The sequence below is a fragment of the Macrotis lagotis genome, chromosome 7 (assembly GCF_037893015.1).
Source record: "Macrotis lagotis isolate mMagLag1 chromosome 7, bilby.v1.9.chrom.fasta, whole genome shotgun sequence".
In the NCBI taxonomy this organism is placed as follows: Eukaryota; Metazoa; Chordata; class Mammalia; order Peramelemorphia; family Peramelidae; genus Macrotis; species Macrotis lagotis.
This window is the reverse complement of record NC_133664.1, coordinates 47,382,555-47,454,643: the sequence shown is the minus strand read 5'-3', so window position 1 is coordinate 47,454,643 and position 72,089 is coordinate 47,382,555. Positions and strand designations below refer to the sequence as shown.

General features: G+C 37.7%; 2 protein-coding genes and 1 pseudogene across 4 annotated transcripts in view; 1 reads left to right on the top strand and 2 right to left on the bottom strand.

The window, feature by feature from the left end:
• The window catches only part of LOC141492487 (sterile alpha motif domain-containing protein 9-like), a 15,706-nt gene extending 2,506 nt beyond the window's left edge, over window positions 1-13,200 (bottom strand). The window contains exons 1-3 of the mRNA XM_074192807.1: window positions 12,927-13,200; window positions 4,391-4,495; window positions 1-3,011 (exon numbers count right to left, since the gene is read on the bottom strand). The exon at window positions 1-3,011 is cut by the window's left edge and continues 2,506 nt beyond it. Coding sequence (XP_074048908.1) covers window positions 1-2,989 — 2,989 coding nt within the window. The 5' untranslated portion in view covers window positions 2,990-3,011; window positions 4,391-4,495; window positions 12,927-13,200. The remainder of the gene's footprint in view (window positions 3,012-4,390; window positions 4,496-12,926) is intronic.
• A 7,736-nt stretch (window positions 13,201-20,936) lies between these two features.
• On the bottom strand, window positions 20,937-47,077 carry SAMD9L (sterile alpha motif domain containing 9 like). 3 transcript variants are annotated; one of them, XM_074192806.1, is made up of 2 exons: window positions 46,981-47,077; window positions 20,937-26,132 (listed from the first exon to the last, which is right to left on the bottom strand). In XM_074192806.1, the coding sequence occupies exon 2, from the start codon at window positions 26,110-26,112 to the stop codon at window positions 21,358-21,360; it is 4,755 nt and encodes a 1,584-aa protein (XP_074048907.1). In that variant the 5' UTR covers window positions 26,113-26,132; window positions 46,981-47,077; the 3' UTR covers window positions 20,937-21,357. The 3 variants fall into 3 exon arrangements, with proteins under 3 accessions (XP_074048907.1, XP_074048905.1, XP_074048906.1); XM_074192804.1 differs by having other exon boundaries at window positions 46,848-47,055; XM_074192805.1 differs by lacking the exon at window positions 46,981-47,077 and adding an exon at window positions 45,961-46,798.
• LOC141494041 (Krueppel-like factor 1) lies at window positions 35,728-59,236 on the top strand (annotated as a pseudogene).
• Window positions 59,237-72,089: the final 12,853 nt, after the last annotated feature.

The window sequence follows — 72,089 nt, the reverse complement described above, 5'->3', positions numbered from 1 at the left end:
CGGGTTGATAAAATACATTTTCATTTAATAGTCTCAGTGCAATATCACTCTTTGCCATTTCAAAGGTGTGTTTCAATTCTTCCAAACAGTGACTGGCAATTAAAGGGTGAATGATTCGGACCCCTTCATCCCTCCGACAATCTACCACTTTGGAACGGATAAGAATTGTAGAGTAGTTCCCCATTTTGTCTTCTAAGCACCTTCTGATCCAAAATTCCCTTTGGTTGGTTAAGCCTAAGAACTTCTCACAATGGACCACAGAGATGTCAGAATCCGAAATGTAAGAATTAAGCAGAGAAAGGAAAGAAATTAATTGTCCTTCTTTGCTGTCAACATTCAATCCTTTTAGGATGTGTTTCACAACATTCTCAATGTACTTCCTATCAAAATTTTCTTTCATGATCATAAAGGAATAAAAGTCTCTACAGTTTTGGTGCTCCTTTTCAATTTCCTTAAATTTGGAATCAAATGCTCTTCGTTCTTTGTCAGAGAGCTTGTTTATCACTGCAACACTATCAGGGTTTTTAGCATCCTTTTCTGGTCTCTGGGATCTCATGCAATTTAAAATCATTACCAAAGGCATCTCCTGTTGAATATAAGCTTCTTCAATGACCGAGCTAATATGATTGCGTAAATCAGACACGGTTTCTTGTTCTTCAAAATCATCTACCAGCAGGAGTACAGGTAAGTAGTCTTGTTGGTCCTCCCAGCAATAAGTGAGTAAAGTCTTCACCTGTATTCCAATATCTTCAAAGTCAGTTGTTCTACTTTTCAGCACAGCACATCGGAATTTATTCTTCAGTTCCCAGAGAACGTGCATTGCTAATGTGGTTCCTCCACAACCTGGATGATGATACAGATTGATTACTTCTACGCAGGTTTCCCTTGGGGATTTTGCTAAAGATTGTATCATCTCTTTAAGTCTGTCATAACTATCCCTCTTGATAAAAGGTGAAGAATAGTTTTCAGAGGAAAAATAGAAGTTCCACCATGAAACTTTTCCACCTAGATAAAAATGTTCCTCTTGGGATTTCTGGAATTCAATGAATTTGGTTTCATTTTTCTCTATGTCTGTACCTTTGCATTCGTTTTCACAGAGGATTTCCAGTGCTGTCATAGAGTCTTCATCTTTCTTCTGAAGAATAATAGAAGAGCCATTTGATGGCAAAAATCTAGAAGGAGATTCAGTCTGGGGTTTTAGTGTAAGAATTGTACCATTTAATTGTTCAAGACTTAAAGTGGTGATGCATCTGTTTGTGAGATCGGTGGTTGTGAATCTGCCTTGCAAAAGATCTTTCCATTGCAAACCTATTTGTGGAGTGACTGAGATAGACAGTATGTCATCCATTCCTCCTAATTCTAGGTAGAAAGTAGAAAATGTATCAATAAGAGGATCATTCGGATCCTCTACTGGAGATAGCAATAGAAACACTACTAAAAACTTTTCAGGTTGCATTATGTCTTCACATGTAAGAAATTTAATTAATTCCCGGACTTTAATAGCTCTCTTTTTAAACCAAGAATGAAATTCTAAAGGTTGATAATCTTCTTTGTTAATGTCTGCCCTGCCATTGCAGAAGATCCAGCTGGGTTTCCTAAAAAGATTCAGATTTTCAATTTTTTCCCTAATTGAGACTGTAGGGTCTTGGTATTGGTTTGGAAAGTGAAGATTAGCTGCTCGGGTCTTCCGGTAAGCTTTAGCAACCCCATTGGTCACAGATTCAGGATCAAACTCTAACACAGCAAACCATGGAATTTCCTTTAGGAAGTCCAAGTGCTCAATTTGATTTGGATGGCCCTTATTTACCACCAGAATGTACCAATTATAGTAAGAATTATCTAAGTCTTGGTCTCCTGTGAGAAGATGAATCAGCTTTCTTCCCTCACCTTCTGTTTTTGGTTCTTTTGATTGATTGTCTTCTGCTGTTTTTCTGGACTCATCCCGTTGCTCTAAACCTTTTAAAAATTCTTTAAAATGCCCTTCTTTTTGCTTTGGATTAGCATAGATGTCTTTAGAACTAGTGGCATCCCTCACAAACAGAGATAATTCAGTATTTTTCTCCCATCTGTTCTCTTTATAAGTTTGCATCTTAATTTCGAAATATTTTTTTTCACAAATAGAGTGTTTTGGAATGATATCTACTTCAATGACGAATCTGTCAGATATGACATTGTTCTTCAATAAGACTTCCACAAACCTTGGTGGTCTAATGCAATCCTTTGCTTCCCTAATGCCTTCCTTACCAAAATAGTCCTCCATCTTCTTGTAGAAGTGGTCAACAAATTTACTTTTATTTTCCCCAGTGCACTTCACCCCAACAATTTCTCCATGGGGCTTGTCTTTTACACCAAAATGAATAGTGCCATTGGTACGGGAATTCATACAGGCTGAAGCAAATCGAAAGATTTCATTGCTGAATTTCATTTTGATATCTTCCTCAGTTGCTGCCTCAGTATTAGTCAGTGCTTTGTATTCATGGACTGGATCGATGAGATTGAATAAACCTGTTTCGGGTTGGATAAGAATATAATGCTCTCTGTAACGGAAGCTTTTATGGAAGCTGTCAAAAGGATATGGTGAACATGATTGCCCTATATATGGCAGGTCATCCTTTGATTCCTCAAGTTGGTTTTTAGTTTCGTTAGCAGACTTGGCCTCTGATGACTCACAGACTTTAAGTTTACTGCTGGTATCTGTCTTTGAGTCTGTTTGATTCTTTTTGCCTTTTCTTTCTCCCACTGTCTGCTTAGAATGATCAGAATTCAATTCCTTAAACATATTTATTATTTGTAGGGCAGGTCCATGTTTTATGCCCATGTCAACAAGATCCTGTTTAATGCTGCGTTTTAAACTCATTCCATTTACCTCTTCATTTTTCAAGATCTCGCCATATTTTGAGTTCAGTTTAAGTTTTCCTGTTACCCACTGAAAAACATCTTCAACTGTCCAGACATCTGTATCTTCAGGCAGATTCAGTTGTTCAGCCATCTTGAGATGTGGAATTTTATTTCTTTGAAGGAAAAAATGAGGTGTTTTGTAATTAAATTTTAAAAGAAAAACCCTGCTCTTTTCAACTGTATTGCAAAATACATTACTTTCTTCCACCCCTGCCTCCCATCATTACTTCATTATTTGAAGGTCTTTATTTTTATACTTTTGAATATTTGCAAATATTTAAAAATAGAATGGAATTTTAGATTTTTAGATATTAAACCTTATTCTAATAATCAGAACTTTGAATACAAAAGAATTCTAGAACTATAGCACAGGTAATTTAAAAATTAAATATAATGATAAAATGAATTTTTAAAAAAAAGATCACTCTGTATAGGAATGGATGGGCTAATAAGCTCAATTAAAATCTTGCCCAAATCCTTGAAACTTTTTCTAATGAAAAGGTCAGCTGAGAGCAGATATCATGGTACATTGAGCTGAATAAAACTCTTAATGGAACTTTGTTCTTTATTCTTCCCAGCTTTACTCTTTAACAAGGGCCTTCACCTTTTATTGGCCCTTAAATCTTTTGGCAAGCTAGTGAAGTCTATAAGTCCCTTCTCAGAATAATGTTTTTAGTGTGTGAAATATAATTCATAGGACTGTAAAGAAAACCAGTTATACTTAAAGACAATTATCAAATTATATGTATATTTGTAAGTCTTAGGAAGCCATCTGAGACATAAAGAGTCAAGGATATGTGGTGAGACTGTGACAGGTGAGGCAGAGCTGAGTCTCATCTCTGATTACAAGAGTTGGGTGCATATAACTGGCACATTGGTGTATGTCCTTACCCCTTCTCAATCAGAGGTGAGACTCAGTTCTGTCCCTGAGGAGGTTAAACAAATTGCCCAGATCTCATAACTAGAAAATATCAGAGATCAATTTTGAACCAAAGTCTTCCTGACTTCAAGCTGAGCACTCTATTGACTATGCCAAGCTACTTCCATTTTTAAAAATAATTTTAGATAAATTGTTGACTACCCACTGTGTCTAAAATATTCTAAAATGTGCTTTAGGGAGATATTCCCCAAATTAGTGTGTGTGTGTGTGTATAATATCTATATTTATATAGATATTATATATATATATATATATAAATAATCTGATACTGATACTATTAAGGAATTTACATGGTTTTAAGGGGAGGGAGAGAGAGATAGAGACAGAGAGAGACAGAGACAGAGACAGAGAGACAGAAACAGATACAAGAGACAGAGGGAGAGAGACAGAAAGAAAAAAAATAGAGACAGAGAGTTAGAAACAAAAAGACAGAGATGCACACACAGAATCTCTAAATGAGTTCACAAACTACTAATATCAAGTGGTATGGCTTTGTGCTTCATTCATCTATGTGTACATATTTTATATACTGTCATCAGTATTTCTACTTACCCTATAGGCTGCTTCACAATTATAAAGCTTGCTAGCAGTCAGCATCCAGTGATAATATCCTCAAAGCAGCCCAAGATAATGATTAGTAGTCAGTGGCAGATGATCCTACCAGGATTTTGTTCAAAATTGCAAAATAAGACATAATTAATTTTAGGTGCTCTCTCAACTCTCTGTACCTTTCCAACTCTTCCATTTTCCCCCTTTCCCTCCCATTCCTCCCTATGCATAATGCCTTGGGTTAACCCCTCCCAGATCCAAGCTCCCTAGCTGCATCACTCTATCTAGGTCTGTCTTCCTCCAAAAGATTCTATAGCCCTAAACAGCCTTCCCCCCTGACCTTTTCCAATAAAACTCCTATTCTCATATATTTTCACTAGCTTGTTCCCCTTTGCATGCACTCTTGTCCTCCTTTCCCTCTATCTCTTTAACAGGCTTTCTCTTTTTTTTTTTCTTTTTTCTTTTCTTTTTCTTTTTGGCAAGGCAATGGGGTTAAGTGGCTTGCCCAAGGTCACAGCTAGGTAATTATTAAGTATCTGAGGTCTGATTTGAACTCAGGTCCTCCTGACTCCAGGATTGGCGCTCTATTCACTGCATCACCTAGCTACCCTCTCAACAGTCTTTCCCAAAAGATCTTTCCTAATTTCCCCACTTGTTAGTGTTTCTCCAAAATTGCTTTGAATTTATTTTCTACACAATATATATTTGCTTCTCTGGGAACATTTTGTATTTTTTCCCACTAGAATGTAAATTCCTATAGGATAAGGATTATCTTGTCTACATGCCAATGCTTAACATGGTGTCTGGCACACTAGAAACACTTGATAAATGATGGTTTATGAGTGGAGGCAAAATTTAGGGAGAGACATTAACAAAGAGCCTAACCCCCTTGAGACGTAGAAGAGGGTCTTCAAGACTTTGTGTAGCAAGATTGTGCAGCCAGTCTTGGAGTTTAAGCTAATCTGAGTGATTCTCCAAAGCTGGATATGCAGTCTTCATTGAGAATATGAGCAGCTAGGTGGTGCAATGGTAAGAGAATCAGGCCTGAACTCAGAAAGCCTCATCTTTGTGAGCTCAAATCTGACCTCAGGCACTAGCTGTGGGATGCTGGGCAAATCATTTAACCCCATTTTCTTCCATTTCTTCATCTGTGGAATGAACTGGAGAAAGAAAATGCAAACCATTCTAATATCTTACCAAGAAAACCCCAATGAAGGTCACTAAGAATCAGACATGACTTTAAGCACTAAATGACAACAACAAATTGAGTATGTAATTGTTTATATTTGTGGAAAATCAAAAGGAAGGGCTCAGCAGAAAATTAGAAGCAAAGATTTGGCAAGGACTGGAGATGGTTGGAGATCTGGAAATTATTTATGGGAAAAATCATATAAGTCATGGAAAGAAATGAGATACCCCTAGAATGCAAAAGGAAATCCAAAGAACTTCCCAGACCTTGGGGTTAATTAATACAGTTCCAGGTCATAAACTTCAGAGTAATTTTACATTCATTCATTCATTCATTGCTCTAGATTATTGCCCTGGTATTTCACCATGGCATGAAAATGAGCCTAGGGTCTTGCAGACTGTCAGAACAGAATAGAAAGTTTAGCAAGCCCAACTAAACTGGAAAGATGCTACTTCCTGTCCTGATAATGAATGAATTGTGTGTGAAAATGACAAAATTAGAGACTTAGAATTAGAGAAATCTTGCTCATTTTGGGGGGGGGGGGGGAGTGAGAGGAGGGTAGCCGGACCTCTTGTGAACCTGCAGTTTTCCTAATTCTGTGAAACCACATGGGGTACATGTATTCACCTGTATTCTGTCATCTGTGAAGTCATCAGTGTAGCATGATAGAGGAAGTGTGGTAAGGGGAGTGTATGCACTATTGAGCTATGGAACTTCACTGTCACTCCAACATACTCTAGACTGATCTGAAGAACAAGAGTTGTACTCACTCTTACTATCAAAACATGGATTTAGTTGATGTATTCCTGATGTCATTTTTTCATTCATTTAGATTTCTTCTTTTATTAGATTGGTTTTAAGTCTTTACATCAAAAAGTTAAGGATTTGTGATTTTGTGAGTCTGAGAATTCCCTTCACCCACATGGGCTGCAATTCATCTCTGAGACTGCAGAGAAGGTACCTTTGTCTTAAAGAGTTGAGATCCTTGGCTCATCGTCACAAAGCTAGTAAAAAGAGAGGTGGGATTTGAGCCTGGGTTGGGGGTGAGGGATCCTATGAGGCTAGGAGGCAGAGTGGATAGAGGACTGGCCCCAGAAACAGGAAGACCTGAATTCAAACCCAGCCTCAGACACATACTAATTGTATAACCTTGGGCAAATCACCATACCTCCATCAGCCTCCATTTCCTCAACTGTAAAATGGAGAGATGATGATGATAATAATAGCTACTTTCCAGAGTTTGTGGTGAGGACCAAATGAGATAATATTTGTAAAGTACTCAGCAAGGTTCTTGGCACATAGAAGGTGTTCTAGAGGGGGCGGAGCCAAGATGGTGACAAGAAAGGATCAAGTCTTAGGCGCTCTCTGATAAAACTTCTAAACTAAGGACTCTAACTAAACTTTCGAGAGACAGAACCCACAGAAGGACCCAGTGAGGCAGTTCTCCTACTCAAGGTAACCTGGAAAAGAGCAGAAAGGCTCTGTTCCCCAGCATCAGAGGGGTGGCCCACCAGAGGGGTGGCCCGCCAGAGCCAAAGAACTTCAGCCTCCGGAGGCAGCCCCAGGGCGCTGGGGGTCTCAGCTGACAGCAGCAGGGGAGTCTCCTGAGCTACACCCCAGGGAGCACCGGGCACAAAGTGGGGGAACTGCGGGGCACCTCTGCCAGGGCAAGCACGGGGAGTCCAGCCCTCAGGGCACACAGAGAGCAGCTTGGCCAGCACAGCCAAATTCCAGGAACAGAAGCAGGTGGAGCCAGTAAGCAGGAGCCCCCAGGGCATGAGCCCATTGAGCTGAGGGAGGGGAGTGAAGAGAGAGAGACTGCAGAGCTCTGTCCTCTGCCCCTGGAACAGATCACTGGGGCTCTGACCACATTCAGATCCTGCTCACAGTCTAGGCCCCCCCATAGAACAACAGGGCCCCCTCCACCTCAGCCCCATGGCAGAGGGAGGCGCATATGGTCATTCACAGAAAAGGAGGGAGGACAGAGCCGCACACACTGAGATCCTTGTGGTAGTGTCCCAAAAGCTCAGGAAGCACCCCAAAACCAGGCCCAGGCTGGGAAAATGAGCAAGCAGAGAAATAAGAAGAACACCATTGAGAAATATTTTGCAAATGAACCCAAGAAGGATCAAAATACTCAGTCTGAAGATGAGGAAGCACAGGCTCCTGCATCTAAAGACTCCAAGAAAAACAGAAATTGGGCTCAGGCTATGACAGAGCTCAAAAAAAGACTTTGAAAATCAAATGAGGGAGTTGGAAGAAAAACTGGGAAAAGAAATGAGAGAGATGCAGGAAAAACATGAAAATGAAGTCAGCAGCTTAGTCAAGGAAATCCAAAAAAATGCTGAAGAAAATAGCATGCTTAAAAACCAGCTTAGGTCAAATGGATAAAAACAGTTCAAAAAGTTATTGAGGAGAAGAATGCTTTAAAAAGCAAAATTGGCCAGATGGAAAAGGAGATAAGAAAACTCTCTGAGGAGAACAAATCCTTCAGACAAAGAATAGAATTCAGGGAGATTGATGAATTTACCAGAAATCAGGAATCAATACTTCAAAACCAAAAAAATGAAAATTTAGAAGAAAATGTGAAATATCTCATTGAAAAAACAACTGATATGGAAAACAGACTTAGGAAAGATAACTTAAAAATTATTGGAATACCTGAAAGTCATGATCAGGAAAAGAGCCTTGACATCATTTTCAAAGAATTACTACAGGAAAATTGCCCTGATATTCTAGAAGCAGAGGGCAAAATAGAAGTGGAGAGAATCTACCGATCCCCCCGAGAAAGAGATCCCAAAAAACCAACCCCTAGAAATATTATAGCCAAGTTCCAGAACTCCCAAGTCAAAGGGAAAATATTAGAAGCAGCCAGAAGGACAGTTCAAATATTGTGGAGCTGCAGTCAGGATCACACAGGACTTAGCAGCAACTACACTGGAAGCTCGTAGGGCTTGGAATATAACATACTGGAAGGCAAAAGAGCTTAGAATGCAGCCAAGAATCAACTACCCAGCAAGGCTGAATGTCCTCTTCCAGGGAAAAAGATGGACTTTGAATGAACCAGGGGAATTTCAAATGTTCCTTTTGAAATGGCCAGGGCTGAAGAGAAGGTTTGATCTTCAGATACAGGACTCAGGCGAAGCATAGAGATTGGAGGAGAAGGGGAAAATATGAGGGACTTAATGAGGATGAACTGCATGTATTCCTGCATAGAAAAATGACACTGATAATACTCATATGAACCTTCTCAGTTAATAGAACAGGTAGAGGGAGCTTTTATAGTTGAAGCACAGGGAGAAAGCTGAATTTGAAGATAAAATATGGTGTAAAAATAGAGTCAATAGAAAAAAAAAGGGAAAGTAATGGGAGAAAGAAAAAGGAGAGGAGGAATAGGCCAAGATATTTCATATAATAAGATTTTTCTTTATCACAATGAGCTATTGCAATGATATGGAAGGGGGGAGGCAAGGGGGGATGAGGGAACTTTTGCTCTCATCAGAGTTGGCTAGGAGAGGAAACAGCAAATATACTCAATGGGGTATAGACATCTGGAGTAAGAAGGAGAGGGGGAGCAGGAGGAAGGGGGGGGGGGATGTGAATAAAGGAGGAGAGGATGGACCATGGGGGGAGAGTGGTCAGATATAACACATTTTCTTTTTTTACTTCTTGCAAGGGGCTGGGATTGGAAGGCCTGTCCAGGACCATAGGGCCAGGTGGATGCTAGGCCTAAGGGGTGGGGGTTGGGTGGGGCCTCAGGGCCTCTTGGCCCCAGGACCAGGGATCTGTCTGCTGCACCACTCAGCGACCCTACAGCAGAGTCAGAGTGAAAGGAGAGAGAAAATATAGTACATGGGAGTGGAGAAGTATGAAAGAAGGGAGTTGCGATCAGCAAAGGCAACGTTGGAAAAATATGGAAGTAATTTTTGCGATGGACTTACTATAAAGAATGTGATCCACCCATGACAGAGTTGTTGGTGTTGGAACAAAGACTGAAGCACATTTTTTATTGTTATTATTTGGGGGAGGGTGCAGGGCAAATGGGGCTGGGTGGCCTGCCTGGAGACACATAGCAGGGTGATCATTGGTTGTCTGAGGCCGGATTTGGACCCAGGTGCTCCTGGCTCAAGGGTCAATGCTCTGTCTGCCACCCAGCCACCCCTACTATTATTACTATTTTATTTTGGGTCCTTTTTTTCCTTCTTTTTGGTTTTTGCAGGGCAGTGGGGATTGGGTGGCTTGCGTGTCACACAGCTGGGTGATTGTTGGGTCTACGGGGCTGGATGTGGGCTCAGGCGCTCGTGACTCCAGGGCTGGTGCTTCGTCCATTGTGCCACCTGGCCATACCTACAATTATTACTATTATTTTTTTAATTTTAATTTTTTTCTCTCTCCCCTTTACTTTATCACTCAAGCAAGTCTATATTTATGGGGGGAGGGGGTATTTCATTTACTCTTAAACAAGAATATTTTATTAATGTAAAAAAAATTCATACAAAATGAGAATAAAAAAATAATAATTGGAAAAAATAAAAAGAAGGTGTTCTAAAGTGCTAGTTGTTTTTTAACATAATCATCGTCATCATCATCATCATCATCATCATCATCATCATCATCATTACCATTATTCACCTAATTTCTATCTTATTTATTGGTACAGTAGAGAGAGCATTGGAGTTAGAAAGACCTGAATTAAAATCCAGTCACAGACACTTACTAGCTGTGTGACCTTGGACAAATCACATAACTCTGTGCCTCAGTTTCCCCATCTGTAAAATGGAAATAACAATAGCATTTCTGTCCCCAGATCATTGTGAGGGTCAAATAATAATTACATAGTACTTAGCTGAAGTGAGAGGCAAAAAAAGAATAAGTATTTATATAGGACCTACTGTACAGATACTGTGCTAAGTAATTTTTTAAAAAAACAAATATTTCAATTGAATCCCACAGAAACTCTACCAAGTAGGAGCTATTATTACCCCCATTTTACAGTTGAAGAAACTGAGTTAGACAGAGGCTTAGTGACTTGCCATGGGGCACTTGTTCACAGGACCGTACAGGTAGTATTAGTGGAGTAGAAAAAGACTCTGTTTGTCCCTTTCTCCATTTATCTGACTGCTTTATATTCTATATTGTTGCTAAGTCATTTATTTCAGTCAAGTCTGACTCTTCATGCCCCCAATTTTAGGGGGTTTTCTTGGAAAAGATACTGCTTTGTCATTTCTTCTCTGATTATATTCTACATGATGACCACATTGAAAACAAATATATAACTCAATACACAAAGATGTTTCCAGTGACTGAAAAACAAAAGAACTTCTTTGAACAGAAATCTCTGGTTTTCCCTGCTCCTCAAGGTCCCTGTAGTGGGGCATCAGACAGCAAAAAAGATACTAAAACCTACTGTGGCCCTGAACCCATCAGGTGTCAATTTAATTCCATTTAATAGGCACTTACGAAGCACCTAGTGTATGCCAGTCACTAAATTAGGTGCCAGACAAACACACTAAAAAATCCAGTCCCTGCCCTCTAAAAACCTCTTGTACTCCTGAGGGAGAAACAACATACACGTAGATAAGTAAAGTCAAAGTAAAAATAAAAAGGAAATAATACAATTTGGTGAAGATGGGGCGAGGGATGCCCTGGACAAGTCATTTGACCCTGTTTGCTTCCTTATCTGTAAAATGGAGTGTTATGCAGAAGAAAAAGGAGGGGGAGAGAAGGAGTAGAAGAAAGAAGGGAAAGGAAAATCAGAGAGAGGGGAGAGATGGAGAGATTGAAATAGTGATACAGAGACAGAGAAAGAGAGACTGAGACCATGGGGAGAGAAGGAGGAAAGAGATGGAGAAACAGAGACCAGCAGAAAGGTAGGGAGCCTGAGACTATGGGGAGAAGAGGGGAGAGAAGGAGAGACAGAAACAGATAAGACAGAATAGAAGAGAGTCTGACACTGTGGAAAAGAGGGGAGAGAAGGAGAGACAGAAACAAATAACATAGAGAGGAAGAGAGAAAGCCTGTAGAGGAGATTTTCTCCTAATAATATTAATCAAAAGAAAGAATGGATGCACCCCAATTTTATGGCATCTTCTGTCTCACAAACTTAAAAAAAGCACATCCCCCCCCAAAAAAAATCATTTTGTTCAATTACAGAGACCTCAGGATGCCTGTGGGGGCCTTTTCTTCCAGGCTCTTGAAGAAAAAAAATGGCATGTTCCCTAGTTATTAAAAAAAAATGAATTACTCCCCTGCTTAAACACAATAAAACAGGGGAGAGATGGGGAGATAGAAACAGACAGAGACTGAGACTATGGAGGAGAGAAAGAGGGGGAAGATGGCAAGACAGACCTGAGATGGAGAAAGAGAGGAAAAGGGGCTGGGACAAGGTGGGGGGGTAGAAAAAGACACACAACCAAGGAGAAGCAAGAGTGACAAGATGGGGAGAGAAGAAATAACGGCAACGTTTTAGACGGACTAACTAGCTGTATTTTTACAATCAGACAAAAACGGAAGAACATTCCAACAGGGGGTGGCCCTGAATTCTGTACAAATCTGAGAAACGAAAGTCAGACAAGTCTGCAAAAACCCAGGAAGCGGTCATCCCTTAAGACCTGCTTCTCTATTATAAGGCCCAATTTTCCATTGGAGAGCAATAAAAATAAATAAAAAAACCTGACCAAGACTAGGATCAATATGAAAATGAATTTCCACAGCTGGCCATGGGCCCCTGGTCTGGGCACCGGAGAGCCTGTTTTTCAGTCATGTCTACCTCTGAAGGCCGGCCCTCCCTCGGGCAGAGCAGCTTTAAAGTGGTCTTTCCTAGTGTGCTTAGGTTTCATCTTCTGGAAGATTCCTTCCCTCCTCAACCCCCGATCCTGCTGGAGTTCTGCCCCGCTCCCCGCCCAAGGCTGCTCCAGCCCCTGGTCCTGGTCCTGCCCGGCCCCGGCGCTCTCCGGTGCCCGTCGGAAGACTCCTTCCCTCCGCCCACGGTAGCCCACTGCCCCAGCTCCCCGGGGTGGGGTGAGGGTGGAGGGGGGCGCTGCCCTCGGCCTGGCGGGGAGAAAGGCGAGAGCCCCATTCCCGAAGCCCGCACCCCGACTTCCATCTCCGGAGGAATGAGGGCTCTGGAGATGGTCCTCCCGGGCTGATGCCCGAGAAGGGTGGAGATCAGCTGATAGAGGAACCCAGCCCTCCTCTCCATTAAAAGTAGGAGAAGCCAAAGATCCAGGCTCACAAAATGAGCCGGGGACCGGTGGATGTTGCAGAAAGATACAAAAGTAGAAATTTGCATTTCCGAAAAACTCAATAAGACTTTCTCCCAATCACAATGAAAAGAAAGAATGCACTTACCCCAATTTTCTGGCACCTTCTGACTCAAAAATTAAAAAACCAAACAAACCACAAAAAACCAAAACCAAAAAAAACCCCATTTTTGTTCAATTGCAGAGACCTCAGAATGCCTGTGGGGGCTTTTCTTCCAGGCTCTTGAAGGCGATGGCATATTTTCTAATTATTAAAAATAAAATTAACTGCCCCCTGCTTAAACACAGTAAAAGACGGACTGGACAAGGGCTAACTATATCTTCAAAAGAATGGAACACTTCCTGGTTTTTTGCAGAAATGTTTCAGTTTCGTTTCTTCAACAGCAAAGGAACAGAACTTAAGTCCACCCCTTTTTGGAATGTTCTTGTATTCTTGTCTGTTTGTAGAGATACAGCTAGTTACCCAGTCTAAAAGGTTGCCTTTATTTCTCCTCTCCCTCTCGTCATTTTTCCCCCCTCTCTCCTTGTCTTGTCTTTTTCTCTCCACTTTGTCACAGTCTCTTTCTCTCCATCTCTCTGTTTCTGTCTCTCCATCTCTCTCCATCCCTCTCTTCTTTTCCCTTTTCCTTCTTTTGTTCCCTCTCTTTCTCCCTTCTTCACTCTTCCCTTCCTATTTCTCCCTTTCCTTTCCCTTTCCTCTTCCTTCTCCCTCTCTTGTCATTCTTTTTTCTCCTTCCTTTTGCCTATCTTTCTCTCTCCCCTTTGTGTCAGTCTCTCTCCTCCTCCTCCTCCTCCTCCTTCTCTCTGTTTCTCTATCTCTCCCCTTCTTCCCCCTTTTCCTCCTCTCTTCTACTCTCTCCTCACTTCAACCCTCCCTTCTTATTTTCCCCCGTCTCTTCCCTCTTCCCTTCTTGTCATTCTCTTTTTCTCTCTCTTTATCTGTCTTTCTCTCTCTCCCCTTTGCCTCAGTCTCTCTTCTCTGTTTTTATCTCTGTGTTTCTGTCTCTCCAGCTTTCCTCCTTCTTTCTTTTCCCCTCTCCCTTCACTCCTCTCTCCCTCCTTCTTCCTTCTCTTCCCTTCCTTACTTGACCCAAAGGAATGTAAACTTTGGTCATTGAAACCTCACTAGAAATCTTGTAAGACTTCTAGATTTCTCTTTGGGCCCTGACTGCTCAGAGTGAATGTAAATAGCAGCTACAACCAGACCTGGGCACTGTTTGACTTTAGGACTCCTCAAACCTGTCACTTGTTGAACTTCCTAGAACTTGTATGAATCACAAGACACTTGGTATTTCTTTCTCTTTTTTATTTAATTGATATTTTATTTTTCCAAATATATGTTATAAAAATTTTTCAGCATTCATACATATGCATCTGCATATTTTTAAGTTATAAAATTTCCTTCCATCCTCCTTTATCACGCCCCCCCCTCTTCTCAGGGATGAAGTCGGGTTAATATTGTACATACACATTTCTGTTAAACACGTTTACAGATTTTGAATTAGAATTAAGGGAGAGAAGTACTTAAGAGAATTTTTTTTTAAAAAAAGTTAATGTAGTGTTCATCAGATTCAGAAGGTTTTGTTTTGTTTTGCTTTGTTTTTCTTCCTCTGGATGGGGATAGCATTGTCCGTAGCCAATCTAATAGGGTCATTCTAGCTCTCTGGACTGCCTAGAGGAGCTGCGTCCATCAAGGCTGATCAACTCACAATGTTATTGTTATTGTATATAATGTTCTCTTGGTTCTGCTCCCTTTGTTTAGCAACAGATCCTGTAATTCCTTTTGTGCTTCTCTTGAGTTGGACCATTTATGGTTTCTTATTGAACCATAGTATTCCATAATATTCATATACCATAATTTGTTCAACCATTCCCCAACTCTTTGCCACTACAAAAAAGAACTGCTATGAATATTTTGGAACATGTGGGACTTTTCCCATTTTTTCTGATTTTTTTTTCTGGATACAGGTCTAGAATTGGAATTGTTGTTCTCTGAGCATAGTTCCATATTGCTCTCCAGAATAGTTGGATCAGTTCATAACTCCTTGGTGTTGCTTTCTTCATGAAACAGAGGTCCATGGTAACTCACAAACAGTGTAGAACCCCTTAAGGAAAAATTCATTGAGAACCATAGGTTTTGGCACTCATCACTAGTTCCAGATCCAAAATTAATTACTAGTGTGAGGTACTACTGGAGTTTTGTTTTGGCTGGAAACCTTGAGGCTTTGCCTCTCCCAGATTGATTTTTTTATTTTTTTAAACTATGTAAAAGAAGTCATTCTTTGCCTCATTTCTTAATCATTTAATGGACATATTCTGCATTAAACTGTGATCTGGGGAAGACCCTAGCTTTTAAAGGTCAAGATCCCTCACTGCATCCAGAGTCATCAGCAGTTGAATAGATCCACATCTTGCCACTGGACCTAGATGACTTAGGAGGAGAAAATGATACAGGTGACTTTGCACAACTCAGAGTGTGGTTTCAGAACTCTTCAATTCATTTGCAAGTCATGGCATCACCTCCCTGATGCTATGGTCCTCTTTGAGAAGGAAGGACAAACAGCAACAACAACTTTCTTAGCACAATGTTAAAAGTGAACTCTTTAAAATATTTGTTGACCAACGAAACAAGAAAGGGAAAGACTCACACCTAACTCTTAAATGGGCAGGATCCTGCCTACTGATGAGTTCACTCCCCCCCCCAGCCAGGGATCTCTGGCATCCTGGCATCCTTCATACTCATCACACTACCTGCAGGTTTCCTTCTCCTTCCTCATCATAATCCTCACTACACCTGCTACTTCTCAGGCCTTGTTCCAGCAGCTCCTACTCTCAATCTAGGAATCCCTCCTTTTAGCTACAAACTCTGCCATTGAACCACAGCAATGGCATTGACAATTGTCCAAGAACTACTTGCTAATCTGCTGATGACTCTGCCCAGAGATGTCTCATCTCTGGGCCTCTGGACCTCTAGAAGGAATTCATGGAGCACCAGAAGTCTAGTCCATGGATCCCTACATAAGTAGGCTTATCCTTTGTATCTCTCTTATCTATAATTCTCTCTACCTACCTCTCTGTATAACCAGGTATTTTGAATGACCCCTCCATGCCTTTAACCCCAGGGAGACTCGTTAGACCCAAAAGAATAATTGAATGGATGTGGAGGAGGAAACTAGGACCTTTAGATCTGTGAAAATGCTGGCATAAGTGAGATTCATGTTGCCCAGGCACTGGAATATCAGTCTCTGGAATCAACTGATTCATTTTATATTGGGAATATAAACTTTACTTCATTTAGATCTAAAATAAAGCAAAAAGTTAGAAAAGGCATGAATTTATTTGCTAAGATTTATAGAATCTACAGGTGGTAATCATTATAGGAATGTCTATCCAGACAGAAAAGAGAAGGATGTATTTATACATGTCAGACAAAGATTACAAAACCTTTTGGTGACCAACCAATCAGATTACACATTGGATCACAAAAAATGTCATACAGCATTAGCTTAGAATTGCCAGGTCTGCTTAAAAAAAGAGATCAAAAGGAAGAGGACTAGTTATTTCCTTCCTAATTTAATCTTGTATTTTAAATCTTTTAGTAACAATCAGGAAGGTTCCTGCTTTCTAAAATCTATCTTCTTGTGATGGTCAGGACAACTGACAAATGAAGAAATAACAGGCTTTAACATAGTTAGAGATAATATTTCAGACTTTGAATTCTCAGTTACGGTCTGAGAAAGCAAACTTAGATCAGAAAAAGAAGTTGTAAAACATATTTAGTTTTAATAGGGATTTAGATCTGCTAGGAGGTGTGAAGGGTAAAGTGTGTTTCTGAATGCTAGGCACCTATAGCAGAAGTATAGAACAAGGGAGAAATTCAATCAATTAATCAATATTTATTAACTACCAGAGATACAAAGAGGCCAAAGATAGCTCTTGCCCTCAAGAAGCTTACAATTTGATGTGGGAAGGGAGACAAGTAAAAAGATGCAGACAGGGGCAGCTAGGTGCACAGTGGATAGAGTACTAACCTGGAGTCAGGAGGACCTGAGTTCAAATCTGACCTCAGATACTTTATACTCACACAGCTGTGTGGCCTTGGACAAATAAGTCACTTAATTCCATTGCCTTGACCGAAAGAAAAAAGAGAGATACAGGCAAATTAAACCATAAGAATAAATAAGATTAATAGATGAAAGACAATAGATTTAAGAGGGACTGGGGAAAGCTTCCAGGAAAAGATGAGATCTTGGAGCTTAAAGGAAGCCAGAGTATTGTGCGGTACCATATCATATCTGAATTCAGGGAAATCAAGTGCTGCTGACCAAGACAGAGATATACAATATTCCCCATAGCTATAGGATTGCGCTTTGCCTAGGCCCCCACCATTAGAGAGTTTACAGGAGAACTGACACCTTCTGTTAAAGAAGTATAAGCAGAACAACACTGCCTAGGATCATGGAAGAATCCAAATAGGGAATGATGCTGGAAAGTAACGACCCGGCCACCTTCTGTGAACCCATGATCTCCAGGCTGAGTGAGGAGTGGTGCCACATGAACAATCGCATACTGCATGAAGGAAAATGGGTTCAAGTGCAACCATTATAGTTTCAAAAGGAAAAAAATGTTAAGAAGATTCACTTGAGCAGGTTCTTAACTTGCGGTCTTTGAACTTGATTTTTAAAAATGTATTCTGTTACCTGTTTCTTGATAGTTGATTTCCTTTGAAATCCTGTATATTTTAAACATGGAAAAACAATTCCCCGAGGAGTCCATAGGCTTTATCATACTGCTCAAATGAGCCATGACATATTAAACACCTATGAAACTTTTTGCTAGAGTTGTGATTGCTAGAGGTACTTTCAGGTCATGATGGGAAATGATAGAGGCGGGGAGGAAGTGTATACTCCTAAGGGGAGGGGGTAATGATCTCTGAATCCCACTTGTCGACTTGAAAATAATAAACTGGTTCATTATTTGAGATTTGTGAATCATGTTTATATAAGGGTAGTTACTAAGAATGCCCTGGGTGGTAACAGATGGTTAAATTCCAAGACTCTGGATGGGGACAATGAACCAGAGAAGTGAGAGATCATTCCAAAGTATAACTGATCCCCTTTGACATGTCAGAATCTCTAATAATCAGTCAGTCAATAAATATATATTAAGTGCCTTCTTTGTGGCAGAGATTGTACTAAGTTCTGGAAATACAAATAGAAGTTTGTTTGTTCTTCAAGACAGTCTTTGCCCTCAAGGAGCTTATAGTTTAATGGGAGAAGATAGCACACAAAATAGGGCTAAAAAGTTTGTGTGTAGGTGGTGGTGGTGGGGTAAATGGTACTCAGCTCATAGACATGAAGAATTGCAAAGAAGTCTAAAAATAGTCTATTAATGGCAAATGGGGAGTAAATCTGTTAGTAAGCATTTATTAAGCACCTACTGTGTGTCATACACTTTGCTAGGCTCTGGATATTAATTATTGCATTAAGTTACTTGAACTCTGTGGACCACAATTTCCTTAACAGTGTAATGAAAAGATCAAACTGAGCTTCTAAGTTCCCTTATTTTTTATGAATTCAGTGATCCTATGATACAATTATTGCATTCTTTTAATAAAAGAGACAGCAAAAGCACGATCAGGCTAATTAATTCATGTGAAATTACATAAGAAACTAGTGGCAGTCAGGAAACTAAGAATTGTTGGGTATCTTTCAACTTTTTTGACTCTTCAAAGTATAGAGAGGTACATAACTCTCCAAGGAAATTAAATGTGGCCCTACCAACAAGATTTCAAAGAGTCTTGGAGAAAAAATGTAAATATAGATCATGACAAAGCTTCTATTCTCTGCAATAGCCATCTAGAATCTTAAATATTAGAGTCTTTTGGATGATAGGATCAGATTTAGAGCTGAAAGGAGCCTTAGTTCAACCCTTTTATTTCACAGATAGAGAAAGTGGATCCTGAGAGATTGTGACTTACTTGATGTCACATATATAGTGGATGTTAGATTTAACTCTGGTTCCAATGGCTGGAAGCAATTCATAAAGTCTCATTAATTATAGAGGATTTTTTTTAAAAGGCTGTTAGATACAATTTGAAACCGTTGAATGATTTCCCCAAGTCATAAATAGAAAAAATTATTAATTCAGTTCAAAGCCTTTCCTGATCTCCCAAATGAAAGGGTTCAACCTGTCTTTAACTTACCTTATATTTATCTATTTTCTTTACATATTTTGCATATACTCACATATGGATAAAATATCTCTCCTAATAAAATATAAACTCCTTGAGGTCAGACATTGTCAGTCAATAAACATTTGTTAATCACTGACTAGGTGGGAGGATCTGAGATAAGCTCTCCAGATTTTAAAAAAATAAGAGGTTAAAAATATGGTTCCTGCCTTTAATGAGGTTGCTTTCTTAGTGGATGGGACAAATATACAAATAATGGGGAACATGCAAGATAGATATAATGTGAAAGGGAGGTAATCCTAAAGGCAAAGGATGGAGTGATCATGAAAAAAGGCATTTTGCAGGAGGTGAGATCTGAGCTGAATCCTGAAGGAAGGCCAGAGGCAGAAATGAGGAGAGAGGATATTGTAGACCCTGGAGGACAGTCAAAAGTCAGGGGACTGGAGGTCAGTCAAGTGTTTGTCGAGTCAATCCAGATGAATAAGACCACAAATGGAAATTTCAAGTGCCATCCGTTTTGTGTTTCTTTTTCTTTTTGTCTTTTGCATTATATAACTTGAAATGAATCCCTAAAAAAACAAAACAAAACAAAAAACCAACTAAGAAGGTGGAAGGGTAGGGAAATGAAAACTGTATTTTTTATAATCACCAGAAGATGGTGATAGTTGCTCACTAAAGTACAGTTTTTGGTCTCAAATAAAAAAAATGCTCCCTTTTCTTGCAACTATGATTTGGCAGGGACCTTAAGTTTGAGTGTGTCTATTTTCTATTGGCTTGTAAGGAAAATCACCTTGAAGAAATATATTTTGCTTTCATGTCCCCAATTCCTAATTTTTCCCTGAGGGAGGGGGTGGAATGGAAGGGATTTGCATTCCATTGCTAAATGTCCAAGTAAGCATTTTGAAATTCGTGTGCCTAGGTTTGAATTTGGGAGAACTAGAAATTTCTTGCATCTGGAATGCCCTTCCACTATTGTTTTGGTCTTAGAGTAAGAATCTAAATGATTACTTTAAATATTTTCACTCTTCGGACTGAGGGATCAGTCTTGACCCTACCATCTCTGGATATGTCCTCTTCCCACAAGTTCACTGAGAAGTCCTAGAGTCCAATTTATTTTTAATCTTAGGTTCCTTGACAGTGCTAGCTTTAATTGGAGGGAGGGGATTTATCTCAGTTTGTTCTATTGTAACTCTTTCATCCACCAGTACATACTTGGTATTGTTGTCATTAGGATGTTACTCAGAATTTACAAAGAGAGACTAACCTTCTAAATCTTCCAAACCTTGTGCTTTCATCTCTCTGCAAAGAAGTGACAAACATTTTACCCTGTAACAACCCTGTGAGATAAGTAGGGTAATGATCACCCCCATTTTTAAAAAGTATATTTTCAATTTATGGAAAAAGACAAGAATTTTTTGCTAATAACTCCAAATTTATCATGTAAATATATATGTATATATATATATACATAAACATGAGTGCATTGATATGTAGTATGTGTTCATGTATATGTGCACACATGTATATATATATATGTTAATATATTGTATACATCTATTTATCAGTTCTTTCTCTGAATGCAGATAATGACTTTTTTATATGACCTTTATTTTTGAGTCAAAGGGACTTAGTCAAAGATATTTTTAAAACAATATTGCTGTTGCTGTATACAATGTTCTCCTGGCTCTGTTCACTCTGTTCACTTCATCATTTCATGCAAGTCTTTCCAGGGCTTTCTGAGATCATTAACTTCATTTCTTATAGCACAGTAGTATTCTATCACAATCATATACCACACATAACCATTCCCCAGTGATGGAAATTCCTGCAGTTACCCCCATTTTTATATCTAGGGATCTAAAATACAAACAGGTTCAATGACTTGTCACACATCACCACCCAGTCTAGAATTTGTCAAGTGCTAGAATTTTTTATTATTAATTTCTTGATTTATTTTATAACACTGTGAAGAATTTTTCTAAGGAAATGGAAAAGGTTTTCTTTTAATAAACACCCACATTGGTGGGGGTGGGGAGGAGGTAATGAAATTAAGAGTAACAAAGCTTCCCTTTTCTTTAATGATCCTCCAGATTTTACAAACTGAAGACAAGCAATTCATAAGATCTTAATGGTAGCGGAGGAATAGACTAATTCTTGGACAGTGTCTTGTGTCTTTCTTGGAGTCAAGACAACAGAAGAAGGTAAAATAGAGGGGAAATGAACTTCATAAAATTCTAATTTCAGACTGAAAGCTAATAATATGGGGACAAGAAGCCTAAGAAAATAAAGAAAGAGTTTACTTTCTTAAATGATTTCATATACAATCTCATATGATGTCATATGCAAGTGGGCCTCCAATGGAAAATCCCAGGTAGAAGGATACTTTTTCTATACTTCTGCCACTCCGTAGGCGACCCAAGAAAACAGGCCTCACTGGGATCTTGATTTTTTCTTCTTTTCCATAGTCTACATAGATGAGTTCACCATCAGTCCGGCCACTTAATCGTAGCAAAAGCCTCTTGACCTTTTCTTCCTTCCAAACATCTCCACTCTGCCACAAGGTATTCATATCTGAAACTCTTCCAAAACACTGCTCAATTTTGATTTTGTGAACAAGTCTGTTGAGACCCCTGCCTTTTCCAAGGTAAAAATATGCAATTGGCTGTTTGAAGTGACACATATATCTGTACTGTGACCTGAAGGACTTGTTTAGAGATGAAATGTACTTTTCCATTTGTCTAGAGTCTGAATCAAGCTGTTGGTTTTCTGGCCAGAACAACAGGGAGGCAAGGAAGTAAGGTTCTGAGAATCTGTGATCCAAACCTACTTGCTGCAGGATTTCCTGAAGCTGTTCCTTTAGCTTGGAAAGGGGTTGCATCAGTTTGGAAACTGGTTTTATACAACTGAGAACAATGTTGGCCAGAATGAAATTCTGTTTTTCTCGCAAGTGGATTTTGTTGGTCAACTGTTCGAGAAGAAAGTTATACTGATTTATGATATATTCCATTTTGTTGGCAGCACTTGTTTGATTAAAGAGAAGATATTCTAATAATCCAGAAAATTTGTCTGCTTTTAAAATCTCTAGGCTACTCCTGCAGTTCTCTACTTGAACTGATGAAACAAGTTTTGATTTAGGTTTTTTGTCCTGAGATTGCTGCAGATCTAAGGGACCAAATACTTCTGCATATTTAGTGAAACTCTCCACCACCTTGCTCCTAAGTTTCATCTCTTCCTTTTCTTTAATGCTGTTCTTGTGCTTCAGAAGGACAAAGAAATCATCGAAAAAATCAAATGCTTGTTTCAAATTTAACTGCAAGTTACTCAGGTAAGGAATGAACTCCTTAAGTACTAAGTGATATTCATCATTTGGATCTCCAGGAATATTACCCTTTCCAGATAAAAATTGTACCATGTGCTTGTTGAACACTTTACCTTCTTTGCGAAAGAAAGAAATGAACTGTAGAATCTGGATTGTGTAAAAACATACTTCAATCTCTCCTCGATAGCCTGCGGTATTGTAGGAATCGTACCTCCTCTTTGATCTTTGGTTGTTCACATCCTCTCTGACATTTTCTATCATTTTAGTTTGCTCTTGAGACAATTTGAAGGCTTTGGAGGCTTCTTTAGCAGTTTCTAGGAGACTTCTGAGATCCGGAATAGTGATGATCCTGCTTTTTGCATTTTCTTCCAACCACCATTTTATCTTACTTTTATAGACTTGACCAATTGTATCTGAGATGTAGGAATTGCAGGGTGCAAAGGTTTTTGCTTTCTCTGCCCACTTGAGAGCATTGGAAAAGTTCCTCTCCTTGAGGTAGAAATGTCTTGCTAAGGCTTGACAAATGAATGCATTCTGGGGAAACCGAACTGTTCCTTCCTTCAAGACCATTACAACTTCGCCATTACCTTCTTCCTGTTGTATTGCTTCTATCAACGGGGAAAACAAAGTATCTGTCTCATCCCCATGTTCTCTCCGCTGCCTGGTAAGCAGCAAGGTTTCCACATCTTGGGAGAGTTTATCTCTTCCTATTCCAATATCATAAAATAAACTTTCTTGTAACAGTTTCAGAGTGATCTGACTTCTAGTCAAATTATAAGTGGTGTTCAATTCTACTAGACAGTGATTGGCGATCAGAGGATGGATGATCCTTACTCCTTTGTACTTCCCCTTTTCCTCCACTTCCATTTGAATCAAAATAGTAGAACAGGTTCCCATCTTGTCTTCAAGGCATTCAGTTCCCCAGAAAGCTCTCTTGTTTGCAATTCCCAAGAATTCTTCACACTGGGATACTGAGATTATGGAATTAGTAACAAAAGAGTTCAGTAAAACCAGAAAGGAAAGAAGTTGTCCTTCCTTGCTATGTATTTCGAGCCCTTTCAGGATGTTCCGGACAACATTTTCTATGTATTTTTCATCAAAATTACTTTTCATGATCATGAAAGAATAAAAGTCTTCAAAATTCTTGTGCTGCTTTTCGATTTCTTTCAGTTTGATCTCAAAAGCTCTTTGCTCTTTCTCAGAAAGCTGATGCTTCAGAGCTATGCTGTCTGGATTCAGTGCACTTTTATGAGGATTCTGGGACCTCATACAGTTTAAAATGATCACCAAAGGTTTTTCATATTGAATACCTTTCTCTGCTACAGCTGCAAGAATATAATGCTGTAGCAGAGAGACATTTTCTTGTTCTTCAAAATCATCCACAAGGAGCAGGACAGGTAAATAATCTTGATGACCTTTTGAACCATATGTGATTAAATTAGTCACCTGTTGTCCAATTTCAGAAAATTCAGTCGTTTTATTTTTCAACACAGCACATCTGAATTTTTTCTTTAGTTCCCAGAGAATATGCTTAGCCAATGTGGTCCCCCCACAACCTGGATGGTGATAAAGATTAATGATTTTGACACATATTTGTTTAGAAGAATCTGCCCACTGTAGAATCATCTCTTCAAGTTTTTGATAACTATCCCTTTTGATAAAAGCTAAAGAATAGTTTTCAGAGGAAAAGTAGAAGTTCCACCAGGAAACTTTGCCACCTCGATAAAAATGCTCCTCTTGAGATTTCATGAATTCAAGGAACTTAACTTTATCCTCTTCTAATTCGGTGTTTTTACATTCATTTTCACAGAGGATTTCTAGAGCACTCATGAAATCTTCTTCCCTTTTAAGAAGAAGAACAGTAGATAAACCAGTTGATGGCAAAAATCTTTGTGAAGAACGAATCCTTGATTTTAATTTAAGAATTGTACCATTTATCTTCTCAAGACTTAAGGTGGAAATACATTGTTCTGAGAGCTCATCCATTATGGTCAGTCTGGCTTGTAGAAGACTTTTCCACCGCTGGCATATATTTGAATTGATACAGAGGCACAATATGTTTTTGATTCCCTTCAGGTCTTGGTAGAAAGCACAGAATGTTTCAATGAGGGGATCTCTTGGATCTTCCACTGGAGAGAGTAACAGAAACACCACCAGAAACTTCCCTCTTGGCATTATGTTTTCATGTGTAAGAAATGAAATGAGTTTTCTAACTTCAGAGGCTCTTTCTCGTTGCCATAAATGTGACTCTAAAGGTTTATCTTCCTTACTTTCCAGGTCTGTTCTACCATTACAAAAGATCCAGCTGGGCTGTTGATAAAGATTCAACTTATCGGGATTTTGGATAATTTTATCATCATATTGACATGGAAAATGAAGATTTGCTGCCCTGGTCTCTCGGTAAGACTTCACCAACCCATTGCTCTCAGACTCAGGATCAAACTCTAACACAGCAAACCATTTAATTTCCTTTAGAAAGTCCAGGTTCTTTGTTTGATTTGGATGACACTTATTAGCCACAAGAATATACCATTCATAGTACGAATTATCTAGTAGGTCTCGGTCTCCTGTGAGTAATCTCACCAGCTTTGGCCCTTCATTTTCCTTCCTCTTCTTTTTTGTTCCATATTCTTCTTCTGCAGATTTTCTGGAATTTGCAAGAGTTTCCAAATTAAGTAAAAACATTTTGTAATCTGCATCGCTCTTTTTGACATTAGCAAGGATATCTTTACAGCTGGCTCCCTCCCTCACAAAAAGTGAGTAATCATTACTTTCTTTCCATCCTTTTTCTTTATTGTTTTGCAACTTGATGGAGAAATAAATGTTTTTGCATATGGAATACTGAGGAATGACATCGACTTCAATAACAAATCTATCAGATACAGTATTGTTCTGTAGTAAGACTTCCACGAATCTGGGTTCCCTAATACATTTACGTGCTTTATTGACTTGATTATCATCAAAATATTTTTTGATCATCAGATTGAAATGGTCAATAAAAGTATCTTTACTAGTAATTTTTACCCCAACAATTTCTCCATGGGGTTTGTCTTTTACACCAAAATGAATAGTGCCATTGGTACGGGAATTCATACAGGCTGAAGCAAATCGAAAGACTTCATTGCTAAATTTCATTTTGATATCTTCCTCAGTTGCTGTCTCAGTATTTGTCAATGCCTTGTACTCATGGACTGGATCAATAAGATTTAGTGGTCCTGTTTCTGGCTGCAAAATATAATGCTGTATATAACGATAACTGTCATGGAAGCTGTCAAAAGGATATGGCATACAAGATAATTTTTTTGGTTCTAGTTTAGCCTTGGCTTTGTCCTTTCTGACTTCTGAATCATCTAATACATTTTCTCTAGTGAGCTCTGATTCCTGAGTATGTTCAGAATTTGTAATGTCTTGAGAGTTAGTGGCTGAAATTATGTCTTCTGTATTTTTTGCTTTGAATTTGGCTCCCTTTCTGTTCTCCTTTCCAGGAGTTTTTAAACTGTCTTGTTTTCCAGATGACTGAAGAGGATTTTCAGGTGAAATGTTCCTCAATTTTTCATAAGTGCGCATTATCAAAAGAGCTGGGCCATGGGGTATTCCCATTTCCATAAGATCCTTCTCTGTTAAAATGTCTAAAACTAAGCCTGTTACTTCTTTAGAAAGTAGGATTTGTCCATATTTTTCATCAATCTTGAGATCTTCTGTTACCCATTGTTTCACACGTTCTTTGGTCCAGTCATTGATCTTTGGCATCGTGTCTGTCATTTCAAAGATGTATCTTCACTCTTGTGAAAGAAAAACAAAATTAATGTAACTTATATTTGGGATGTTACATAATGAACTTAATTTAGAACTGCAACCTCTGTTCATTGAATCACAGAATCACATTTGGAAGGGATCACTACTCCGCACTGTGATGTCCTTGACTAGTTCTCAATTTGCCTTCCCTTGAAGATTTTCAGTGATAGTAAACTCATTACTCAATTCTAATTTTAGATGATTCTGCTTTTTAGGAAAAGTTTTCCTTATAGTGGCCTAAATCTGCCTTTCTGTTACTTCCACTCATTAGCTCTTATTCAGTCTTCTAGCTAGGACCAAGAATAAAATGACATTTTTGTTGTCGTTAGTTTTTCATCATCAACCTTGACTCATTTTGATATTTGAAGTTCCAGAACTATTCTTGCGAGATCTTGCCACTCTCTTTTGCTCCTATTCCACTCTCTACCCCTGCTCTCATGTATGTATTTTTCAAAAATCTATGTTGGACATGAATTCTCTGTGCATTCATGGTATAGTTGGGGGATTGACTTGTTCAAATATAATGAAACTTATCATGGCAATAGGCCATGACAAAGAAATGTCCTGAGAATGTGTTAATGCTGAAATGGAAAAAGATTGCTTTTCAACTATTTCATAAGCATCTTTATTATTTGATTTTGTTTAGGAAAGATTAAAACTGTCATGCCATTGTCAAATATAGCTTTAAAATTAAACTGAAAGCATTTTATAGTAAATAACCTCTGCCTCTTGTCTTCAAGGCTTAGCTCCAGTGACTTTTCTGGGTGAGACCTTTCTTGATATCCCATATCTTAGGTGTTTAATCATCATTCCAAGAAAGTATTTTTTATTTGCTTCTTTATATATATGTGTGTGTGTGTGTGTGTGTGTGTGTGTGTGTGTGTGTAAACACATACACACACACACTATATATGTATATATTTTTTCTTCCTCAAATAAGTTGTCAGTGTCTTGAGTTCAGGGATTGCTTCATTTTTGCATATACATAGATATAGTTATATAGTTATATTTACATATCTATCTATATATTTACAAAAATCCAGTACCTTATACATAGTGTTGTTCCTGTATAAGTGTATGTTGCAATTTGAAATTATGTAAAGTAACAGAAATACCCATACCCCTTGCCACAGAGATCCCACCATGAGGCTTTAACCCCAAGGAGGTCATTGACAAGAAGAAAGTTCCCATGTATTCCAAAATAGCAACACTTTTTGTGATAACAAAGAACCAAAAACAAAGTAGATGTCATTGAATGGGGAATGGTAAAACAAATCATGGCATAGGGAGATAATGAAATCTTACAAATGATGATGGCAAATAAAACAACTATAGTCAAGATCAGAAAACTGAGAAAAAATTTTTATAGTTTCTCAAAGAATTTTGTAAAATCTAAAACAAAAGGAATAATTTCCCAATTGACAAATTGTCAAAACATGTGAACTGGTAGTTCTGGTGAAGAAATCAAAATAATTTATAGTCATATGAAAACTCTAAATAATTATTATTAGAGAAATATAAATTAAAATAACCTTGAGATATCAGTTTCCACTTATCAAATTTTCTAAATGATTGAAGGGGAGAGTGACAAATGATGGAGAGGATGTGAAAAAATTGAGACACATTCATTATTGGTGGAATTGTGATTTCCAATCATTTTGGAAAGCAATATGGAATTGTGCCTAAGATGTTATTAAACTGCCTAGCAATACCATTACTAAGTCTGTTTCCAAAGATGATTAGGGGAAAAGGAAAAGAACCTATATATTCAAACATATCAATGGCAGCTATTTTTGTGGTGTCAAATAACTAGAAAATTATGGAGAAGCAGATCAATTAGAGAATGACTGAACAAGTTGTAGTATGATGGTGTTGGAAATCTACTGTGCTATAACAAATGATGGACTCAATGATCTATAAAAAATATGGATAAACTTGCATAAAATAATGAGGAGCAAAATGAATAGATTCAGGAGAATGCTGTATGTGACTAATACGGAAATATGTTTAACTTCCTTGTATACATGTAGAACCTATATCAGATTTCTCACTCTCAGGGGAGAGGGGAGGGGAGAGAGAGAGAGGGAGAAAAATATAGCACTCAAAATCTTACAAAAAATGAATACTGAAAACTGTCTTTAATGTAATTGGAAAAAATAAAGAAAGAAAAATTGCTTAAAACAGCAATAATTTTGAGCAAACAAGACATTTTGGCTTTTTAAATTATTTTTATATTAACTACAAAAGATATATAAAGGGAAACATTATCTATGTTCTTAGAAAAAATTGATAAGTAGAATATATATAGAATGATTTTGCAAGTCTGTGCATATTGTATCCAATGGTAGCCATCTCTAGGAGAGAGGGAAAAAGGGGGGAAAGTAGAAAAAGAAAAAAAGATATTTACATAATGACTTTATTATATATATTAAAGGAATAGCAAGTCTGTACACAATAGATTTGCAGTTTCAGTGCAGTTTTTTTCTTATATTGTGGAAATGCTTATTTTATTTCATAAAGTAAAAATTAAATGAATAAAATTTAGAAAAGAAATGATGATTATGATGCATATAGCAAAACACAGAATACTATAGATGATCTATTATTGATTGAATTAAGCAGAGGCAAGAAAACCTTATTTACAATGACTACAACAATGCAAAAGGCAGGAACATTTACCATTTAATCAAGAGAATGTTAAAGAATTGTGAAAAAATTATGCCTAAAAAAGAAGAGACATCCTGGCATGACTTCTTTATGGAAATCAGAGATCCACATTGAAATACATGGCACAGATTTTCAGACTTTTTTGATGAATTGATCCATTTTTCCCTCTTTTTTTCTTTAAAAAGATTATTTGAGTTGACTTTCTGATAAAGGGAGAAGACGAGGGATATTGGAAGATAATTTTGATGATTTAAAATATTACAAATGAAAAATTTCAAATTTAATGCATGTTTAACGGAATTAAATTGATATGGTAAGCCTCTGTTTGGGGGGGTCATTAGATTGGAAATGGAGCAGATCAAAGCACTTGTGTCAATTAATTGAAGGATTGGACCTCTGAGAAGCCACCATATTTCTAGCCTTGGCAAGATAGGAAGACTCAACCTTTAAAAATAAACAGCAATGGGGCTGCTAGGTGGGGCAGTGGATAGAACACTGGCCTTGGAGTCAGGAGTACCTGAGTTCAAATCCAACCTCAGACACTTAATAATGACCTAGCTGTGTGGCCTTGGGCAAGCCACTTAACCCCATTTGCCTTGCAAAAACCTAAAAAATAAAAAATAAACAGCAATGAACAAATTAGCAAATAAATGAGTGGATAGTTAGGTAAGGAAGTAGGTAGGGTGTTGGAGACAGAGATAGAGAGATAGATACACAGAGAAAAGGAGAGACAAAATGAAAAGAGAAAAAAATGGGACAGAGAGATTAAAAGAGAGAGAGAGAGAGAGAGAGAGAGAGAGAGAGAGGAGATATAAAAGAAGAGAGCCAGAGAGGAGAGATAAAAAGAAATGAGAGAGAAAAAGGAGAGGAGAAATAAAAAAAGAAGAAAGCAAAAGAGGAGAGATGGGGGGACAGAGATAAGTAGGTACATGGAAAGATAGAAATTTAGAGAGATAGATGATAGATATGATGGATAGAGATAGATATGATGGAAAGAGACAGATGGAGAGATCGATAGAAAAAAGAAAGATTGATAAATGATAGAAAGATAAGACAGGATGGATACATACACACATACATACATTTATAGATACATACATAAACTTGTTTGCCCTGGTCTTACAATATATTCCTTTATTTTCCCACCCTCAGCTTGGGTTATGTCTCCCTTTTTGCCATTCAGGGTCTAGCTTTTAATTTAAAAAATTTTTAATTTATTTTTTAGTTTTTGCAAGGCAATGGGGTTAAGTGATTTGCCCAAGATCACACATCTAGGCAATTATTAAGTGTCTGATGCCAGGTTTGAACTCAGGTCCTCCTGATTCCATTATGGAATATAGGGAATAATGAAGTATTACCCAATCACAGAGGAGTTGGTATCTCTTTCAGGAAGGTTATGTAGTGACTGCTTCTTTCTAATGCAATTGGTTACCATTAGTCTGACTTAGTCTGGGGTGGTCAGTCAGTCAATAAATAGCTATTAAGTGCCTATTAATGGGAATGTGTGAGAGCTACATACTGGGCAAGAGGAATCTTCTCAGATCCTGTCCAAGAGATGGTGGACACCAAAGGAGGTTAGAGTGCTTCATAGACATCCAATCTTCTCTAATTGTATGAGAACCTTGGGTTTAGGAATGTCTTCTGAGTTTTTTAGCCTCTGACCACAGTATACATAAGGTCCTCATCTCCAGCAGCACATAAATATATGCCTTCTACTGTATCACACAGTCTCAATAATAAAAGGAATAAGAGCTATCATTTTTAGAGCACCTACTATGAACCAAGCAATGTAATGCTACAGTGTTCTCATTTGATCCTCACAGCAACCCTGGATTAGGTAGGTGTTGCTTTATCCCTATTTTACAGATGGCAAATAGGGTTAAGTGACTTGCCCAGGGTCACATAACTAGAAATTGTCTGAGGCTGAATTTGAATTCAGGTCTTCCTGACTCCAGGCCCTATACTCTATCTACTGTGTCATTAAACTAAAGGTCAGTGATTCCCAAGGGGGAACTTTGATCATTGATTTATCCAATCCCCTTTCTTAAGGAAAACTTCATAAGTAGTCTGCATCAAGGATATCTTAACATTGCTGCAAACTGCCAGCACCCCTTGCAGGTCTGGTGACATTCCTGCATTATATCAATGACCTAATCATTAGCAGCCCAAATGAAGAGATTGCCAAATATTCTTTAGAACTGCTATTATAAGGCAGCTAGGTGATGCAGTAGATAGAGCAACAGCCCTGAAGTGAGGAGGACCTGAGTTCAAATCCAAGCTACTTAAATTACCTAACTGTGTGACCTTGTCACTTAATCCCATTGCCTTGCAAAAATCAAAAAAAAAAAAAGTGGTACTATAGATACTTAAGGCAGATAGGTGGCTACCAACCCTGATAAAGGCCTTAGACCCAGTAAATGAAATTCCTGGGATCCCAGTGGGTAGAGGAGCAAAAGAGACATTTCTAATCTCATTAAGGGCAAACTCTTAAGCTTAGGGACCTCTAAGAATAAACAGAAGAACTTTTGGGGCTTTTGGAGTACTGGAGACAGCACATTTACCTTTAACCCCCTGTTTAAATTAACCCATTAGTCATCAGTTTTTGTTTTGTCTTTTTTTTTTTTTTTGCAAGGCAATAGGGCTAAGGGACAAGGTCACACAGTTAGGTAATTAGCTTGGATTTGAACTCAGGTCCTCCTGACTTCAGGGCTGGTGCTCGATCCACTGCACCACCTAGCTACCCTATAATAGCCCAAGGTCACACAGCTAGGGCATTATTATTTGGGGGGGGGTTGCAAGGCAAACGGGGTTAAATGGTTTGCCCAAGGCCACACAGCTAGATAATTATTAAGTGTCTGAGGTCAGATTTGAACTCAGGTACTCCTGACTCCAGGGCCAGTGCTCTATCCACTGCACCACCTAGCCACCCTCTAGTTATCAGTCTTTGAATCAAGGTCAGAGCAGCAACAAACATTATCAAGGAGGTCTGTCACTGGCCATTGAATAAGCCCTGCTGCTTCCACTGGTAGAGTTGTGAATTGATTCAGCCCTTCTGGACAGCAATTTGTAACTGTGCTCCTAGGGCAATAAAAGTAGCTATACCCTTTGATCCAATTACTAGGTCTGTATCTCAAAGAGATCATTTAAAAAAGGGGAAATGACCCTCATGAGCATAAATATTTATGGCAGCTTTTTTTGTAGTGGCAAAAAACTGAAAATGGAGGGGATGTCCATCAATTGGGGAATGGCTGAACATATTATGGTGTCTGAATGTGATGGAGTACTACCATTCTGAAGGAGAGCATGAGTGACCAGACTTCAGAAAAACCTGAAAAGACTTAAATGAGTTGATACTGTGTGAAGTAAGAAGACCTGGGAGAACATTATGATCAACTATGATGGACTTAGCTCCTCTCAGCAGTTCAGTGAACAAGGATAATTGTAACAGAGTTATGATGGAAAATGCCACCCACACTCAGAGGGAAAAAACTATGGAGTCTAAATGCAAACCAAAGGATACTATTTTCACTCTTTAAAACTTATTTTATGTTGTTTTTTCTTTTTTTCTCATGGCTTTTCCCCCATTTAATTCTTTCACAAGATGACTAATATGCAATATGTTGAACATGATTATACATGTAAAACCTATAAATTGCTTGCTGTCATGGGGAAAGGGGGAGGGAAATGAGAAAAGAAGAAAAATGTGGAGCTCAAAAGCTTACAAAAAGATGAACATTAAAAACTATCTTTGTATGTCATTGAAAATTAAACAAAATAATATTTTAAAAATGTCCTTCCACTAAGGCCTTCTCTCTCCCTGACAGCTACACAGAGCCCCAAGTATCGATAAGGAGCAAGATTGTAGCCTGGAGTCCAAACCCATTATCACTTACATTTTTACCTTTTTTTTTTTTTTGAGAAACAAACAAAAATATAAAGTGTTTGTTTGTTTTTTAGTTTTTGCAAGGCAGTGGGGTTAAGCGATTTGCCCAAAGTCACACAAGGTAATTATTATGTGTCTGACACCACATTTGGACTCAGGTCCTCCTGACTCCAGGACCATTGCTCTATCTACTGGGCCACCTAGCTGTCCCCAAAGTATGAGTTTTGAAGAAAGTGAATATTATATAACCAAGCATAGAATGTTAAAGCTGAAAGTATTGAAATATCAGAGGTAGAAAGGCTCTTATAGATCATCTTCATTTATAAATGTAGCAAACTCCACCAAAAGACTTGGACTGGAAGCAAAGGTATGAGGATGGGGCTACCTGTTGGTTCATAGTCCAATTAATACGATTTTAGACTTGACCAAATGCCAAACTACTACTGACTGTTACTAGAGAGAGGAAGAACGATGGCTTTAACTGGTTCTGATCTGCTATCTTCATGGTTGGCATGGTTTTTTTTTATTTTTTGGACTTACTGCATAGCCAGAAATGGGACCATCTTCTAAAAGAACTAAGTTAGCCTTGGCATAGTCTCTATAATAATAATGATGATGACGACAACAACAATAATAATACTAGCTGTCCTTCTATTCAAAGATGACCATACCGATCAAATTAATAGTGGCATGACTTGAAGCATATACGTTTATTCTTAAGAAGGGTATGTTGTGCAAAGGCTTCCTTATATCATTCTTTTTGGGTTTGCAAAAAGATATCAATAACAATTTAGAAAAATAAAAATGCTTGTTGCATCAAATTAAACAATCACTACTTTGAAAAATATGGGTTTTGCTTTTAAAAATATATAAAAATAAAAATTTTAATTTTTCCTCATAAAGAACATCTATTCCACAGACAACATCCAGGGAAATCTGGGAGGCAATAGACTTTAGGACTCTACTGAAAATAGCCCCAAGACTGTGAACTCATCCAACCATTCTGGAGAGAAATTTGGAATTACGTCAAAGGGCAACAAAAATGAGCATACCCTTTGATCCAGCAATACCACTACTGGCTCTATACCCTGAAGAGATGATGAAAAAGGGTAAAAACATCACTTGTACAAAAATATTCATAGCAGGCCTGTTTGTGGTGGCAAAGAATTAGAAATCAAGTAAATATCCTTCAATTGGGGAATGGCTTAGCAAACTGTGGTATATGTATGTCATGAAACACTATTGTTCTATTAGAAACCAAGAGGGATGGGAATTCAGGGAAGCCTGGAGGGATTTGCATGAACTGATGCTGAGTGAGATGAGTAGAACCAGAAAAACACTGTACACTCTAACAGCAACATGGGGGCAATGATCATCCTTGATGGACTTGCTCATACCAACAGGGCAAAAATCAGGCACAATTTGGGGCTGTCTGCAATGGAGAATACTATCTGTATCCAGAGAAAGAACTGTGAAGTTTGAATAAAGACCAAGGTCTCTTACCTTTAATTTAGAAAAAGAAAACTGATATCTTATTTTCTGATCTTGCTATCTCTTATACTTTATGTTTCTTCCTTAAGGATATGAATTTTCTTTCATCACATTCAGTTTGGATCAATGTATACCATGGAAACAATGTAAAGACTAGCAGATTGCCTTCTGTGGGGGAGGGGGGAGGAAAGTAAGATTAAGGTAAAACTTGTAAAACTCAAAATAAATAAAATCTTTATAATTCAAAAAAAGGAAAAAAAAGAAAATGGCCCCAAGAAATGGACCTCAATTCTTAGCTTCTACATTTATCCTTTTCCCTTCTAGGTGAAGGGATTAGAGCCTCCAGTTTTTGAGTTTCAAAATATCAAAAGTGAGATTTAAGGCTTCTGTTTCTAGATTTTTCAGCTATTTTGGTCCTAAAGCTCAGAGAAGCAAGAAATGGCCTTTGGGAATGACATTTGGGATCTAGTCCAATAAATAGTTGAGATGAGGACTTTTTTTTTTGGTAGATATACACATTTGGATTTAAACTTGCTAAGTCCAAAGTTATTTTTTTTTAGGTTTTTTTCAAGGCAAACAGGGTTAAGTGGCTTGCCCAAGGCCACACAGCTAGGTAATTATTAAATGCCTGAGGCCGGATTTGAACGCAGGTACTCCTGACTCCAAGGCCGGTGCTTTATCCACTACACCACCTAGCTGCCCCTTAAGTCCAAAGTTATATGGAGACTATGCTAGAGGTCTCTTTAAAGATCAAGGTGGTATAAGGGAAATGTCTCCCTAAGTTTTGAAATGAAATATCTATTCTTGTTTGTATTATTTGGAATAAATACCGAAAGGTGAGTTCCAGGACAGAGCCAAGATGGCAGCTTAAAGCTAATATGCTCTTGGAACTTTTCTCTACCAAAGATAAATGAAGCTTCTCCTTTGACATTCATACTACAGTTCCACCAAGAAAAAGAGAAGATTCAAAGAGGTTTTCGACTTCAGACATTGTGGAGAATCTTTAGTGAAAGTCTATCTCTTTGGGGGAAAATTGGAAGTAAAGTCCAAGATGTAGGAGAGCAGGAAAGTCAACAGTGTGCTTTTAGCCAAGTGCAATCCAGGTCAATAGCAGAGGTCCCAGCAGCTAGATAGCAAGGCAACAGGGAGGACTTCAACCCCAAACAAAGTCTGAACCCTGAGAACACTGGGGTAAAAGACAGGACTGGATTGGGAATAAACCACTGCTAAGTCAGAACCTGGACATGAAGGAGAAAAAAAAAAAACCTCTGCAAAGGCAAGGCCGGGACTGCATAGGTAACATCTTGGCCAACAGCAAGCCAGGGATCAGACCCCAGCCCCAGCAAAAAAAAAAAGCTTGGATCTATACTCTCTTTACCCCAAGAACAGAGCTAAAACAGTAAAGATGAACAAAAAAGCTATACTCAATATAGAAAAATGCTTTAGATTGAATTTTGTTTTTGCAGGTACTCCTGACTCCAGGACTGGTGCTCTATCCACTACACCATCTAGCCTCCCTGAAAACTACTTTAGAGACAAAGATGACAGTAATGCCACGTCTGAAGAAGAAAGCAGTGAAAAATCACTCACGGGGAGGTATCAAACAGTCTATAAATTGGACTCAAATAAAAAAGCTCATAGAAGACCTTAAAAAAGAATTCAGGGGGTAGATACATGGCACAGTGGATAAAGCACCGGCCCTGGAGTCAGGAGTACCTGGGTTCAAATCCGGTCTCAGACACTTAATAATTACTTAGCTGTGTGGCCTTGGGCAAGCCGCTTAGCCCCATTTGCCTTGCAAAAGCCTAAAAAGAATTCAAAAACCAAAGAAGAAAGGAAGAAGAAAAATGAAAAAAAAGAAATGAAAGTCATACAGGAAAATTGTGAAAAAATGACCAAAGAAATCAACTCCATTAAAAGCAAAAATAACAACTAGAAAAGGAAACAAAGAAGCTAATTGAAGAAAATAAAACCCTAAACATTAGAAATGAACAAATAGAAACCAATGAATCTATAAGACTACAAGATTCGATCAAATAAAATAGAAAGACTGAAAAAAATTGAAGAAAATGTAAAGTACCTTTTAGGGAAAATGAATGACCTGGAAAATAGATCCAGGAGAAACAACCTACAAATCATTAGACTATTAGAAAACCTGGATCAAGAAAGGAACCTGGAAAACATCATGCAGGAAAATATAAGGGAAAATTGTCCAAATCTACTAGAACAACATAACAATATAGCCATCAAAAGAATCCACAGAACCCCTCCAAAAAGAGACCCCCCCAAAGTCCAAGGGCTACAATAACCATATTCTAGAACTCTCAAATAAAGGAAGAAATATTACAAGCAGCAAAAAAGAAAACAATTCAAATATTAAGGAAATAGAATCAGACTCACACAGGACCTATCAGACTCAACAATGAAGAATCAGAAGATCTGGAATAGCATATTTCAGAGAGCAAAGGATGTGGGATTACAACCCAGAATGCATTACCCCACAAAATTCAGCATATACTGTCAGGGGAAAAGATGAATGTTCAATGAAATAGAGGACTTCCAGAATTTCCTGACACAAACACCAGAATTGAGCAGAGAATTCAATTGCCAAATACACAATTCAAGAGTTGCATTAAAAAAAGGTAAATGAAAAGGGGAAGGAAAAAACAAAACAAAACAAAACAAATGTTGGTCAAGACTTTCAAATTATATAGAATCCTAAAAGGAAAGATATAACACTTCTAATTCTTTAGAACTTGACTGTTCTTGGGATAATTAGAGGATAAAATATAATTTTAGAGAATGAACCTAAACATTATGGGTATAAATGGGTATTGTCTCTCAATTGAAGAGGTCCAAGCTGATAACACTATGTTTGAGACAAAAAGCCATGAAGAAAAACAGGGGTGTTAACTTTAATCTTGTGTTTTATTATCCTTTGACTCATATTAAGCTTAGCACCTTGTCTAATGAGGGCATCACAAAGTGCAAGGACCTGAGTCAGTGTCTCTGTAACTTGCAATCATTTGTAAAGTTCGAATGTGAGACCTCCAGAGCCTCCAGAGCTTAGAGCCCTTTAAGGTTCTTGCAGTTAATTAGATCAGGGTTTGACTTAAGCCTGCTTCACTTCACAAGGTGTTAAGTAAGTACCCTGGGTTGGGGGGATAGGTAAAGTGTGAAAGAAAATAGGCTTGGGGGGGGACACAAATAGCTCAAGAAATGATATGATTTTGAATGATACTTTGACTCATGAGGAGGATTGTGTGTACTTGAAAGATACTGAAAAGGGGGCAAGGTTAAAAAATGATTATAATTATGATTTGATGCAATTTGAGTCAATGCTGCTTATCAAGCAATCAAATAAACAATCTGTGTTGATATCTTGATAACAATAGGAGCTTATCAAGCAGTCAAATAATCAAACTGTGATTGATGATATCTTGTTAATAATATTAAGAGCAATAAATAACATCAAAGAAAGAGACACAAAGATTTATAATTTTAGAGGGAAAGAAGCTGAGTAAATTCTATTCAATAGATTTAGCCCAGTGGGGGAATAAGATTCATTTCCACTTGGGTTTAAAAATCTAACAATCTACAGGGAAGTGGAGGGTGGCACTGGGAAAGGGAAAGATAAGGGAAGAAGGGTCTGATAAAAGGGAAGGGAAGGTATGAGTGAAAATAGACTGAAAGTTAAATTTTTAAAAGTCAAAGGGGAAAGGTAGTAACATTTTGGTAAGGAGGAATAAGAGAAAAGGAAAGAGATAAATCTAAATGGAGAAAGATAGCATGGAGGGGAATACAGAATAAGTAATCTTTACTGTAAATATAAATGGGATGAACTGTTCCATTAAAACAGAAGCAGATAGCAGAATGAATCAAAAACCAGAATCCTACAATATGTTGTTTATAAGAAACACATTTGAAACAGATGCACATAGATAAAGGTAAAAGATTGGAGCAAATATATTATGCTTCAGTGGAAGTAAAAAAACCCATCTGGGGTAGTGTTCTTGATTTCAGTCTCAAACAAAGTAAAAGGAAAAATTAATTTCATTAAAAGGGATAAGGAAGGAAACTGCATCATCTTAAAAGGCACCATTGGTAATGAAACTATATCATTAGTAAACATGTACGCACCTAGTGGAATGGCATTCAGATTCCTAGAGGAAAAATTGAGTGAATTACAAGGAGACATAGATGCCAAAGCTTTAATAATGGGAGACCTCAATCTCCTTCTCTCAGAATTAGATAAATCTAACAACAAAATAAACAAGAAGGAAGTTAAGAAAGTGAATGCAATCTTAGAAAACTTAGATATGATAGACCTCTGGAGACAACTTATGGGACTAGAAAAGAATATACCTTTTTCTTGGCAGTACACAGTACTTTCTTTTTTTTTTTTAGGTTTTTGCAAGGCAAACGGGGTTAAGTGGCTTGCCCAAGGCCACACATCTAGGTAATTATTAAATATCTGAGACCAGATTTGAACCCAGGTACTCCTGACTCCAGGGCTGGTGCTTCATCTACTATGCCACCTAGCCACCCCAGTACACAGTACTTTCACTAAAAATGACCATATACTAGGGTACATAAACCTTATAATCAAATGAAGAAAGGCAGAGTACATACTTCTCAGACCATGATGCAATAAAAATTACATGTAATGAAGGGTCAGGGAAAGATAAACCAAGAACTAATTGGAAATTAAATTACTTTATCTTAAATAATGGGTGGATCACATAGCAAATAATAGGAATAATCAATAATTTTATCCAAGAAATGATAATAATGAGACAGCATACCAAAATTTATGGGATGCAGCCAAGGCAGTTTTGAGGGGAAACTTTATATCTCTAAATGCCTATATGAATATAATAGAAAAAAAGAGGAGATCAATGAATTAGGTATTTAACTAAAAAAGCCAGAAGAACAACAAATTAAACATCTCCAATTAAATACCAAATTAGAAATTCTGAAAATCAAAGGAGAGATTAATAAAATTGAAAGCAAGAAAACCATTGATCTCATAAATAAAACTAATAGTTGGTTTTATAAAAAAGTCAATAAAATAGACAAACCTTTGATTAATCTGATTTAAAAAAAAAGAAAGAAGATAACCAAATTACCAGCATCAAAAATGAAAAGGGTGAACTAATCACCCATGAAGAAGAAATTAAAGGGATAATTTGGAGCTACTTTAACAAACTGTATGCTAATAAATTGGACAACTTAAGTGAATAGATGAATATTTACAAAAATACAGACTGCCCATATTAACAGAAGAGGAAATAAATTACTTAAATAACCCTATTTCAGAAAAAGAAATTGAAGAAAACATCAATAAACTCCCTAAGAAAAAGTCTCCAGGTCCAGATGGATTTACAAGTGAATTCCACCAAACATTTAAGGAACAATTAATTCCTATTCTACATAAATTATTTTTAAAAATAGGAGAGGAAGTTCTGCCAAACTCCTTTTATGACACCAATATGGTGCTAATACCTAAACTAGGTAGAACCAGAATAGACAAAGAAAATTATAGACCAATCTCCCTAAAGAATATTGATGCAAACATCTTAAATAAAATTTTAGCAATGAGACTACAATATATAATACACCATGATTAGGTTGGATTTATACCAGGCAGGCAGGGATGGTTCAACATTAGGAAAACACTCAACATAATTAAACATATCAATAGCAAAGCCAACAGAAATCATATGATTATCTCAATAGATGCTGGAAAAGCTTTTGAGAAAATACAGCATCCATTCCTATTAAAAACACTAGAAATGGAATTTTCCTTAAAATAAATAGTATCTAAAACCATCAACAAATATTATATTTAATGGGAATAAACTCAGAGCATTTCCAATAAAATCAGGGGTGAAACAACAATGCTCATTATCACCATTACTATTCAATATAGTGTTAGAAATGCTAGCAATAGAAATAAGAGAAGAAAAAGAAATTGAAGGAATCAGAATCACCAATGAGGAAACAACACTTTTATTCTTTGCAGATGATATGATTGTATACCTAGAGAATCCAAGAAAATCATCTAAAAACTTCTTGAAACAATTAACAAATTTAGCAAAGTAGCAGGATATAAAATAAACCCACATAAATCATGAGCATTTCTCTATATGAACAACAAAGTCCAAGAACAAGAGATGTAAAGAGAAATTCCACCTAAAATAACTGTAGATAACATTGAGTACTTGGGAATCTACCTCCCAAGACGAATCCAGAAACTATATGAGCACAATTATAAACCACTCCTCACCCAAATAAAGTTAAATGTAAATAATTGGAAAAATGTCAAATGCTCATGACTAGGAGCTAATATAATAAAGATGACAATTCTACCCAAATTAAATTACTTATTCGGTGCCATACCAATTAAACTACCAAATAACTACTTTACCAAGCTAGAAAAAATAGTAACAAAATTCATCTGGAGCAACAAAAGGGATAAGAAAGTTAGCCTAGCTCTACCACATCTAAAAACTATACTATAAAGCAGGAGACGTCAAAACTTCCTGGTACTGGTTAAGAAATAGTGTAATGGATCAGTGGTTTAGAAACTGCAGTAAATGACTTCAGCAATCTACTATCTGACAAACCCAAAGATAGCAACTTCTGGGATTAGACCTATTTGACAAAAATTGTTGGGTAAACTGGAAAATAGTATGGCAAAACCTAGGCATAGATCCACATCTCCCACCCTATACCAAAATAAAGTCAAAATGGATTTGGATATAAAGCATTTAGACATAAAGAGCAATACCACAGATAAATTAATAGAACAAAAATGCTCTATATGATCTATGGAAAAGGGATAAATTTATGACCAAACAAGAATTAGAGCACATTATAAACTTCAAAATGAATGATTTTGGCTACATTAAATAAAAATTTTTTGCACTAATAAAATCAATTCTACCAAAATTAGAAGGAAAGCAGAAAGCTGGGAAACAATCTTCACAATCAGGAGTCTGATAAAGGTCCCATTTCTAAAATATATAGAGAATTACATCAAATTTATAGGATCACAAGTCATTCCCCAAAATGGTCAAAGGATATGAATAGAGATTTTTCAAATGAAAAAAAATTAATGCTATATATAATCAATCATATGAAAAAGTGCTCTAAATCACTGTTGATTAGAGAAATGCAAATTAAAACAACAATCATCTCACACCTTTTAGATTAACCAAGGTGAGGAAAAGGGAAAATAATCAATGTTGGAAAGGTTGTGGGAGCTCTAGGACATTGATGCATTGCTGATGGAGTTGTGGTGGATCCAACCTTTCTGGAGAGCAGTATGGAACTATGCCCAAAGTGCAATAAAACTGTTCATATCCTTTGACCCAGCAATTCCAATTCTAGGTCTATATCCAGAAGAAATTATAAAAAATGGAAAAAATCCTACATATTCCAAAATATTCATAGCAGCTCATCAATTGGGGAATGACTAAACAAGTTATGGTACATGAATACTATGAAATACTATTGTTTTATAAGAAGCAACAAAGGGATGGACTCCAGAGAAGCATGGAATGAATTACAGGATCTGATGCTGAGGGAAGGGAGTAGAACCAAGAGAATAATTTACACATCAACAACAATATTGTGAGATGAATAGCCCTGATGAAAGCAGCTCCTCTTGTCAGTCCAGAGAGCTAGAACAACTGTATTTGACTAATTATGGACTATAATCTCCTCAACCAGAGGAAGGAAAATAAAACAAAACACACAGGGAAAAAACAACTCTTCTGAATCTGATGAACACTTTATAAAAATTGTCTCTTATGTATCTCTTTCCTTTAATCCTAATTCCTCATGCCAAAAGTTATTAATTTGTAAACATGTTTAACAAAAGATGTATGTAAAATGCTAACCTGACTGTTCCCTGCTGAGAGGAGGGGAGTGGGAAGGGAGAGTGGAGGGAAATTTTGTAACTTGAAAATATGCATGTGCATATGGATGAAAATAAACAAATAATTTTTTAAAATTTTAAAAAAAGGAATAAATACCAAAATTAGTAAAAAAAAAAAAAAGTAGTCAGTATTAAATAATTAAATGGAATTTCACTTTGCCTGGAGGTTCAAGTCAAGAACATTAGATTTGAAAAACTTCACATGCCTCAGAGTACCCCAAACCCTGAAAGGGCAGTAATCTCCTTCTTGGATCTTAGAGAGGCTTCATAAGCAAGAATAAAATAATAAACATTTCCCCCAGGTATCTCAGGGCACACACTCTTCTATCCTACCTTGATCTCTTGGGGGAGTGACCTCAAACTTAGCTCGATTTCCATATAACATTGGATCCATCAAATTTAGTCTTTTTTTCTCAGCTACTATTGGTCTGGATCCGAAAGACCATCCTTCTTCTTCTGAAACCAATATTGAGCTGGCTACAAAAACTAGATGGTAGAATGCTGGAAAACTAGGAATCCCAGAAGTCCAGATTCTTACTCTCCTGATCTTTCACCTAGAAGGAAGCACAAATATAGAGGACAAGGACCTGCTGCCTACTTCTTCAAGCTGTGTTGCCTCTCCAGAGAGAAGGCCACAGTGCATTTTTTTCTCACCAGACATCTGCAAAATAAACAAAATAGCAAGCTGAGGAGAAGAAGGCAAGAGACTAGACCAAAACTAATTCACGTCTCTTTGATTAGACCTCCACTTCCAGCTATACTCCCCTTTAAAAACGGAGGAAAGGCTTTTCTTAACACATGGATAGAGAATTGTAATCAGTTAGGTTACAGCTGGGCAGAGTGGATAGAATACTGATTTTGGAGTCAGGAGGACAGGAGCTTGAATCCAGCCTCAGACATTTGTCACTAGGTAGCTGGGTGACCTTGGGCAAGTCACTTAACTCTGCCTCTAATCTAGGGCCACCTCCAGTCATCCTGATCCACATCTGGCCACTGGATCCAGGTGGTTCTTCATGTGCTTGTCATGGCATCACCTCCCTGATGTCATGGTCTTCTTTGAGAGCAAAGGACGAACATCATCATCATCATCATCATCATCATCATCATCATCATCATCGTCATCATCATAGAAAATTGCAATCAGTTAGGTTACAAGCTAGGCAAGTAGGTGCACAATAAATAGAGCCCTGGGTCTGGAGTCAGGAAGACTTAAGATCAAACTCTCCCTCTAACACCTAGCTGTGTGATCCTGCATCATTTAACCTCTGTTCACTCAATTGTAAAATGATAATAATAGCACCTATCCCCAAGGGTTGTTGTGAGAATCAAATGAGATAATATTTGCCAAGTGCTTAACAGAACAATACATAGCAGATAAAAATGCTTTTTCCCTTTCCTTCTCCCCTCTGCTCCCCATTTATAGAATGTTTACACATGCAACACAGGTCTCTTCCAGAAGTGACTCATCACCTCCCCACATCCATCAGAAATACTCAACCTGCACCAGACTTCCACTAAACTATCAATATTTACTTTATGTCTTAAGTTAACAAATGTGATAAAGTTGTAGACTCATTGTTGACTCAAATTCAATGCCAAGAGTTACTTAGTTACTATTTACATAAAAAGGGAGGAAGAAGAGAAAGTATTTTTTCCCATTTTTAGAGACACAAAATGTTTAGTTTAGACTTACTCAGGTTCATAGAGTCACTTTTGAATGGTTGGACAAAGTTGGAAATAGGTGTTGGACTCTTAAAAGACTGACAATAGATTTAGAATCCATGTATCCTGGACAAATAGCTGTGAGCTTCTAATAGGCTTGACAAGGAACTGGCCAAATCATTTTCTCATCTTCTTTTTCACTTACAGGGCCATGTCACTCATCAGTTTTTGAAAAGTAACCCTCATCTTTGAAAAAATGGAAAATGAGTTGTATGTTTCTGAATGGAAGCGAATGACTACATTTCTGCCCACAGAAAGGTGGAGAAGAAAGGAGTGCTGGGATGCACTTTACCTCAAAGGATGACTGACTGCTCAGCCCATCTAATCCCTCAGCACTTCCTCTTACTTAGAAGAATGAGGAACTAAAGGTCTAGAGAGAGTGTGTCATTTGGCCAAGGTGCAAAATTGTCTTCTCACCACCAGTTCTGATACCTTTGCTTTCTGACTCATCCATGAAGTTTTTGTTTTCAGAAAAGGAACTAAGACTAAAATCAAATAAAAAAATGAATGTTTGCTTCTTAAAACTTCTTTTATTTTCCTTCTTTCCTTCTCATGTCCCCCCCTTAGTTCTAGTTTTTCTTCCACATTTTGACTATAGTAGAAATATGTTAAATTTAATTTTATATATGCAACCCATATCAGATTGTTTGCTGCCAGTGGGAGGGTGTGGGAAGAGAGGGTGGTGGAAAAATGTGGAACTTGAAAGCTTGTAAAAGGATGAATGTTAAATAAAAACTACCTTTGTATGTGGATGGAAAATGAATGGATGAATGAAGAAATAGAGAAATAAATAAGGGGGAAAAAACTTTAAAAATGGAGACAAGCTCCCACATTTGAGTAAAACTTTTATCTCAGAAAAGTTGCTGAATTAGTCATCTTCAGAGCAGTTCCTATTTTAATCCTCTGTGGAAATGACAATGCTCTTTAGAGGTATCCATGTTGTCTTAGATTAGATTTAAATGATCTCTTAGAATTAGGGCTACTCTGCGAGTCCTCTGTATAGGAATTATAATGATGTTGTAGTACATATATAAATATAGGTAAGTATATATATATATCTTTATATACATTTATATCTATATCTCTATGAGTTTACTTATATATGTATGTATAGAGAAATACTTTCATAACACATTTCTTTGTTTCTTTTTGATATTTTATTGGGTAAATGATTTAAAAGGCAATGTAAAGGTAATGATTTAAAAGATCATGTTAAAATGACTACACTCTCTTTCCACAGACATCTCACAGACTCACAGAAAATCTGGATTTTTTTTGTCTTTTGTTGCACATCTTAGCCTTTTAAAAAACCATACTTGGGTTAACATGCCCATTTCATCAGTTTCTTCACATTCATAATAATTAAATATGGAGGGAAAGAAGGATTCAGTTCAAATGGAAGGGGGATGAATTATTGTAATAATGATGCAATTCACAATCCATTTTCTAAGAAAGGAAAGCAGAGCTGACACCAGGTAACTCAAGAATTCATTAATATCATATTTCTAAAGGGGGCATATTTATATACACATATTATTTTTAACTATATATTTTCTCCAATTAACATGTTAAAACAATTGTTAACATTTTTTTCAAAATTTTGAATCCTCTCCCTCCTTCCCTTGCCCCCCTCACTCTTCCCTGGGCTGTAAAGAATCAGATACAAGTTTGCCTGTGCAAGCTTGCAAATCCCTATTAGTCATTTTATGCCAATATTATACATTTAAAAACTACCTGCGTCACAGCTTTTAGAAAGCCTTTGGGAGAAGCTATAGCCTGGGTGGCAAGCTCTGAATGAGCACTTTACCTTAAATATTGCCCTAAAAAAATTCAGAATCCGTTAAAAAAAATCCATTAAAAAATAAAGACTCTAGAATACAATAAGGAAAAAAACAAGAAAAAGAGAACTCGGGCCCCTCCCGCCCCCACTTTCCCCGGGTTTTCCCGCAATTTGTCCTCATCCCTGCCTCCTCCCTTCTCTTCTTTTCTCCTCCTTTTGCCCTCTCCTGCTTCTCAGTCTAGTCCTTGACATTGTTTTTGAAGACTTCTGGAAGGCATTTGGAGGATTTCTCTAAAGGGTGGGAGCGGGGGGAGAAGAAGAAATTACCTTCCTGAGCCTTCCTTTCGTTTTCTTGGCTTGCACTGGGGTGGCAGCAGTGCCACAGCTCTGCAGGGGATTGGGTGCTTTGTCCCTGAGCCCGCCCCTCCCGGTTAGGATGGGCAGATGGGATGGGAAGAGTGTGGGGGCAAGAAGAAGCCCCACTTTTGGCTTTCCTATGCTTTCGCTTTAACGTCACCCCGCTTCCATGTTTAACCAGTCTATTCATTTTGCCAACTCAGACGCTATGGAGAGCTTACTCATCCTTTTAGTTCCCCTGAACAGAGGACTGGGCTGGCCCTCTGTGTGGCTTTTCTCAATTCAAAACTCTGATTAAAGTATGCAAAGGAGACCCCTTGTGATTCTTCTTCCCTAGGACACACAGAGTCACAGTCTCTCTCTCTCTCTCTCTCTCTCTCTCTCTCTCTCTCTCTCTCTCTCTCACACACACACACACACACAAAAACATACAGTCATTCTCTTCCCCCATAGTGTTCGGGAAGTTTCTCCTCCACAGATCTTCTCTGACGTCTAATATAAGCCTCACTAGGCAGTTCTGTATCTGCTTCTATATTTAGAGACACTGATACTTATACTTATGTATATGCATGTATATATATATATAAATACATACATAATACATATATACACACATATATTACTAAAAATACAAGTTATCCCCAAAGTTTTAGTGCAGTTTTAAGTCTGAATAAGTTTAAAACTGCACTAAGACCTTTGGGACACCCTGTATTGCTGAGGTGTGTGTACATATGAATATAAATATATACATATATATATTTGTACACACATTTAAAGACTATGACAACTACAACAACAAAAGCTACCCTAGTCCTCTCCACTCTTGTTAAATCGAATTGACAGATTGAGGAACTTACCAGAGTTGTCCTGAGAATTCCTTCATAAGAAGTGGAATCTTGGATTGCAAAAAAAAATAGTGTGTTTCTTCTTGTAAAAGGATCGGTTTTCAATGAAGAAAATTAGCTAATATGCATTCTAAGTAATACTCACATTGTACTGCTTTTCCTCCAGTGGTTCTAGAGGAGTAGGTTGAATCTGTGAAGGCTCTGAGGTTTCATTTTTCAATTGTACAGGAAGTAGACACACCAAAGAATAGGTTTCACTTTCATCTAGGATCTACTATTTATGAGATAGTTTGGGGGGGATTATTAAATACTTTCAAAGTATTATATTTAGAGAGAGATTGAGTTCAAGCTTGGGAACTTCTGCAATTCTCTCTCTTTTTGATTCATTCTCTGATCTAGATTCCCCCAGGATCTTCAAAATTGGGTTTATATATAGGGTTTCCCTTGAAATCATTAAAATTTGACTGCTGACCAGATGTCCTCAACAAAACAAAGACAGCACTCAGCTACCATGCAAGCACAAATGAAGAAAATATTGAAGAAATCTGGTGAACCTTACCTCCTTGACCACCATTACAGCTGAACACCTCGAACCCTTCCTTCAAAAAAGAAATTTACACATGACCTTCTTTCAAAAGTAAAACACTCTTTTGATAGAGGACTGATCATTCCCTTACGTTGATCCAGGAATTTATGAGAATATGGTGCAGGAAGTTATGGGAAAAAGGAGATTTGTAATTGGAAACAGATTTTATAATCCTTTATACTGTGAAACTTGGTAAAAATGTTATCTACTCCTGTAATGTAAATTGACTCCTATTATTCCATTGTTAAATATAAAATTAGTATTGTCTCCTCATTCCCAACCCCTAGTTTCTAACCATTTACCTGATTACCTGATTATACTAGAAAGGGAGGAATTTCCCCTCTGCCCAGAGTCATAAAACCCTTTTGTAACCAGAGAATGCATCAGATTATAAAAACCTAGCCTAAACTGCTCTCCTGACCCAAAGATATTCTCGAGTCTTGGTCCAGCCAGCCCTCTAGGGTTGTCTTTCTCTCTGTCTCTGGCTCCCTAAGGAACCTTGCTTAGTCTTTTGTTATTCTGAGCAGTTTACAAACTGCTTACTGCAGGAGAGGAGAAAAACTTTTAATCTGTAGACATTGCAGGCTCCTAAAATAAATCCTGAACAGCTTTAAGTCCCAGGGCTGCGTGTGAATTCTTTTGCCTTTCAAGGCCTCTCAATCTTCAATTAGTGACACCAAACACCCGGCTCCCAAATCATACTAATGTAGGGTAAGGCACAAGTGTATTCCTCCATTCTGGCTTCTGCTTGGTTTGGGAATTCCTCCTGTTAGTTTGTCACTATTTCCTTAGGTACCCTTAGGGATCTGATACAGTGGGAACTGATTTGTTTATTTATTTATTTTCATTTAGAAAGATTTTACTTATTTTGAGTTTTACAATTTCCCCCCCCATTCTCTCTCCCCACCCCCCACCCCCCACCCCCAGAAGGCATTTTGATAGTCTTTGCACTGTTTCCATGGTTTACATTGATCTCAATTGAATGTGATGAGAGAGAGAAATCATATCCTTAAGGAAAAGTACAAGAGATAGAGAAATTACATAATAAGATAGTGGTCCCCCCCAAAAAAATCTTTGTTCAAAGTCCACAAGTCTTTCTCTGGATACAGATGGTATTCTCCATTGCAGATAGCCCAAAATTGTCCCTGATTGTTGCACTGATGGAATGAACAAGTCCATCAAGGTGTATCATCCCTCCCATGTTGTTGTTGTTAGGGTATACAATGTTTTTCTGGTTCTGCCCATCTCACTCAGAATCAGTTCATGCAAATCCCTCCAGACTTCCCTGAATTCCCATCCCTCCTGGTTTCTAATAGAACAATAGTGTTCCATGACATACATATACCACAGTTTGTTAAGCCATTCCCCAACTGAAGGACATTTACTTAATTTCCACAAATAGGGCTGCTATGAATATTTTTGTACATGTGATTTTTTTACCCTTTATCATAATCTCTTCAGGGTATAAAACCAGTCACTGGTGGTATTGCTGGATCAAAGAGTGCTCATTTTTGTTACCGTTTGGGCATAATTCCAAATTGCTCTCCAGAAAGGTTGGATGAGTTCACAGCTCTACCAACAATGTATTAGTGTCCCAGATTTCCCACATCCCTCCCAACATCGATCATTGTCCTTTCTGGTCATATTGACCAGTCTGAGAGGTATGGCATCTCAGAGATGCTTTAATTTGTATTTCTCTAATAAGTAATATCTAGAGCAATTTTTCATATGACTATGAATCGCTTTGATTTCCCCAAATTGTCTTTGCATATCCTTTGACCATTTATCAATTGGGGAATGACTTAGTTGTTTTTAAAAAATTTGACTCAGTTCTCTGTATATTTTAGAAATGAGTCCTTTGTCAGAAATACTAGTTGTAAAAATTGTTTCCCAATTTACTACATTTCTTTTGATCTTGGTTACAGTGGTTTTGTCTGTGCAAAAGCCTTTTAATTTAATGTAATCAAAACTATCTAGTTTGTTTTTAATGAGGTTCTCCATCTCTTCCTTGGTCACAAACTGTTTCCCTTTTCATAGATCTGACAGGTAGGCTACAATTGATCTTCTAGTTTGCTTATAATATTGCTTTTATGTCTAAATCCTGTCTCCATTTGGATCTTATCTTGGTATAGAGTGTGAGGTGTTGGTCTAATCCAAGTTTCTTCCATACTAACGTCCAATTTTACCAACAGGTTTTATCAAAAAGAGAGTTTTTTATCCCAATAGCTAGGATCTTTAGGTTTATCAAACAGTAGATTACTATAATCATTTCCTGCTATTGTACCTAGTCTATTCCACTGATCCACGACTCTGTTTCTTAGCCAATACCAGACAGTTTTGATGACTGATGCTTTATAATATAATTTTAGAACTGGTAAGGCTAAGCTACCTTCTTTTTCACTTTTTTTTCATTGAATCCCTGGAAATTATTGACTTTTTATTTCTCCATATAAATTTACTTACACCTTTTTCTAACTCATTAAAGTAATTTTTTGGAATTTTGATTGGTAGGGCACTAAACAAGTAGTTTAGTTTGGGTAGAATTGTCATTTTTATTATATTACCTCAATCTATCCAAGAGCAGTTGATGTTTGCCCAGATATTTAAATCTGATTTTATTTGTGTGAGAAGTGTTCTGTAATGGTTTTGAAAAAATTTTTAAGTCTGCCTTGGCAGGTAGACGGCCAGGTATTTTATATTGTCTGAAGTTACTTTGAAAGGGATTTCTATTTCTAATTCTTTCTGCTGTATCTTGCTAGTCATATTTAGAAATGTTGAGGATTTATTTTATGTCCTGAAACTTTGCTAAAGTTGCTAATTATTTCTAGTGTTTTTTTAGATGAATTTTTGGAATTCTCTAGGTATACCCTCATGTCATCTGCAAAGAGTGAGAGTTTTGTCTCTTCCTTCCCAATTCTAATTCCTTCAATTTCTTTTTCTTCTCTTATTTCTGAAGCTAACATTTCTAATACTATATTGAATAGTAGTGGTGAAAATGGGCATTCTTGTTTCACCCCTGATCTTATTGGGAATGCCTCTAGCCTGTCCCCATTGCATATAATGCTTGTTGATGGTTTCAGATAGATACTGCTTATTATTCTTAGGAACTAATTATTTATTCCTAAACTCTCTAGTGTTTTTAGTAGGAATGGGTGCTGTATTTTGTCAAAAGCTTTTTTCAGCATCTATTGATATGATCATATGAGTTCTGATAGGTTTGTTATTGATTTAATTAATTATACTAACAGTTTTCCTAACCAACCTAAGCAACCCTGCATTCCTGGGATAAATCCTACTTGATCATAATGTATTATTCCAGTGATAACTTGTAATTTTTTGCTAAGATTTTATGTAAGATTTTTTGCATCTCTATTCATCAGGGAGATAGGTCTATAATTTTCTTTCTCTGTTTTAACTCTTCCTGGTTTAGGTATCAGCACCATATGGGTGTCACAGAAAGAGTTAAGCAGAGTTCCCTCTTTACCTATTTTTCCAAAGAGTTTATATAGAATTAGAATCAATTGTTCCTTAAATATTTGATAGAATTCACTTGTGAATCCATTTGGCCCTGGAGATTTTTTTATGGAGTTCAATAATGGCTTGATGAATTTCTTTTTCTGAGATAGGGCTATTTAGTTTTTTAATTTCCTCTTCATTTAATCTGGGCAATTTGTATTTTTGTAAATATTTGTCCATTTCACTTAGATTGTCAAATTTGTTGGCATAGAGTTGGGCAAAATAATTCCAAATTATTACTCTAATTTCCTTCTCATTGATGGTGAGTTAAGCTTTTTCATTTATTATACTTGCAATTTGGTTTTCTTCTTTTTATAAATCAGATTGACCAGAGGTTTATCAATTTTATTGGTTGTTTCATAAAACCAGTTCTTGGTTTTATTTATTAGTTCAATAGTTTTCTTGCTTTCAGTTTTATTAATTTCTCCTTTAATTTTTAGAAGTTCTAATTTGGTATTTAATTGGGGTTTTTTAATTTGTTCTTTCTCTAATTTTTTTAGTTGCATATTTAGTTAATTGATTTCTTCTTTCTGTAATTTATTCATGCAAACATTTAAAGATATAATATATCCCCTGACAGCCACCTTGAGTGTATCTCATAAGTTTTGATATGTAGTTTCATTATTGTCATTATCTAAGATGAAATAATTAATTCTTTCTATAATTTGTTGCTTGATCCATTTATTTTTTAAAATGAGATTATTTAGTGTCTAATTAGTTCTGGGTCTATATCACCCTGGCCCAATATTGCATATGATTTTTTTTATTACATTATGATCTGAGAAAGATGCATTCAGTATTTCTGCCTTCCTGCAATTGATCATTATATTTTTATGCCTTAGTACATGGTCAATACTGCAGAAAAAAGTATATTCCTTTCTATCCCCAATCAGTTTCTCCATAAGTCTATCATATCTAGGTTTTCTAACAATCTATTTACTTCCTTAACTTCCTTCTTGTTTATTTTATGATTAGATTTATCTAAATCTGAGAGTGGTTGGTTGAGGTCTCTCCCACTAGTAGAGTTTTGCTATCTATGTCTTCATGTAGCTCTTTCAAATTCTCCTCTATGAATTTGGATACTATGGCATTGGGTGCATACTTATTTAGTATTGAAATTACTTTATTCTCTATGGTACCTTTTAGAAGGATATAGTTTCCTTCCTTATCTCTTTTAATGCTATCTATTTTTACAACTTCTTTGCTGAGACAAGGACTGCTACCCTTGCTTTTTTTTACTTCAGTTGAAGCAAAATATATTTTGCTCAAACCTTTTACCTTTACTTTATATGTATCTCTCTGCTTAAAATGACTTTCTTGTAAGCAGCATATTGTAGGATTCTGGTTTTTAATCCACTCTGCTATTCACTTATGTTTTAAGGGAGAGTTCATTCCATTCACATTCAAAGTTATAATTACTCTTTATTGCCCTCCGTGCTATCTTCCTTCTGTTTGTATTTCCCCACTTTTTCCCCTTTATCCATATTCCCCAGTATTTTGTTTCTGAATACCACCACCTTCAGTGTGTTTTCCCCCCTTGTATCCAATCCCCCTCTCCTTTCTTTCCCCTTTCCTTTTCTCCCTTCTTCCCTTCCTTCTGTTAGGTCCCCCCTCCCTGTCCCCCCTCCCCTTTCCCCCTTTTAATACTTGAAAATTAAGATAAGTTTCTTAACTAACTTAACACTGAGTATATGTAAGTTAGCTTTAAGCCAAGTTTGATGAGATGAAGATTCAGGTGGTTCTCACCTTCTCCCTTCTTCCACTCTATTACAAAAGGTCTTTTGTACCTCTTGATGTAATAAGATTTCCCCCATTCAGTCTCCTCCATCCACCCATCTTCTTACTATCCCTCTTTTTAAGGAGATATTGTTTTTAAATCATTCTGAGTCACAGAAAGTTATGAGTGTCCATTACTTTTGGCTTAGTATATTCTCTCTAATAGAGTTACAATTCCCAAAGGGTTATGAGAATCTTTCTCCTAAGTGGGTATATAGCCAGTTCCATTTTATTGTATAACAGCTTTTTCTTTACCCCTTCCCTTTTTTTAACCTTTTCATGTGTCTCTTGAACCTCCTGTTTGATTTCCAAATTTTTTGTTTAGATCTGGTCTTTTCATCAGGAAATGTTGGAAGTCTCCCATTTCATTAAATGTCCATCTTTTCCCCTGTAAGAGAAGGCACAGCTTTGCTGGATAGTGGATTCTTGGCTGTATTCCAAGCTCCCTTGCTCTTCAGAATATCTCATTCCAGGCCCTTTGAGCCCTTAATGTCGATGAGGCCAGGTCCTGTGTAATCCTTATTGTGGCTCCTTGGTATTTAATTTTTTTCTTTCTGGCTGCTTGCAGGATTTTGTCTTTTATCTGATAGTTCTAGAATTTGACCACAACATTATTTGGTGTTTTCCTTTTAGGATCTCTTTCCAGAGGATATCAATGTATTCTTTCAATAACTATTTTGCCCTTTGGTTCCATGTTATCAGGGCAATTTTCCATCACTAAATCCTGTAATATTAAGTCCAGCCATTTTTTTTCTCTTCAGTGTTTTCAGGAAGTTCTATAATTCTCAGATTGTCCCTCCTTGGTCTGTACTTGAGGTCAGTGGCTTTGCTGATGAGCTATTTTACATTTTCTTCAATTTTTTGATCTTTTGGTTTTGTTTAACAGAATCTTGTTATCTCAAGTTGTCATTAGTTTTCCACCAATTCCATTATTTTTTTTTTGAGAAGAATTTTCTTTGTTTACCTTTTTTGCAACTCCTTTTCCAGTTGGTCAATTCTATTTTTGAACGAATTTTCCATTTGCCCAAGTGTAGTTTTGAGAGAATCATTTTCTTTTTGCATTTGCCCAATTGAAGATCTGAGATAGCTATTCTCATTTTGTATTTGTCTAATTGTATTTTCCAAGGATTTGTTTTCTTGTTGCAAGATGTTAATTTTCTCTTGAGTTTCTTTTCCCATTTTTTTCCAATTGATTTTTAAACTCCTTCCTGATTTCTTCAAGGAAATCTTTCTGGGCTGGAGACCAATTCATATTCTCCTTAGAAGAGCTAGCTCTCTCTGGGTTAGAATGTATTTCTAACAAGTATTTCTCCATGGGTCCCTCTTTTCAATGGCCTTTCTTCATCTTTCTAGGATCTTGTGTTGGGTGGGGACTGACTTTCAGAGGTTTGCTTTTGAAGATCCTAGAGGCTTTGTTTACTTGGTTTAGCAATTCCAAGGGCCAGCCAGTAGGGAGGGCTGGTTGCTTTCTCTGGAGTATTTGGGGCCCTCAGCAGCAGGATCTAAATTGACCTTGAACAATGTGCTGAGCCCTGGGGGAGTGAGTTAATCTCTCTTTCCATTGATTAAACTCTGTTGCCCACACCTAAGCCTGAGGGGGTGGGGGGTTGTTTACTGTTTGTTCTAGGAAAAGAGTTCAGCTGAAAGTATGGAGCTCAGGACCCTGGCCCAACTGGTTGTTCTCCAGATATGCTCTGAAACTCTGTGCTGGAATTCACCCTCACGTAGTTCCTCTCCCCCTGGCCAAAGATTCCATGGCTAAAGTTGGATCTCTCACCTGCCATGCTCCAAAGTCTCTGCAGCTGAGACCAGTCCTCTGGTTTCCCCCAGCTGTTCTTGTCTCCTGGGTCACCCACAATCCCCTGAGACAGACCTCCTTGGTAGGTCTAGCTTCTCCTAGCTTCTGAATTATTTAAAGTAAAATCAACTTCTTCCAAGTCACAAACTCACAGTAAAAAGCTACATGCAAAATTGTAATTATTTTTCCTGTCAAAAACAATAATGAATACTTTCTCTTTTCTTAAAGGGAAGGAAGAAAGTAAATAGTTTCATTTGAAAGCCATATTTTTACATGTTGAAATTGCAAGTAAAGTAGTAGACTTTTATTTTAACTAGTAAACAAACAATAGTCATCATCTTCTTTTTGATGAACAGAAAAAATGTCATTTATCACCCTTCCCAGATTCTCTGTTTTTCTAGGGACTTACTTATACTAACAAGAAGCTCATAGAAATTTTAATACTATCCCTGTGGTGGAGGGGCTCTTAACCTGGATTTAGGCTATGGATAGACCTGGAGTTGAAAAGTTGAGGATAATCTAAAACTTGAATGGACAGGAAACTCTAACCCAAGGGTATGCTAGAATCAGCTGGAACTAGAATTGAGAATCTATCGTTAAACTTTCTTTGTGAGCATTCACACCTCAGAATTTGGTCCATTTTACAAAGCAGGGTTTGATTTTTTTGTTTTTTTGTTTTGCTCATTGTCTAGAATTAAAGTGATAGCGCATATGTCAATAATGGAGATTAAATTTTAAAGAATGTCTGCTAAACTTTATTTTTCCAGAAAGTCTGCCAGTAAACATTTGCCAGCATATCCCTTCTTTGAAATTTTACCTATTTAATTCAATTCACTTGAAAGTATTAATCTGAGAAGGGCTACATAGATCTCAATAGATTGCCTAGGGAGTCCCAAACATAGCAACCAAATCAATAATAATTTATTAAGCTTCTACTATTCAGACACTGTTCTAAATGCTAGAGATACAAAAAGAGGCAAAGGACAGTCCCTGTCCTCACCAAAAATGTTAAGATTCTCTATCTTAAGATTCTATTTGTGATCTTTTCCATTTTGTTGACTCATCATACTCTCTACTTCCCTACTTTCTGAGTAACTATGATTCTTATTGAGTCATATGAGGGGCAAAGTGCTGACTTTTCAGAAACATAGTGCTAAATTAGTCTAAGCCATAGGCCTCAGTTTCTATTTCTCAAGAATCAGATGAGCATGGGAACCTGGATCTCCAGCTAGAAAAAATTATATCACCCTAACCTTATAAGATATAAACAAAGACTAACTTTCCTGGGAACACTTAGGTATACTCCCTTCTCTTCGGACCATCAAGTTTGACCAACTGTTGTAAGGGTCCGCAGAAAAAAAGGAGGGGGAATGGGTTGTGGTTTTTGTGGTTTTGTTAACCCTGCTTAAGCTTCTGTAATTTGGCTTTTTCTGCTCTCTCATAGAGTGTTAGGAACTGCCCCACTTCTTGCAAGAACCTAATTAAATTTTAACTCTTTGCTGCCACTTTGAGAGGATTCCGAGTAGTCATTTTGGGTTAGGGTTTAAATTCCCTGCACAAGTCATAAAGTTCCTTCTGTTTCCCAACACAATTTCTTTGAGCTGTGGTATATTGTTGTTGTGTCAGTTTAGTCATGTCTGATTCTTCATGATGCCATTTGGGGTTTTCTTGGCAAAGATACTGGAGTGGTTTGCCATTTCCTTCTCCAACTCATTTTATATTTGAGGAAACTGAGGCAAAGAGGGTTAAGTGACTTGTTCAGGGTCATGCAGTGGGTACTATCTGAAGTTGGATTTGATCTCATGAAGATTAGTCTTCTTGATGCCACACTGAGGCCCAGCACTCTAATCACTGTACCACCAAGCTACTATTTGTTTATAGTGGCCTCAGTTTTGATTCTCATGACATATATATATATATATATATATATATATATATATATATATATATATATATATATATATATATATATATATATATATATATATATCAGTTATCTGCAAAGAGCCAAGAAATGAAAACAAAAAAAAAATCATTTCCAAGCTGCCTAACTTTGACTTTACCTTGCTATTTAACCCTTGCTAAGTCATTTACCTGTTTCATACTTTAATTGGGAAGGGTAACTACATGGCGCAGTGGATAAAGCATTTGCCTTGGATTCAGGAGGATTGGAGTTCGAATCTAGCCTCTGATACTTATTAGCTGTGTGACCTTGGGCAAATTACTTAACCCTGATTGCCTCACATCCAAGGCCATCTCCAGTCGTCCTGATTCACATCTGGTCACTGGACTCAGATGGCTCTGGAGGAAAAAATGAAACTGATGACTTAACACAGCACCCTTCATTTGAATCCAATACATGTGTTTGTCATGGCATCACCTTCTTGAGGTCATGATCTTCTTTGAAAGTGAAGGACAGGGGCAGCTAGGTGGCATAGTGGATAAAGCACCGGCCTTGGAGTCAGGAGTACCTGGGTTCAAATCGGATCTCAGACATTTAATAATTACCTAGCTGTGTGGCCTTGGGCAAGCCACTTAACCCCATTTGCCTTGCAAAAAAAAAAAAAGAAAGTGAAGGACAAACATTACTTTAATGTGTGTGTGTGGGGTGATAACCGGATGATAGGATGATAGATTTGGGTGCTCTTTGGAATCTCAGTAAAAGTCATACAGTCCAACGTCTTCATTATATAGTTAATGAAACTGAGACTCAGAGATATCAAGTTGACTTACCTAAAATAATTCATATCAAGAAACTAGTTCAGTCTAATGGATAATAAGTGCTTAAGAGACACTTGATAATTTAATTTTCAGAAACTCCGATGAAAAAAGGACCCAGCTAAACTTTTGGAGATTTCTTAGTTCTCTGCCTCTTTGCCCATACTCATTCAGGCAATCTGAGAAACCACTCCCTAATCCCCCATCATCTGATATCATCTATGGTGTTGTCACCAGATCTCCTTATAAGCACATGATTTACAAAGCCTTAAAAATACTTTTGAAGAAACAAATAGTATTTTCAAACAAACAGGATACTTGAATCAATGCTTAAGGAAGGAAGGAAGGAAGGAAGGAAGGAAGGAAGGAAGGAAGGAAGGAAGAAAGAAATGTTTAGGACTTAGAAGCAGAATCTGTTGGAGTTTCTATTCCTGAGCCTCCCTCAAAGTCTGGTGATAGGATTTTTTTCCCTCTAAGGGTGTACAATTATGCAATTATGCAACCCTCCTCAGAAGTCAATATTTCCTTTATCACCTAGAGTCAAGTTTACCACTGATGAGTATTAAAATTTTCCTGGTTGTTTGTTTTGGTATTTCAGTCATGTCTGAGTCTTCCAGAATCTTGAAAAGAATGAAGTATAATTGTGTTCTTGAAGCAGACGAATCACAAGGATTTTCCAATAATTATAATTAAGAACCAGAAAATACAATCTAGCAGTCAGAGTGGCTAGGTGACTCTTAAGCAACTAGGATCAAGTGCTGGACCTGGAGTCAGAAATCCTTGAAAGTTCAGATCTGGTGTCAGGCACTTAACCAGTTGTCAAACAAGTCACTTAACCTTGTTTGCCTCAGTTTCCTCATCTGTAAAATGAGCTGGTGAAAGAAATGGCAAGCCACTCCAATATCTTTGCCAAGAAGACCTCAAATAGGGTCATGAAGAGTACAGCAACTAAACAACAAATATTCTAATTAGTACTATGTTTATCTATATAGATTATTTTTCTTATATTAAAATGTAAGTTCCTAGAATCACCCAACCTGGCTAAGTACTGATAGCAAGACATCCAGATCAACTTTTGCTCTTCAGACCCAACTGAGAACAGATAAAGAGGCAGGGCTTAGGAGTGGTGGTGGCAAATACATAGATTCAGGAAGTAAATAGTTGAGATTCATCAGCTAAACCTAAGCTCCAAGATGCCAGTCAATGACCTCCCAGATGAAAAAGGAACATCAGGACCCAGAACACTGGCCTGAGCAAGTTGAAGGGGACACGGGGTAGAGAGGGACCTGGCTTTCTTCCTTACCAACTTCCCTGGGCCAGAGCCCAAAGCAGGTCTAGGGCAAGGATCAGGGAGATGCCTAGCTCATCCCTGTGGCCTGTTCCCTGAGGGTCCTAGCCTTGTAGCTGAGCTCCAAGATTCTAAAGAGCACCCCAACTAGAGCTACATAGCACCTCAACCCCTGGTTGCTGAGACAATCAAAAAAATTGCCTGTGATCATCAGGCAACCCCTTGTCCCCAGGCCCCAGCCCTTGTCTCAAAGTCTAGACAGCCTCCAGCTTGAGGGATGGAAGGATCAGTAAGACTGGATATATACAAGGTTCACAGCTCCAGTAATGACTCCCTATGGGTTGTTGGGGACATACTCTGCCTTCTATCCAGTCCCTCACTACCAAGCCCAGTTCCAGCTCTATTGAAGAGAGTCTGAACCAAGCTCAAACCCTGGACCAGGGCCCCTGGTCTTCCTGGCTCCCCCAGCACCCCCGTGTCTGGGGAATGAGGCCTCTAGATCTAAGCAGAGTCATCGATCTTAGGCTTAGTAGTGCCAGGCAGTCCACATCTGTGGGCATTCAGGATGTGGAAAGTCTTGCACAAAGAGTTCCCACCTCAAGGCCCATCTAAGAACCTACTTGGGGGAGAAGCCTTAAACTTGTTCCTGGGAGGAGTATGGTTGGGAGTTTGCCCATTCTGATGAGCTGACCCGGTACTACTGGAAGCATACTAGATAGTGATAGCTATGTTTATGGGCCTTCTTCCACTCAGAAACCTCACCTCACATATGTAGCACCACCTGGGAGACCCAATAGGCTAAGCTTGACCTCCAAGACTGTGATGGAGTCCCAGGCAGAGCCTGGAATAAGTCATAGAGGGTGGGAACAAACCCCTTGTTTATGTAAAGGCCTTGGGCAGAGCCACATTCCTGATCATAGAAGGAGTCAGAGATAGAGAGAATCACAGACACAATGCTATATAGAATGAGACCTTGAAGCCAGCCCCAGAGCTGCCATGTCCTTCTAGGCACTACCAGCTAATATCTAAGCAAGGTTACCTTCAGCCCCATGGTTAATGTTGTTCATTCCTGGGGGCCCATGCTTCTGTCCTGACTCCCACCCCCAGATTCCATTAGGACTCAGGAGAAGAGATCCCCTCTGGTCACAGGCTTCCCACCAATTCTCTAGTTACCCTAACTTGTGATCATCAGACTGTTCCTGTGAATGGTTAATGCTCTGTAGTCCACCCTTAGCCTTAGCCCCAACCTTGTTCCTCTACTCTAGTCCAGGCTCAAAGTGGGGACTATCCTGGAGTTTGCTCTCTTGGATAAACTTTCAATGATTCTGAAAAAAAAAAGTAAATTCCTTTAGATTAGGCAAATCTTATTGGTACTAGCATCACCACTCCCACTCCCCAAAGGGAGGAACTTGAATCAATGTTTGTTGAATGAATGATGGTGATGTTTGTCCTTAGTTCTTAAAGAAAAAATTGGATTTGACTTAGGAGGTTCTGTGCTAAGTCACCAGTCTCACTTTCTCCTCCAGAGCCATCTGGGAGTAGTGGCCAGATATGAATCAAGACAACTGGAAATGACTCTGGATGTGAGGCAATCAGGGTTAAGAGACTTGCCCAAGGTCACACAGTTAGCAAATGTCAAGTGTCTGAGGCTGCATTCAAACTCCTAACCTCCTGACTGCAAGGCTAGTGCACTATCCACTCCTCCACCTAGCTACTTTTGGATGGATGGATGGATGGATGGATGGATGGATGGATGGATGGAATATTTAGAATTCAAAAACAGAACTTGTTGGAGTTTCCTCCAGATGACTTGAGGATTTTTTCCCTCTAGGGGTGTGGCTGTCAGAAAACCTCAAGAAGAAGGAACTAACATTGCCCAGAGAAGTTAAGGAGGATTAGTAAGCAGCTAGAAGTTAAGTAAAACTAAGAGATTTCATAAGCAATCATGAGTAAACAGATCTGTACCCTTCCCTAGCAGATCTGCTCTTTGAGTAGATGTCCCTGGGCATCAAAATTAATGGTGATCATTGTACTATCTTCATTCAGGGATGGTGGTTAGGGAGGAAAGTAGCAGGTGACTGGGTAAAACTGACCCTTCACGAAATGGTCCTAGATTGCTCTGGTTTTTGAGAGTGTGGGGTTTTTTTTAGGTATTTGCAAGGCAATGGGGTTAAGTGGCTTGCCCAAGGCCACACAGCTAGGTAATTATTAAGTGCCTGAGGCCAGATTTGAACCCAGGTACTCCTGACTCCAGGGCCAGTGCTTTATAAATGTCTGTGTTTTTTATGGGATAGTTTTTTTAAAAAAAAAAATTTGTCTTCCTTAATTTCAACCTGGCAGTTTTCACTTCTCTTTTTAATTGGTTGGGGTTTTTTTTTTTTTTTTTGAGGAATTCAGGATTAAGCTATTTGCCCAAGGTCACACAGCTAGAAAATGTATAATTAACTTCAATGCAGTTTGACAACTATCACTTCTCTTTTTTCTTGGGTGTTTTTTGGGAAGCATTTAGGGTTAAGTGACTTGTCCAGGGTCACCCAGTTATATCTGCAGTCAAATTTGAACTCAGGTCTTCCTGACTCCAGTACTGGTGCTCTATCCATAATGCCACTTAGCTACCCCAACAGCTATCACTTCTTGATGCTATCAGAGCACTACTCAGTAAAACCAGGAGGTCAAGGAGCTTGCTCAAAGATTACTTGGCAGGCAGGCGAAGACTGGGATCAGAACCCTAGGTTCTACTGATTCTAGAATCAACTCTCTTACTACTAGACCATACTACCTATTCTCTGGAAAATTCACACAGGGCAAGAGCTCACAAGAAGATCAGAAGGAGTGATACTGAGACATCCTGAAGATCTCTTGGAAGAACTTTAGAACTGACTGTACAGCCTGGGAGACACTGGCACAGGACCACCCAGAATGGTGTGCCCTCATCGGTGAGGGGCTGCACTCTATGAGGAAGGCAGAACTGAAGCAGCTCAAAGGAAACCTGACCTACCTAAGTTTAGAATACCCACCCCAGGTCTTTCCATGGTCTATTTGTGCCTGGCCTGTGGCAGAGCATTCTGAGATTGTATTGGGCTGATCAGCCGGTAGGACACACTGTCATTTGTCTCAAACATAATGATATCATTTTGGCCTTATTTAATAGTGAAGGACAAGAATCAGCCAACTCAGCAAAACACACTGTTCTTCTAGTGGGGACTGTCTTGATTCCTTCTTTGTATCCTTGGTCCCTAACACATAGTCCATTATAGTAATGTGTTTGTTGAACTGAATTGAATGGGCCTAGCCTAGCTGGGGCAGCTAGCAGAAAGCCTCATCTTCATGAATTCAAATCTGAACTCAGACACTTACTAGATGTTTGAAACTGGGCAAGTTGTATAACCCTCTGTGCTTCAACTTGCTCATCTGGAAAATGATTTGAAGAAGAAAAGGACAAACCATTTAAGCATTTTTGCTTAAAAAAACCTCAAATGAAAGGCGGCTAGGTGGCGTAGTGGATAGGGCACCGGCCCTGGAGTCAGGAGTACCTGGGTTCAAATCCGGTCTCAGACACTTAATAATTACCTAGCCGTGTGGCCTTGGGCAAGCCACTTAACCCCATTTGCCTTGCAAAAATTCTAAAAAAACCCAAAACAAACTGAAATGAGATCAGGAAGAATAAGATAAATGACTAAACAGCAAGATTATAGTATCCATTCTCCCTTCCATTTTATAATTTCTTATCTGCTGTGGGCTCAGAAACAATATTACTTTCTATGTAAGCTTTCTCTCCCTAGTGCCACCTAGCTACCCCAACAGCTACCACTTCTCAAGTGCTATCAAAGTGCTACTCAGGAAAACCAGGAGTAAAGTAAGAGTAAATTGACCCTCCAGAGCAAAGACTTCAAGTACTTCTGTTAGTAAAGTGCATAACTTTAATATTAAGACTTTGTAGCTACTCAGAAGTAGGAATTACCTATTTCTTATTTTACAAATATATTCTAGAATGATAGGATGAACCAAGAGAGTTTTTCCTCAACACTTTCCAAAATCTCTCTCCCCTTCTCTATCTTCCCCAAAAAACCCAAATTTGAAGCACTGAAGATCATTATCCAAATTATGCCCTATACGTTTTCAACATGGATTTTCTTTCTCTTGCTCTCAAAATTTGGGGAAGTGCGGGAAGGAGAAAATGTGGGTCTTCATTAGAAAAACAAATTTCATATATGAACAATTTACCAATGAAGTAAAAAATTATCAAATCAACAATAAGAGAAATTCAAATGGAAACAACCCTGAAGTGTCACTTCATGCTTAGAGAATAGGCAAAGATGTTAAAGGTGGAAATAGTCTGTCTTACAAAACAGAGAAATCTTAGAATCATAGAATTTTAGAATTGGAAGTTTAAAAGAGATAAACTACCAGACATATCTGATATGTCCATTCATTTTACCTAATTATATTTATTATAAGAGAGGTTTAGGAGTGGTGGTTGGAGGGGGATATTTTGAAGAAATGCCAGCTATATGAAACTTCACTACAGCATTTTTTAAAAAGGAGCAATAAACTTTAGAAATTGTAAGGGCTTCCATGACACAAGTAGCTGTGAAGTTTTTTGACCTATTATTTATGTTGCCTCTTTTTTAAAACATGAAATGTTAGGAGTCCTATTTTTTAAGCCTTATGTATTAATATCATATGGATCATTCCTTGTAGTAAAAAATCATCCAATTATATTTTAAAAATGAAACTCTCAGATCAAAATAAATTTATTTCCGTGGCTGAAGTGCTCAACTTAGAAGGAGTTCAAACAGTCATTTCCTCAAGAGGAGATAGTGGAAGACTTTGAGGGGACAGAAGTAATGGCAAAGTGACTTTGACATCTTAATTCATGGAATGTCAAGCATTCCAAAGTAGAATCAATTGGTTTTGTATCATATGTATTACATAATAATAACAAATTATTATCATTGCAGCCCTAGATTCAATGGGTTATGGCTCAGTATTTGATACCAGAAATTAAGAATTCTTGCTCTAAATTCTGGAAGTCTGCGTGCCAAATTGTAGAGACCAACCTAACTGTGTAAATAGCTCAAGGATTCAGCATGAGACAATAATATTTAGTGATGACTAATCAGAGGGTGGCCAGCCAGGTCCGAGAACAAAGAGGCACAATAATCACAGTTCTCATCCTGTGGGATATCCTGGGGACCCACTATCCCTGTCCAGGGTGCTGAACAAAGAAGATAAGCTAGGAGCAGGGACCAACCCATACTCTATGTAGACATTACTGACAGCAAGGACAAATGTAGGTGCATGGAATACAACAGATAGAGAGGATAAAACAAAATTGTAAACTGAGGGGGTGTTTAAGAGCTAAAATGATATTCAAGAGAAGGTACCAGGAAGTGCAAAAGCCATGACTGTGAGTCTTAGTAACACTTTCAGAAAACATGTTCAACTACATTCAGTTTTTGAAAATTTCTTTTATGTTTTTCTTTCCTGTCTCATGGTTTTCTTTCTTTTCCCTTAGTGTTACTTCCACGTACAGAAAACTGCTACTCTATAAACAAGTTAATGTATATGTACAAATATATATGTACTGTTTGCTTTCGAGGGGAGTGGAGTGGGTAGGGGAAAATGGAAGAAAATTATGTGACATAAATGTTCATGTGCATATGAATGAATATTGAAAAAAATTCAGAACATGCAACTGGAAAAAGGAAATAAAATATCAATTGTGATTTTAAAAAGAAGAAAACATATTCATACATCATGCAAACTCTTGCCTAAACAATTTTTTAGAATTCAGTATGCTATGACAATATGCTATACATAGGTCAGGAAAGTCAACCTGATTGACGTAGCATGGGAGGTAGCGATAGGGAGTAGCATGGACCAGGTAAGTCAAACCACCACCACCACCACCACGTCTTGACCAACTCCCCTCAGCTTCTGATGAAAAGAACTCAGGACCCTGAGCCCAAGAGCCTTGAGAATAGCAGAGTTTCCAATCCAGCGCCTTCAGTCATCATCCAGGGGAGCTAACCCCTGTGGAGAAGAGAAGAGGCTCCACTATGTGTATGGGTCCTTATTCCAAGCCTTTCTAGCTTGCTTTCTAGAACTTGGTCTCCATAACCTGAATTTAGAGTGCTCAGGATCACCTACATCTTGAGGTGAGGCATTGAGATAGAATATAAATGGAGAACAGTGGGATTTAGTCTCATTCATAAGTAATGAGACAACTATGGACACTTAGGTAAAATGACTCAGATTAAAAGGGTCTGGAGAGTCATTCTATACAGCTTGCTATTGCTCAGGTTTTGTAATAACCTTGTAGATTTTCCAAATATCTTCCAAATTGCAGGCAACCGAGTGACACAAGAGAGATAGTCCTAGGCCAGGAGTAAGAAAGAGCTGGTTTCAAATCTAGTCTTAGACACTTACTAGCTATACAACCCTGGGCAAGTCACTTAACCACTGTTGGTCTCAGTTTCTTCAACTGTAAAATGGGGATAATAATAGCAACTATGTCCCAGGGTTATTGTGAGGATCAAATGAGATAATATTTTTAAATCATTTAGCATGGACTAGGACATAGTAGGTGCTAAATAAGATGCTTGTTCCCTTCCCCCCTTCCCTTTAATGAAGAAAGGAAAAATGTGTGGAATTAGTTCAAAAGGATAATTCCTTCCGATGTGAAAAGGTAGACGCATAGGGCTCAGCAAATGATTGAATATGGGAAGTAGGAAGGTAATAAAACCTCCAAAAATTACTTTAAGGTTTGGAGTCTAGGCATCTCAGTAGAGAGAGAGAATCGCATGATAAATATAGGTTTCCTATGTAATCTCATGATTTATAAAGCAAAATAAAGTGTTCTTATGCACATGAGTAGTTTTCTTTGTCTAAGTTAAACTGATAATAAATAATATTTTTCAAAATCAAAAGCTAAGATCTTCAAAAGGAAAGGGACACAAAAATATATGACAAACTAATTACTCCTTTGTTTTTTCACAATAGCCTAAATCTGATTCCCTATTTATTTTAATTTTGAAAATATTTTACCATTTATCTATTGCGTATGTATCTATCTGAGTAGAGAACGCTGTGTTTGTCACTGTATGCTATCTTGTAGCATAACAATTAGGGAACTTGGGGTGAATTGGTTCTATAGTGACTTCTTGGGACATTTCCTGGGACTTTGGGCCCTGCAAGGCCTGGATTGGATCGATTGTGGATGTGAGACAATAAGTGTAGCATATGGAGATTGGCCAATGTGGAGGCAGAAGAGATTTGAGGCAGAGGTACAATTTATGCATGTCTATTCCCTGCCTCTTTTTGGCATGAGATTCATAATAACCAGAGATCCTATACCTTGACTTTTGGAGAAGTTGAATGTTGCTCCTCCTGGACTGAGAGATAGACAGGCATACAAACTTGAACCATGAATAAAGGACAGGCCATGGAATGTGGTACCCAGGATGCTAGATTATAAACTTCTCATAACAAGGGATTATGTTGTTTAAATAAAGGTCTTTGTATTTGTCAGGTCATACTCCTTCAATAGAAACCTGAGGCAGATAAAAGGGCTATCTCCGACATAAAGAGAATCAGTCACAAGGCTCTCTGCTATCTTTTACTTCCTGGGTTCCATCTGTTGTTAATCACCAAAGAATATGCCGCTCCTCCCAATGAATACTTTTGCATTATTTGCACATGCAGGTGTGATGGAGAAAATCACTTGAGAGACTCTCTAGTTCCTATGTGCCAACCTATACATGTTTGTTGGAATGTATTGTTTCCATATTGAGATGTTTTCTTTTTGGTCTCATCTCATATAGTTCTCCCTTTTCCACCAAGATTCAGGAAATCTGTAATATTTGTAAAATTATTCCAATACTTAACCATCAGTAAGTAGCACTGTATTAAATGATTTCCAGAGCCATTGAAGAACAGTGGGACACTGCATAGAAACTGTGAGCCAGGAAAACCCACATCCTTAAACTAGTAGCAACCTCAGTCATACTCAATAATGTATATTTTCCTTGGTTAGTTTTCTTCTTTCAGCAAAAGTAAATATTATCCTTGGCTAATAATTGCACTTACCTGGGATTTGTTCTTTGTGATTCTAGAGACTTTGGGGACTAATATGTATATGAGGCACCTAGGAGGTATGTTGAGTCAAGGAGACAAGTTCAAATCCTGCCTCAGATACTTACTAGATGCATGACCCTAGGCAAGTCACTTAATCTCTCTCAGGCTCAGTTTCTTTATTCATAAAATGAGGATAATAATAGATATTATCTCAATGGAGTGTTGGTAGGATCAAATGAGATGACTGTGCAAAGTGATTGATTAACCTTTAAACCCTATACATGAATGATAGTTATTATCATTTACCTGGGTTTACCTCAGTTTCCTTTGTAAAATGGGAGTGATCAGGGCGAACAAGTGGCGTAGTGGATAAAGCACGGGCCCTGGAGTCAGGAGTACCTGGGTTCAAATCCGGTCTCAGACCCTTAATAATTACCTAGCTGTGTGGCCTTGGGCAAGCCACTTAACCCCATTTGCCTTGCAAAAACATAAAAAAAAATGGGAGTGATCATAGCATCTACTTCTCAGGGTTATTAGGAGAATCAAATGAGTTAATATTTGACAGGTGATTTCTTTTCTTCCCTCCTCTTCTTCCTTTCTTCTTTTGTTTCCTCTTCCTCCTTCCTTCTTTCCTTTCTTCTTTGCTTCTTCTTTCCTTCCTTTCTTCCTCCTTTCTTCCTTCACTCTTTTCCTTCCTTCCTCCCTCCTTCCCTCCCTCCCTCCCTTCCTTCCTTCCTTCCTTCCTCCCTTCCTTCCTTCCTTCCTTCCTTCCTTCCTTCCTTCCTTCCTTCCATTACCAATCCTATACCTAAGAAAAAAGGATAAAACATGGCAGGAATCATTCCTTTGTTAGCTAGCTGTCTAACTTTGTTTGTATAGATTATCTCTATAGTCTTGATGATCTTGAAAATTTCTTCCATTTCCAAAAATTCTACAATTCTAAGATTTCTCTGTTTTGGGAAACAGAATAGCAACTCTTTCTTTGTGTGTCTTTGAAGAGATCTAACCATGATGATATGACAATTGTAGATGAGATGAAATGAGAAGCACACATTGGGTATCCAGTAAAGGTTCTGTTGACTGCTAACAATAAAAAAGGAGACTGGTATGAAGAAGGAGACTGTGATGTGGGGTAGGGTATCAGCCATCACCAAAATTCAAAGCTAAGAAAATGCTGAGGAAGTTTGTGAGCTGGTGGATAAAAACTTTCTTTTCTGACATGACTTTTGATAGTTACCCACTCTCTGACCTCCACAGAGAGAATGCTACAGCATTTCCCAGAAGACCTATCACTATTATCCTACATCATGTTTCTCCTGGAAGTGGCATGCTGTTTAGAAAAACATTTGTCTTAATCTAACACACATGTGAAATAAAATGTATAGAAGAAATAGTGTTGGATATGTATTTATTTTTTTAGTGTTTGAGTCCAATGGGATCTCATTTATTTTAAATTCTTTCACACTGACCTGCTTTGTATTTGTAATCTATGATTAGATAGAGAGGATGACATTTGTGGTAACCTACTGTGAAATGTGCTGCTAATTCAAAAATTTTAACATACAATTTCTTACAAGTCAAGTCAACAGGTGTATATTACTGTATTTGCAGTGTCACTACGAAAGCAGTGTTTGATCTCAGCAGTTGGCAATTGAGTCCCAAAACTACCTTGGCCAAAGAATTATTGTTTTCTGAAAGAAACTGAGCAAAAATGAAATGCAATAAAGATTTGATTTTCTATAGGATTTTACAATATTTGAAAGCTGGAAACTTCCCTAAGACAGAACTGAATAGAAGGTACCATAAAACAAATATGACATATATCAAAGGGCAAAATTGTAGGACTCTTCACAAAAAAAAATATTTGAAACTGATCATTCTGTACAAATTTAATACATCTTAAAAGAAAGGAAGAAGTCAAATGGAAAAAGAAATCTTTGTATCAGATATGTCTGACAGGAGTTTGGTATCCAAGATACAACATCAGTCAACATATATGTCTTTGTATAATTAAAGATACATAGATAAATTACATATATGCGTGTGTGTTTATTAACATAACTCAAATTCATTTCCAACAGATCAGGATGTTCTAAAATATAAACAGTTCATAATAGAAAAACAAATTGTTAACAATCATATTAATGCTATGAATCACATGTCTATATGAGTTATAGACTGGTGTTGATGAAATTTGGCGAGAAGAGTTTTAGTTCCAACTTTGAGAGAGGACACAGAAAATTCCAGGTTTCCTTCAGGAAGAGAGGGAGGAAGGAAGGAAGGAAGGAAGGAAGGAAGGAAGGAAGGAAGGAAGGAAGGAAGGAAGGAAGGAAGGAAATGTGGGAGGAAAACAGAAATGCTCTAAATCATTAATAAAAATCAGACAACACTGAGTTTTCAGCTCATATCCAGCAAATTAGCAGATATGATAAAATATGAAAATAATCATTGCAAAAAGATTGATGGACACACTATCAAATTGTTGGGAGCTGTGAATTGAATAAGTACAATCATTTTGGAAAATGATTTGTAGTTATGCAAATAATGTCTAGAATGTTTTGACCTTTGACCCAGATATTTCCATCTTGAGGCTTATATCCCAAAGAGGTATTTGATTTATTTTTTAAAGATTTTTATTTACTTAAGGCACTGGGGTTAAGTGATTTCCCTGAGGTCACACACTAAACAATTATTAAATGTCTGAGGATGGATTTAAACTCAGGTCCTCCTGACCTTAGGGTTGGTGCTCTATCCAGTATACCACCTAGCTGCCCCCAAAGAGGTATTTGTTAAGAAGAACATACACAAAATATTTAAAACATCCCTTTTATAGCAAAGAATAGGAACCAAAGTAGATGCTCATTGATTGAGGAATGGCAAAACGAATTGTGTTACACGAATATAATGGAATATATGAATACAGAGAAGCATTTGAAGAATTACACTATCTGATGCAGAGTGAAGTAAACACAGGCAACAGAACAGCATATACAGAGACTACAGCAACATAAACAACCCCAAAATGGTGAATGTTATGTAATTATAAAGAATATGCTTGAACTCAAAGAAGAGATGTGAAGACAAGTCCACTCAACTCCTTTGATAAGTTGCAAAGTATGGTACAATGCATGTACTTACAGGGTTTTTCCCCCCCTTCTTCCTCCTTTTCTTTAAAAAAATGTACTATTTGAAATGATTCTCAGGCAGGGGAGAAAGAGAGTGGGAAAAATTTTTGTGATGGTAAAAAAAGATATGAATAAAATTTACTTTAAAAACTTTAAATCTTAAAGAAAACTGAAGGAATGATTCTTGTCTTTTGTTTTTGTTTAAATTTTGTTTAAATTTCGTTAATCATAAAAAGAGCTATTAGCATTTATGGGAAAGCTAGATGGTACAGTGTGGAGTAGAGTCTGGAATCAGGAAGACTCAGGTCACTTAATGCTGTTTGCCTCCTTTTCTTCTTCTGTAGAATGAGCTGGAGTAGGAAATGGGAAACCATTCCAGCATCTTTGATAAGAAAACCCAAAATGGTTTCATTAAGAGTCAGACATCACTGCAGAACAATTTAACAACAACAGCAGTGTTTATATAATGTTTTTAGCTCTCAAAGTGCTTTTAAAATACTATCTCACTTTATTCTTACAACAACTAGGGGAAGTAAATGTCTTTCTTGATCAATAACCCTCAGTTGTGAATTCTCTCTTTCTTGAAATTATTTTTATAGTCCTGTGAATATTTAACTAGTACATATAACTTAACTAAGTTCATATTGTGTAAATGGTTATGCTTAAACTGAGCTTTGAGGAGAACCTCCAGGTTTCCTTCAGGAAGAGATGGAGGAAGGAAGGAAGGATGAAAGGAAAGAAGGAGGGAAGGAAGGAAGGAAGGATATGGAAGGAAGAGAAGGAGAGAGGGAGGAAAGAAGGGTGAGAAAAGAGGAAAGGAAGAAGGAAAGGAGGATGGGAAAAGAAAAGGAGGACAGGAAGAAGAAAGGGAGGATGAAAGAAGGAGGGAAGGCAGGAGGGAGGGAAGGAAAGGGGCTTGTTTTACAGAGAGGGAGGAGGGAAGGAAGGGGGAGAAAGGAAGGAAGGAAGGAAGGAAGGGGAAAAAGGAAGGGAGGGAGGAAGGATAGAAGGGAAGGAAGGAAGGAGGAAAGGAGCAAGGGAGGCAGGAAGGATGAAAGAAAGTAGGGAAGGCAGGGGAAGGAAGGAGGGAAGGAAAGAGGGAAAGGTGGAAGGGAGAGAGGGAGGAGTGAAGGAAGGGAAGAAAAAGAAGGAAGGGAGGAAAAAAGGAAGGAAGGAAAGGAGACATGGAAGAAGAAAAGGGAGGGAGGGAGGATGAAAGAAGGAGGAAAGGAAAGAGGGACAGAAGGAAGAAAGGGGGGAAGACCAAAGGAAGGGAGAAAGAAAGGAAGGAAGGAAGGGAGGGAGGGAGGAGAGGGAAAGAGGGGAGGGTTAGAAGGAGAGAGGAAATAAGGAAGTCATCTATTTTTACAAATCTGCAAGTAAAAAAATTATTTTTACATTTTTAAATCATTGAAAAAATAAAGACTATTTTGTGTAAAAATTAAATAAATTCAAATTTCAGTGTCATAAGCTAAGTTTTATTAGCACACATGGGCAGAATTGTGCATTTGCCCAGGAGAGCCCCTAGGTGGCACTCTCATCACCTCCTGCTTAGAGAACACACTGCAAAACCGATGGCCCTGCTACTTGGGAGACACAGATCTCTTTGCCTTAACATTTTTTTTTTTATTACCAGTGTATATCCATCACGAACAACAAGAAAATAAAAGAGAACTTTGAAAGCCGTGCTTTTAAGAAACAGTGGAGGGCATAGCCTGAATTGCTCTACCCCACAGCTCATGGGTGGTTTAAGAGTAATGTTTTATTATGCTTTTTTGGAGCTTGAGGCTGAGATTGAAATTTTTATGAAGGAGAACTGTCCTCAGCTGCTGTTATTGAACACAGAATAGCTTTGGAAAACAGCTTTTGCTGCAGACTTGATATTCCTTAATGAATCAAACCTAAAATGACGAGGCAAAGTAGTTTTTATCCGTGAAACATGCTGTGGTCAAGTCAATTTGACAACCGAGGTTGCTTGGATCACAAGCAATGTCAAGCTGCTATCTGGGCCACAAAGAGGCAGTTTGTCATGAAGCTATTTTTTCATAAATATAGTTGAAGCCACACAGCAGCATAGATGTGCCTCCACAGTAACCAATTTTTCAATATTTTTCTAAATCTTTACAGCTACTGACATCTGGTTTGATGAGTGCCAGAGTTACCTAATTTACAGAATTGCATCTTTTTTTTTTTTTAGAGTTGGGACATCAGTATCCATCTAGCGCATTCCATGCACTCCCAAATGATTTCTCTCTACATTACTCCTGGCAAGTTTTGTTTTGTTTTGGTTTGGTTTTTTTGCTTGAAAAATGAAAGAATGCCAACAACCTCTCCAGGAAACCTGTTTTACTTTTCAGCAGCCTAATTG

What these genes read in the sequence shown, in the direction of transcription:
- SAMD9L (XM_074192806.1), bottom strand. Translation starts at nt 26,112, where the DNA reads ATGACAGACACGATGCCAAAGATCAATGACTGGACCAAAGAACGTGTG.